Source organism: Oncorhynchus kisutch, linkage group LG9, assembly GCF_002021735.2.
Source record: "Oncorhynchus kisutch isolate 150728-3 linkage group LG9, Okis_V2, whole genome shotgun sequence".
Taxonomy (NCBI): domain Eukaryota; kingdom Metazoa; phylum Chordata; class Actinopteri; order Salmoniformes; family Salmonidae; genus Oncorhynchus; species Oncorhynchus kisutch.
The window spans coordinates 27941807-28002514 of record NC_034182.2 but is presented as its reverse complement, the minus strand read 5'-3'; the positions used below and the strand labels follow the sequence as shown (position 1 = coordinate 28002514).

Below are 60708 nucleotides of genomic sequence, written 5' to 3'. Positions count from 1 at the left end.
GGAACTGTACTTTTTACAGGAACTGTAAAAAAAAACATGACGATAATGAGAAACAAGTGCTTGGACACATGTTTTTCTGTCTGAAATAAGACTTGTTTATAATGTGAATACCCAGAAATGATAACTGTCTTTGAATATGTGACACTTTACACTTTATAAATGAAATGCATGTAAAGTCCTGCAAAATTGACCTGGACGTGTTACGGTAATGAGACTGAGTAAACACAAAAATCATATTGGAGCCCAAAACAAGTCAGAGACAAAAACTAAGCATATATAGCTGAATTCATCACATACATGGTTTCATGAGAATCACCCACATAAGTAATAAATAATCAACCAGTACAGATATCAATTGCCATAGTCAACTCCATCATCTTTTTCCTGCCAAGGTAGGATTTACCCTCTATCCTCCTTCTCTTCCAAACCTCTCCTTTCCAGTTTGAAGGGTATTTTCCTGGAGTGGGATGATGCTGCACTGGACTGACTGGTTCATCTAACTAACATTAGCTAATGTGAAAGCTATTTAAACTATTGCAACATCTGATTCATCTGTTCACTCTTTATGCCAATGACAAGTTAGCCAAGAAGCAGAGATAATATGGGGAGCTATAAACAGGAGATTAATCATTATCTGTCAGATTCTGGATTAGCCTAAAATAGCGGGTTAGCTACCTAGCCATTTGATTAGCACTCGCCCTCAACACAATTTCAGCAGCAGAATTAAATCTGAGAAATACTTACTTCTGATTGCTTCTCGCTTAGAACCCACAACCAAAAATATCATCAGGAGTGAAGATATGCGTTTGACGGACAATTTCGCCAGCCAATAGAGCCAATGAAAAGCTATTTTGAACACATTTTATTGGTCCAGGGGTTGTGAAATGTTCATACAGATGTAAAGGGGAACCAATAGTATTGATTCATGTATTACATTGTTTTTGTTACAAGAGCTGTGTTTTAATACTCATACTTTTTTTTAAAAATCTAATCAATACAGGAAGTACATGTGGGAACACAAGTATATATAAATAACATACAAAGGACAATTGGGCTAGGGGGCGGGGCTAGGGGGTACAATATCACATTACACAAGGACCTTAAGGGACATACATACACTTAGAACTATAACAGCTTTTTTGTTACTAGAGTATTTAATTGTCTTAAAATATAGTTCAATTTGTTTCTGTAAGGTAAGAAAATGTGTTTGTTTGTAAATTTACATTTGTGAATATGACATTTGGCCAAAAGAATAATGAAATTAATTACATAAAATTGTTTCAGCTTTTTTCTATCGTAGGTAAAGAATCCAAGCAGTACATCTCTCCACAATAGTGTAAAATTATCATAAATGTGTTCAATTATAAATCTACTAATGTCTTGCCATAGTTTCCTTACATGAATACAATGCCAAAAAAGATGCAACACTGTTTCTGGGTGGTCATTACAAAAGGTACAATTTGAGTTTGTGTTTTCCTTAAACTTCTTCACAAAGTGGTTGGCAGGATAATATTTATGAACAATTTTAAAGGAAAATTCCTTGATTTTGTTAATAATTAGGTATGTGTGTGGCAACATCCAAACTTTTTTCCAAAAGATATCAATCAAACCATTCCAATAAGGCATTACATAAGGTATAGATACAACCTCCTACTGAAACAAGGTTCGTATTGCTCTGTTGTTGAATGGACCAAAAGAGAAACATATCTTCCCTACCGATGAGTCAACAGGGTTAATGGAAGGTATGCTCTGAGGGTCAGGTCTTGACACGTCCCTGAATAACAAAGCAACCCCTGAGGGAATGGCATCTGAAACAATTGCAAAATCTTTAGGTGTTACAGAGACCTGTGGTGGCCCTTTTCTGCTTTACCAAATGAGAAGCGAGTTACAAACTTCACACACCAGTCAGAGTTACACTTAAACTACATATTTTTAAAAATAGTTTTGAAATGGCCTTTTTCACTTTCAATGATGCGCCATTTCTAATGAACCATAGAAAAGTACAAAGATCTTTTATAGCCAAGATACACCCCTCTCAACTTACATGATGAACCACAGATCTTAGGAACAGTTCACAAAGGTTAAGATTTGTATGAAAGATATCTATAAAACATAGCAGACAGTTACTGATGTGTCAACAGTTCTCATTGTAAAGACCAGTGTCTGGCCCTCTCCTACTCCAAACTGGAACCCGTCTCACCCTAGTACGGTATAGCACAAAAACATTACCTTTACTATCTGGAATGCTCTTTAGGCTTTATTACCCAAAGACATCGTAAATCTCCTCTGTCAGTGCTATCTCATAGAGGCCCATCCTCAGTGGAACACACACACAATACTCTATTCTGTCAAATGTAACAGCTATTATAATGTAATACAAAGATTATAATATCATTTTACATGCATTATAACATAATCTTGCAATTTTCCACGACAGACCTTGGAAAGTGATAAGAATTCCTTATAACCAAGTTTTAAAAAACTCTGCATTTACAAGTTGGCTCACCAATAGGATATTTCGGAACCAATATTCTAAAAACAAATAAGTATTTTTATATAATATATCCCAATTAGTCCATATATAATATCTGTGTGGAGAAAAATAATGCTTGTAAATTAAGGACCATGACAAGAAAACCTGCTGATGAAAAGCAAAGTCTCACTGGAACTTTGTCAATATTTTAATTGCAAACCAACATGAAGTTAAGGCCTCCAAAAGTAGAGAAGACATGATGAGGAATAAAATTCCACATAAAAGTGGGTCTTCTTAGGAATTGTTTTATCCAATTGATCATAAAAGTATTATTTAAGGTAGTAATGTCCAGAAAATTCAGCCATTTCTCCACAGAATCCAGAGTCCAGCATCACTACTTTGGACGGTTCTGACTTAGAATATGTGGACAACTACAAATACCTAGGTGTCTGGTTAGACTGTAAACTCTTCTTCCAGACTCACATTAAGCATCTCTAATCCAAAATTAAATCTAGAATCGGCTTCCTATTTCGCAACAAAGCATCCTTCACTCATGCTGGCCCTCGCTTCATATTTGTCGCCAGACCCACTGGCCCCAGGTCATCTATCAGTCGTTGCTAGGTAAAGCCCCACTTTATCTCAGCTCACTGGTCACCAGAGCAGCACGCACCTGGAGCCAGCTCTCCAACAGGTATATTTCACTGATCACCCCCAAAGCCAATTCCTCCTTCGGCCGCCTTTCCTTCCAGTTCTCTGCTGCCAATGACTGGAACGAACTGCAAAAATCACTGAAGCAGGAGACTCATATCTCCCTCACTATCTTTAAGCACCAGCTGTCAGAGCAGCTCACAGATCACTGCACCTGTACATAGCCAATCTGTAAATAGCCCATCCAACTACCTCAGACTTTCTCTATTGTATTATTGACTGTATGTTTGTTTATTCCATGTGTAACTCTGTGTTGTTGTTTGCCGCACTGCTTTGCTTTATCTTGGCCAGGTCGCAGTTGTAGATGAGAACTTGTTCTCAACTAGCCTACCTGGTTAAATAAAGGTGGTGAAATAAAATAATAATTTTTAAAAATGAATGTTTTACATTTTTTACAGCTAAGTCCCCTCGTGTTCCTTGATTAAGAGGTGATGACTAATCCACTCCACTACCATTGTCAACTTTCTCCTGACATGAACTGAAGCCTCATCTCGTGTGCCTGCTCATCCACTGGCACATTGCAAGTTTCCCCTCCAAGCACTGTGAGTACTCCTATCAAATTTGTCTCATTACTGTTTGTAGAGTCAATCACATACACAAACACAATCACATTATTACACATCAATGATTTTACTCCTTGCTTGGACTAACTCATTCTTAGCTCTTTTGTCAAACTGTGTAGTGTGTTGTGTTATAGTATTTTGTCTTCCCAGTCAAATCCTGTCTTGCAGTGGTCAAGTCTCTGAACACCTCAATTCACACCTCATACTCTCATTCAATCACTGCTGTGATCCCTTTCCAACACTGTGTAAGTAGCCCTCTCATTCCTATTCCTCATAATATTATACTATAAATGTCTTTATTAAATGCTTTAGGTTAAAATAATTCGTCTTTGACGAGTTTTGAAATACACTTAGTCATTTCTGTGCGCCTATACCGTCGGTTTGCCATCCTCCTCAATTTTTCAAGTCACCAGCCTTCACTGGTTCCAATTCATCCCAAAGGTGCTTGATGGGGTTGAGGTCAGGGCTGTGTGTGTGTGTGTGTGTGTGTGTGTGTGTGTGTGTGTGTGTGTGTGTGTGTGTGTGTGTGTGTGTGTGTGTGTGTGTGTGTGTATGTGTGTGTGTGTGTGTGTGTGTGTGTGTGTGTGTGTGTGTGTGTGTGTGTGAGATAGAATAGCAGCGTTCTGTCTGACTGAGCCGGCCAGTGGTTCTGACGCCACTTCTATTAAGACAATAGCAGTACGCTTGCCCTACGGAGAGTAATTTACGTTCAATGGGGCAAGATCTGGATCACACTAGTCTAGGTTGTTCATTATGCATTCCCATTCAGTGATCCCGGGCATCAATGGTTTACATTTCGCCTATCTTACTGTCCCTCATAACAATGGGGGCCAGGCTGAGATCTTCACAGTATTCGCCAAGACCCCGGTGAAAGATGAAAAGGCGGGAGAGATGAAGGACAAGATCACTGCCTTCGTGGTGGAGAGGAGCTTTGGAGGAATGACACAGTAAATAGTTAGTTGGGTGGGGCATACAGTTAGCGAGGGATGGGATAGATGGTTAAGAGTTAAGGAGATGAATGTGTTATACTGACCTTTTCAAGTGGAAAATCTGGTTATTACATTTTCACAAATCCTCTGTTCTTTCTTCCAACCTTGCCCGCCATCCCTCAGCCCTCTACCCCTGTCCTCATCTTCTTCTCCTCCTTCTAACCCTTCCCAGTGGTCCCCCAGAGAAGAAGATGGGCATCAAGGCGTCCAACATGGCGGAGGTGTTCTTTGATAGCTTGCTCGTGCCTGCCGACTGCGTTCTTGCCGAGGTGCGTGGCGGCTTCAAGGTGGCTATGAATCCTGAACAATGGGCGCTTCGGGCATGGCCACTGCCCTCTTCAGCACCATGAAGGGAGTCATCACCAAGGCTGTAAGTTATCAGTAATAATGAGTATTGCCTTGATTTAAACCACCCACCAACCCACCCCTGATTTTACACTTGTACTCACTAGGTTGACCACTAGTTTCAACACATTGGACTAGTGTAGAGCAAATAATATGGACATGTGACTCCCCCACCTTTCTTTTAGGTCTTATGGTTTAAGATTGGAACCCACCCATGTGGGTCTGGGCATTTACCTTATTTTACTATTTCAGTATTGATACAGGAACCGGTTTTGATTTTTACTTTACCTTCTAGACGGCATTGTTTGTTTTGTTAAATGTGATATGCAATTCTGGAGCGTGTAATGTCCAACGTTACGGTTTACTTGAGTTGTCTTTCTCTCTCTCCTCCTGCTGAATGCTGCTTCGCACACCAAGCCATGTCACTTAAGGAGAGAGCAGTTGCTCAACCACGGAGTTAAGAGTGCTTTCTTGTCGTTCATTCTGCTGTCTCCATGGGCAAATGCAGAAAGATGTTTGTGAGAACGATGCTGCTTTCTACAAGCATTCTATAATTACACTTTTAGTTTGTGTATTGTACTGTCTGCAAACTACTGTCAACTAGTTTTTATTTTCTTAGCAAGTTCTAGCTAAAATAAATTGTGTTAGCTGCAAATGCTAATCGCTAGATAACTGACTAGCTAGCTTGCTAAATGTACTAAGTCATAGCAAACTTAGCTAGCTAATAGAATACCACAGTATAAGTCATAATAACCATAAAATATCGCAATCAAACAAGGAAATGGTTCCAGTCATTTTTCCCCCATTCATTTTTCCCATAGATTTTATAAATACTTAAAATAAGGGCTGTTTTTCATGTAGGCTTATCCTGGCGTGACATTTTGGTAACCGTGTAAATTTCTCTAGAACAAGGTGACTTTTAATCAACATATTCCCCTGTATGTATCCACCCAAAATTAAATGCTATTTAGCTGCTAATGTCGCTGTCATAAAGAACTACAAATGCCATGATGATCTGGACAAGACTGTCAAATCGAGGCAAAGGTACGAATCTCTGGATTAGCTATCTAATGTTAGCAACATTTGTAATTAACATTTGAACTGTCTTGTGCAGGTTTTAAATTGACACAATAATTGTGAGCAAAGGTGTCAGCTAGAGATGACGTGCAGGAGCTCGCAGGGATGTGTAGTCTTTATGATGTCTACTTTGATGCTAATTAGTATTTTCAAATCTGAGAGTAAATGGAGTTGAATATATTGATAAAAGTCACCTTTTACATGGTTATCAAAATGTCACACCAGGGTAAGTTTACTCAAAACACAGCCCTTATTTGAATGAAAGGTGGAAAAACGATTGGAACCATTTTCCTGTTTCACTGCTAGGTTTTATGGGTACTATGACGTCTCCATTGTGGGGCAGCCTGGTACCAGTGCTGGTGTAGGCCTACATAAGAATGTTGTTTGTGCAACGGTATCTTCCAAATCAGAGCGTAATAGGTGAATCATGAATATGTTAGCTAGATAGCTACAAGTGGTATGAAAACATGTGATGTAACATCAGATTAGCGTCCCCTGGAAACACTGATCAACACTTTGCTTCCTACCCTGTCAAGAATTCCTCCCTGGTTTATTAATTTATTGTCATGTCAAACAATGTATTAAAGGTGCTGCCCACTATATTCCAACTATATAATTAGATGAATAATTTTGTATCCATGATTCCAACACTTCACCAATTATTTAGGCATAGATTTTTGGACCGTATTATGCAGCTCTGTGGGGCACAGTCTGGAAATGATTTTTGTTTGAAGTTGGATTGAACAATATAAAACATTCAGAATGGAGAAAGACCAATTGAAATAACTTTTAATTTCTGTTTCCACTCTAGGGTCATTATCTACTCATAAAGCATATTATTTTATTAAAACATCAAATACCTGTCAAACTGTCAAAAATGTGAAAAATATTGTGACATGATATTTTGTCAATTGGTAGAATTTGACTTCCCATCCATTCAGCAGAAATGCTTTCTCTTTCATTTCCTCTGTCTCTCACTTTGTTGGTAAGCTAACACATATTTGAGTATCTTCTCTTCAGTCTGCTGCCTCCATCCAGCCTTTTGTCACTCTTGTTTCCTTTGTAGTGGGTGGGATGGAATTTCCCCACCATACATTGCACAGGTTGGCACTGGTTTCTACAGTTTCTATATCCTGTGGAAGCTTTAGGGTGCAGCGTGATTACATTTATGTATTCATTATTTCATTATTTGCAGATTATTTATTTGCAGGAGCTGTGAAAATGTGGCGAAAAACAGCAGATAATCATGTTACTAACGAACAGTACACAGTACAACTGCAAAAATGATATGCAATCAAGCAAGCACCCTAGTTACCATAAACAAAGACGTTGTAGTGAAAGTGTGGTGGGTCTTTTTCAGTAATTTGGTTATTTTGCTACTTGTAGCCCCCGTTCTAGATGGGAATCGTGGTTGTCTGTTTGAGAGGCAATCCTTCAGCTCACAGCCCATGGGTGGTGGTTGCAGCTCACCCCAACACAAAGCACTTGGTTAAGGTCTCGAGTCTGCCTTTGCTTCCTCTGTTGCTAAATGCACTGATGAAATGCCCCCAATAAATAAAAAAAATACAAATTGTGTGCAGCGTTAGCGGTTCTAGGGTTAACCACACATATAACATATGAGTGAGCTCAGAATTGGCAATACATCGCACCTTCATGAAGCCCATGCCTCCCATGAACTGAATTCACTCATCAGTAACTGTCCACACTACTTACTGTTAAATAGAGAGAGAAAGTGTCAACATGCACACACACCACAGGATCATTCATTTCTAAAGAAGGTGTTCCAGTAAATTGTCCCCCTAAATGTTAACTCTGACACAGCCATTTCCACTTCCCCTGTTGACAGCTAGACTTCCACATAATAAGGAAGATCACAGACAAACACAGAGAAACAAGATAGCAGACATTGTTGTCCAATGGATAGGGTTGAATATGTACAGAGGCAGAAGATCTTACGGATGGCAGTGTCAATCTGGACTGCATGGACCACAACAGTGTTAGTTGCTAGCCAATGAAAATGTAGAGGGTGTGTGTGTTGCGTGTGCGGTGAACTGTCCTCTGTGACGGTACATCATGGCCATGTGGGCCACCTTTTCCTGGATTGCTCTATAGATGTGGATATTGTTGTCAAACTGGATCCTGTTGACAGCATGGTCCGCCTGTGGGAGACAGGTCCTAATGAGCGTGAGAGGGATCTGACTAAAGAAAAAAGTCTGCAAAAAGTCCTCACGATATATTCATGTATTCTTAACCCACAGTAACAGAGTAGTTCTCCTTGCCACCATTGTGCTTTGACTTCTACCTATTGGGGTTTCCAAAAGAAATACCCCAAAATCTATAAAAGGTTGAATTGAGTGACAGAAAGACTATTGTTCATTGTCACAAATTGAGGAAGCTTATACTTAGTCTCGCTTTGTCAGAGAAAGAGGACTGTGAACAATAAGAAACATCACATCTTGAGACACAGGCTTGAATACTGGGTTTTGGTTACATGTTTTGGGGATTGCCATTATTTAAGTCATGTCACCCTCTGTCCTTTACTTTCTCTAAAGGAGACTATACAGTATAACACATGGTTAGTGATAGAATCTTAATATCACACAGAAATGGAGTTAGAACTAGTTTTAGGAGGGCATGTCATTTTAAAAATTGCTTTCCCCAAGTTTCCCCTCCTCCTTGACAGTAGGGTCTGTTCTGATCCTTCTGACAGTTGAAAGTGCTGTGTCCAGCTAATAATCACCCGGATAATTGCCCTGAAACTGACCCTAAACTATACCGAAACTAATTTCACACATAACAACAGATTAAATCAATTAAGTAAAGGATGATGGGGTGAGTTGATGAGCGAGGAGAAGCAAACGATGCCTAATTTACTGTATGCAACAACCAACTGTGAATGGAGAACAGGGCTGGACATTCTATTTTATTGATTCACTAATTATAATCATCAAATGTTATGTACTCAATATCAGTCCACCGACTCAAAGCAGCCTTATCTGTCTACTCTGGTCTACTTGGAGTATGCTACACAGTGAGAGCGTGCGTAATTATACATGCTTAACGGCTTTCGATATCTGGAAAAATATCCGCAGCAGCTGAGCGATTGTAGGAGAATGTAGTGATGATGTAGTCTTATGTTGGCAAGGGGAGAAATGTCACCGTAGACAATTGATTCACTTCACTGTCAATGGCAATGCTTGCAAAGAAAACAAGTCTGGCTTGCACCATGAACATGAACAAGTGAGATGGGAGCTTCCTCTCTCTGCGCAAAATAAGTAACCTGCACAGCAGTTGCAACCTTGCTGAAGAAAAACAAGGCGACTGGGTCACAATAATGAGAAAACCGGAGACTATTTACGCACTACCAAACAAAGATGTGTCAAGCAAGTGAAAGTTACAACATGTGTCAACTGTTTAGAAGGGATAACAGCTAAATGAAACCCAACTGATGCCATTTCGTGAAGACGCAAACAAGCACCAGCTCACAATAATTGACTATTTTTGACTGCTGTCATATGGACACTTAAATTCATTATAATGCCATTATTGCTTTTGTGCTGAGTTTTACTATTTATCAAGGCCACTTGGCGCTTATAATGATGTTTAGGCTGCTGATGTTTTTCATAATTGGACAATGTGTCTTGACCATGGTAGGGGTATTTTTGTTATAAAAATAAGCTGTTACGTGTTACAACACATGCTTTCTTTTTCATAATTGTAATAAAGGCACTCCACAAATAAAATAAATTGAAGTTTAGATTTTTATTTTTATTATTTGTTTATTTTTAATATATATATATTTATTATTATTTTCGTATTATTATTATTTTGTAAGTGTAGCCTACAGTAACATAAACGAGTGGCGCAGCGGTATAAGGCACTGCATCTCAGTGCTTGAGGAATCACTACAGACACTCTGGTTCAAATCCAAGCTGTATCACAACCTGCCAAGGGCAGCATGTAATTGGCCCAGCGTGGTCTGGGTTTGGCCAGTGTAGGCCATCATTGTAAATAATAACTTGTTATTAATTTACTTGCATAGTTAAATAAATACAACCCGTATCCTAATGTTAACCAATGCCTTCATAAACGCAACCACATTATTTCTGTGGCAATCCAGATTGAATTTACGAGCAGAACCGAAATCGTAAAATGTTTAGGTAGTCATTTGTTATGCTAACAAGCTAGCAAGAGGTAGCATAGAAATAGCATCAACTTCAGGTAGACAGGTGAAGCTCTAGTACACTCAACTGAAACGATACTGTTTGTTTACAGTATACTAAAATGAACTAATAGTATATAATATGTATACGAATTAAATATGTAGTATACAGTATGTTAGTATGGGTATTCAAACACAGCTCTAGGGTTGCTACCCAATCCGGCTGGTCGTTCGCTCTATTAGTTCGGTTGCCAGAGACGAGAGTTGTCCAGTCTTTTTGTTCTGTATCTATGGACGCAACCCAGTGGCTGGCAACGTTCGTATCCCTTGCTTGCTAGCTAGCCAACTATGGCTAACTTACAGTCACTTCAAACAGTGCAGACAGAATAACAACAGTAGCTTCATTTGTTTAAGCTGTTTTCAAGTGACATTTATTTGTATACATCCATAACAATGAGCTAATGAGGCACGATATCTCATGGCATAGGAAATGTGCTCTCTCGTTATGAGGCTGTTGTTCCGAGGAGCTAGCCAACAATGTCAAAGATTTAGCCCGGTGATAACTTGTGGAATAGACACCGTCTGGAATGCATTTTTAACACATCAGCCTCCAGGATTAGACCCACCCGAATAAACAGCAACGCACACTTCAGAAACCTTGTCATGTTGAAACAAGGCACTGCTGTTAGGGGTCATGGAAACATTGCTGAAAATGACATACAAGTTCCTAGGAAAAAGTTGTGAAAGATTGTTGAAGATGATACAGCAGCAAGTGACGAGCGTTGCTGTGCTAAAATGTAGGTCACAGACTGTTTGTAAAGGTAGGTATTTAAAACCTCTTGGCCCCAGCTCATAGAATAAAAGGTACAACCCAAATGATACCAAGCAAGATGTTTGCCCTATCTTGATCAGGTCGTTATTGTAAGAGAGAATGTGTTCTCAATTGCTAACCTGGTTAAATAAAAATGTAATGAATAACAGATCATTAATCTGCTCACCATCCCTGGTCCAGGAAAGCCCCTGGGTGTGCAGGCTTTTGTTCCAGCCCAGCACTAATACACAATCTTCAACTAAGCCTAATCGATAAAGTGTATTATTGATGGACTGGAAACAAAAGCCTGCAAGCCAGGTAGCTCCCTTGTACCGGAGCTTGTGACAACTGCTGTAGGTCATCATCTCTTAGTTATTGTACTGCACTGTACTGTTGACCACTAATCAGGAATACAGCAGCTCAGTTTAGTATTAGTAGAATATAAAACTGGGTGGTTCGACCCTGAATGCTGATTGGCTGACAGCCGTGGTCTATCCGACCATATGACTAAACATGTATTTTTTTCTGCTCTAATTATGCTGGTAAACAGTTTCTAATAACATCGTACATCTGGCCAGTGTGAACACGAAGCCAATAGATACTACAGTATATACCACTCAGTCTATTTTCAGAGCAGCGATAGTTCCTCTTCTGCTTCCTCTCAGCTCACTGTGTCTTCTCAGAGTGATACTGTCAGCGACAAAAACATACTCACTGCAAGCGGAGGCTCTGTTGCATCATATTGTTGGTTCTACATCCAACTGGCCAAACCATTCACTGTTCATGGGATAAGTTCAGAAAATAAAGATGTCTAGGTTGTTAAATTGAGCTTCACCCAGTAAGAATATTAGTAGTAGCTTAGCTTAGATTCAACCTCCTTCTCAACTTGAAATGTTGACATGTTTTGTGTGTGTTCGTGTGTGTGTGTGTTTGCTTGAGCACAGAATCTTCCGGATCTTCAAGGGAACTAGTGGCATCCTCTAGCGATTCATGGCTCTCAACAGTTTCTGGCTAACAGAGAGTCAAAGGTTACTAAGTAGAATACCAGGAAGCTAAGATTTAATAAAACATTTTTGTCCGAATGTAAAGTCCCCTTCTGTACTGTGAGCTGTATGGACTGTATCAGGTGCAATAACCTGCGTTGATATTATTTGCTGTTCTCTTCCTTTCTGACTTGAACTCTGTGTACATACCATTATAGCATTACTCTGAAGATGTGAATCTAGCTATACAAATTGAACATTAATTGTGTGTAAAGAATGCTGATAACCAGCTAAAACGCCTACAGAAGACTCTGGCTGGAGAACTCACCAAGCAGGCCAAGAGGTTGGTCTCTCTCACTCACTCACTCACTCACTCACTCACTCACTCACTCACTCACTCACTCACACACACACACACACACACACACACACACACACACACACACACACACACACACACACACACACACACACACACACACACACACACACACACACACACACACACACACACACACACACACACACACACACACACACACATTACGAACATCATGCATTGTTCCTCCATCCTTCTCTCTCCCTGTCTCTGTGTCGGAAGGCAGATTGGGGCACAGGGCTGACACTACAGGGAACCCATAGCGGAGAACTGGTGAGTATATTAGTGTGTTGGTGCATGACTCTACGTGTTCCTCAGTTTGCTGTTGATATTTTTGTGTTCTGTGGACGATTCAAGCCAGTGAGCAGTTGGGAGCCCTTGTTGAAGTGCCGCTCCTCAAACACGGCAGGAGGATCCTAGTTGAGTGACTAAGAGCGCCGTCCATGTGACTGGATAGGTGCTGCTAGGATAGTGGCTTGGATGGTGATACTGTGGTATGTAAGCCACTGCAGTGGTGAACATGGTTGTTGTGTGATTGTGTCAATCAGAAGGGTATTTGATTGTATGACTCTGTTTGTTTGTCGTTGGTACAGATGCGCAGTTTGTGCTGAAGAGACTTGCTGCCAGTGCCATTGACCTGTACGCCATGGTGGTCGTCCTGTCTCAGTATAAATTATTACACTGCTACACACATACGCAATCTCTGTCTCTGTACCTCAAACGTTCGTCATCACACTGTGCGTGTTTGTTTGGTGGACTTCGGTTTAAACCAACCCCTCTGTTTCAGAGGTGTTGAGTTAAATGTGGAAGACACATTTTGATTGAATGCGTTCAGTTGTGCAACTGACTAGGTTATCCCCTTTCCTTCTTTCCTCTCCCAGGGTGTCATGTTCCCTGAGTCAGGGCTATCCCTCTGCCCAGCATGAGAAGATGTTGTGTGACAGCTGGTATTTTGAGATGTGCAGGTGCAATGTTCTGTCTGATTATAGATAAAGACAAGTACTCCTCTTGCCTTCTCTGTTTCTCATTGTGCTCATTTAACATTCTCTCTCTCCTTTCTCACCTCCCTTCGTCAGGCCCGTGAGAGGATTATGCAGAACATCAAGACTCTGCGCACCCGCAATGCCGAGCAGATCTTCAAGAACCTGAGGGCCATCTCTACAGTTGTGGAGGAAAACGGAGGAGCGGTCTCCCCTCTGGCTCTGGGCTTCTAAATGCCCCCTCTCATCCCTGTTCTTAGCTCTCCCTCCTCTCTTTATTGCCTCTCCCTCCCTACTCTTTACATCTCCCCTTTCCACTCACTCTTTAACTACAGCCACACTCTGATTCTCTTACATTCCGACCTCCACCTCTGACCTCCTTCTCAAACTTTCACCTCTGCTCTGTGCATTTTATATCCGTTATATCATCCTCCATATAGTGCCAAGGGACTGAATATGACACCCGATTCCATCCTGAGAAATGTATACTTGTTTTTATTAATTGGCCAACGCAATGACAGTACTGTCAATGTGTCTCGAATCTGTAATCCAATTCTGGAACTTGAGGTTGGAGCTCCTAAATGCACCATGAATGTTAAAGCTCATATGTATGTGACTGTCCGCATCGCCAGTAAGCTGAATGTGTTAACTTGTGTTTATAGAATTATTTAAGTCAATGAGACACAGAGACTTTAAGCATTCCTCCCATAGCCGTTCTATGGATAATTTAAAATGAAGGCTATTTTGTTTAGATACATTGATGTATTGAAAGCTGGGCTTCTATGTGTATCTTCATGCCTTTTTGTGTGATTAGTTAGTCCTGCTTAGTTTCAGTCCATATTAATTCATACGGTGCATGCAACAACTTAACCCGTTAGGTTATAAAATCTTTGCTTTGGAAACAAATCGCAAAATGCTGTGCAGTACCTCTTTGTGACTTGATTTTGAGAAAGAACTACACGTTAGCTAGAAATTCAAATGACTTTCATAGTTTCTTAAACAGGAAATGTTTTCTGTAGAGTTAATGTGCTGGTAATGTCATTCCTTCACATCTACCATTACTATGACCAAAGTTCAGCCGTTTCCTCAGCTAAAATTATTATTAGCTCAATAAACTGTAATAGGGTCTAATCAAATCAAAGTGTATTTGTCACGTGCGCCGAATACAACAGGTATTACAGTGAAATGCTTACTTACAGGCTCTAACCAAAGGTGCAAAAGAAAAAGTGTGTGTGTGTGTGTGTGTGTGTGAGAGAGAGTAGCAGCAGCGTAAAACAAGGGTTGGGGGAGGGCACACAATGCAAAAAGTCTGGGTAACCATTTGGTTACCTGTTCAGGAGTCTTATGGCTTGGGGGTAAAAACTGTTGAGAAACCTTTTTGTCCTAGACTTGGCACTCCGGTACCGCTTGCCATGCAGTAGTAGAGAGAACAGTCTAAGACTGGGGTGGCTGGGGTCTTTGACAATTTTTAGGGCCTTCCTCTGACACCGCCTGGTGTAGAGGTCCTGGATGGCAGGCAGCTTTGCCCCAGTGATGTACTGGGCCGTACGCACTACCCCCTGAAGTGCCTTGCGGTCGGAGGCCGAGCAATTGCCGTACCAGGCAGTGATGCAACCGGTCAGGATGCTCTCGATGTTGCCGCTGTAGAACCTTTTGAGGATCGGCTTTGTCGTGCCCTCTTCACGACTGTCTTGGTGTGTTTGGACCAATCTAGTTTGTTGTTGATGTGGACACCAAGGAATTTGAAGCTCTCAACCTGCTCCACTACAGCCCCGTCGATGAGAATGGGGACGTGCTCGGTGCTCCCTTTTCCTGTCATCCACAATCATCTCCTTAGTCTTGGTTACGTTGAGGGATAGGTTGTTATTCTGGCACCACCCGGCCAGGTCTCTGACCTCCTCCCTATAGGCTGTCTCGTCGTTGTCGGTGATCAGGTCCCCTGCATTAAAGTCTCCGACCAATAGGAGCGCCGCCTCTGGATGAGTGGTTTCCTGTTTGCCTATTTCCTTATACAGCTGACTGAGTGCGGTCTTAGTGCCAGCATCTGTCTGTGGTGGTAAATAAACAGCCACGAAAAGTATAGCTGAGAACTCTCTAGACAAGTAGTGTGGCCTGCAGTTTATCACAATATACTCTACTTCAGGCGAGCAAAATCTAGAGACTTCCTTAGATTTGGTGCACCAGCTGTTGTTTACAAATATGGACAGACCGCCTCCCCCCCCCGTCTTACCGGAGTGTGCTGTTCTATCCTGCCGGTGCAGCGTGTATCCCGCTAGCTGTGAATATCCATGTCGTCATTCAGCCACGATTCCGTGAAGCATAGGATATTACAGTTGTTGGATGTCCCGTTGGTAGGATATTCGTGATCATACCTCGTCTAGTGTATTGTCCAATGATTGCACGTTGCCGAGTAATATTGACAGTAACAGCAGCTTTCCTAGTTGTCTTCTGCATCAAGATATTATGGACATTTTGCTACATAGTTTCTGATGCCCTTGCAGGATTCTTACATGGCCCTTATTTGCCCCGTTCTACCCCCAGAATGTCTGCTAGCCTTACAGTGCCCATTTCAATGCTGTTTTTAAATATTTTGATTGCAAGGAACAACAATATTTAGTATTGTTATCAGGTGTGTACTACATACATATTAAGTGAAGATAATAGTTTAAACTGACTCATTGGAGAATTGTCAGGTCTTTTTGAAACCACACACACACATTTGGCCAGTGTCTGTTCTCATAGCAGTCGCATGATGGTAGACGCCTCTGTAATGTTCAAGGTTTGGAAGGAAATCTCTGTCTTCTGTCTGTCTGCACCAGAATGTAGCATTGGAACATTTCTGCAAATTGAGCTGTCCTGCTTATTTTCTCTACACTTGGCCAGTGCACTGCACCAGGGGGCTTAGAGGAGATATTGGGATGTGTTGACAAAATAAATACAATGTCTAACTGAAGTATAGTCACTTGAACTGCCCTTTTAAAAGTTGTTTGTTTGATAAATGTTACCCTTTGTTATTTATTATGTTTCCCCACATGTGAAATGGAAAAGAGGGTGGCCATGAAACACCTGGAGGCGAGAGCTAGAAGAAGACAACAAAAGATCCAGCGTGGGGTGGAACGAATTGGAGAAGGCTGCCCAGAACAGTGCAGAACAGAGTGCGATTCATCTATACCTTATGCCACCTGGTGGTACCAAGTATTCATAACAGTATAATTATGTTAGTTTGAGAGAAAGGCCAAGTACACTAACACTTAACCTAAACAAAAAAACATGTTGAGACAAGTCTTCATTAAAAACACTTTATAGTCCAGGATTAAAACCTTGTGCAATGTGGGTCTGAGCAGGTAAACCCCTCCAGTCCACTCATCTGAACCTTAATCTTAGTTTCACCTCATCAACATCCTCGTTTACCGAACCTAACCAGGCAATTACAGGAATGAGTTGTGGTGTGTGAAGACTGATAATGTGTCGATGTCAAACATTGTCCCCTGCTTCATCCTCTGTGAATGTGCACTACGAATCATAGTTTGGTTGTGTTTTTGCATGTAGGCTATCTGCTGCGCCAGTAATGAGGAACTCTTGCGGGTTGGTGAGAATTTCCCCTTGTCTGAGTGTAAAAGTCTGACAAACTGAGGTGACGTGAGCTCAACCACAGAGCTGCTACTGCTCCAGATCACATGCTGTTCACAGTATTAACTCTTGTATTACTGAAAATCTGTCACGGGTCCATATGGTGCGGGTGGGCAATAATGTTCAATCTGGCTTCTGTCTTTTCATTTCAAGTAGTACGTATTGTCTTGACTTTATCTCACAAAAAAACGTAATTGCTGCTTCAATTATCTTGAAAGGAATCAACTTTTGCATAGTAGGCTAAATTGCACAATGCTCATGCAGTCAATTCTGGTGTCTTCTGGGGGATTTGTACAAGCGGAGTAGGCGCAGGGGAGCCACACCCACCCAATGAGATTGAGCAAAAATGCTCTTTACTTGTCTGGTTTCCAAACGGGACATTATTTGTCTTTTTACCTAAACTTGCAAACACCATAAGATAAAATTCATAGCAAACACTGGTTTAGTCAGATTTGATGAAATATAAAAACAGATTCACTGGAATGACATTCACTCACGGGGTGGGTTGCCAAAAATAACTAACTGAAAGCCACACCCCCAATAAGCCACGAATATGACTGCATTAAGGCATAATGTCACTGTGCTTCTATGGCTATATATACACCATGTCACGGTTTATTTCATTTGTTCATTCAGCACACCAGACAGCTCATAATCCAGTGCCTTTATCACAATCAACACACCTATTTTTTTCGTTGTTGCTTCAATTAGCTTGTTGCTTCAATTAGCTTTAAAAATTTCTCTAAGCCTCATGGCAAAATGTGTAGAATAGAATGAAATGAGCTATAAAACTATACATTTTCCTCTATTGTAGGAAAAATATATACACTACTGTTCAAAAGTTTGGGGTCACTTAGAAATGTCCTTGTATTTGAAAGAAAAGCACAGTTTTTGTCCATTAAAATAACATCAAATTCATCAGAAATAAAGTGTAGACATTGTTAATGTTGTAAATGACTATTGTAGCTGGAAATGGCTGATTTGTTATGGAATATCTACATAGGAGTACAGAGGCCCATTATCAGCAACCATCACTCCTGTGTTCCAATGGCACGTTGTGTTAGCTAACTATGTTGTGTTAGCTAGCTACACAACACTGTGTACTACTTCCTTCACAGAACAGTGCAAACTGTCTCTAACAAGAATAGAAAGAGGAGTGGGAGGCCCCGGTGCACAACTGCGCAAGAGGACAAGCACATTAGAGTGTCTAGTTTGAGAAACAGACAAATCCTCAACTGGCAGCTTCATTAAATAGTAATCGCAAAACACCAGTCTCAACGTCAACAGTGAAGAGGCGACTCCGGGATGCTCAGTGTTCAGTGTCTGTGTTCTTTTGCCCATCTTAATCTTTTCTTCTTATTGGCCAGTCTGAGATATGGCTTTTTCTTTGCAACTCTGCCTAGGCCAGCATCCTGGAGTCACCACTTCGCTGTTGACGTTGAGACTGGTGTTTTGCGGGTTATTTTAATGGACAAAAAAATGTGCTTTTCTTTCAAAAGCAAGGACATTTCTAAGTGACCCCAAACTTTTGAACGGTAGTGTATATTTTTGGCCCACCCATCAACAAATCTCTGGCTGTGCCACTGTTTTGTACGGTATATTTTCAGTCCAATTAGTCAAAACCTTGTTGGACTCTTCTCTGACACTGTACAGTTAACATAATACAGGTCTGGGGCCGGTATGTTCATAGTGATACCCATTCCTATAAAGTCACTACATCCTGGGTAGAACAGAAGCACTTTCACAGCTTTGTGCAGATGCTGGATATTCAAGTACTGTATGAATGAATCAGCAAAAGAGGGTGAATCCACACTGTATGGATATACAATATGCTCCCAAATGTGTTGTGATGTCTAGTTGCTACACCCTCCATTCCACCAGCGTCTCCATGGCATTTGGGTGGCAGTATCAGTCTGGTACAAAACGTATTTAGCCCAGCCTATGAAGCACTGGAGACATACTGATGGGTCTGTTACAGGGGTAGTTGAGTTAGTAGTGAGGGCTCCCTCTTCCCTTATACTGGTGTCTGTGGAAGCTCCAGTGAGATGAGTGTCTGGGATGTCAATGTTCTTTCCCTGTGGAAAATAAGCCAAACATGCATCTGAGTAAAACAAGATGTCTCCGAAGCCATGTGATGTTTGTCAGAGACATTATTGTTTCATTTTTTTTTCAACTACGGTAAGAATAGCTTTGTCTGTAGTCTCACATCCCACATTTTCCAAAACGGAAGTAAAAAAAGGGGAAGCAGGAAACACAGCAATTGATAGCTATCAACTTTCTTAACTTTGTCAGAGAATATACTGTATAAAATAATACGTTTTTTTAAATAATCCGTACTGTTTCTGGTTGGTCTACACAAGTGAGTATTTAGTCATGCCCAATGTCTTTCAGTATTCATCCATTCATCATTCTCCAAGCCACTGGGCTCGACAAATGAGTGTGCATAAAGTGACTAACACATTTTGGCATTTATCTTAACCACAAATATTTTAACACATACCGTGGCTGTGGATGCAGACGAGGAGTCGTGGCACGCACAGTCCACTCGAGAACGCTTTTCAGGTGGCGGGAACAACAAGGGAACCGGCGATGCACCTGCTCCAAGAGTTCCTCTTTACGCAAACCGTAGACGATTGGTGCTATGCACTGCGCCAAACTAAAGAAAGCAAAGCTCACCACCGCTGACAGTTCTTTGGTCCCCGACTGAAGGTGTCCTTGTTTCTGGATAACTATTAGCACAAAGTTGGGGAGGATGTACACGGCGAGTTGAGTAAAGTGCAGGGCGATGGTCTTGCATCCGACACTATTGCGTCGATTTATCACCCCCAACCTTCGCCCCTCAAACAGTATCCTTACATAACTGTACAGAATCAATATCGTACACACAGATATCAGCAAGATTTTTTTCAGTTCACCTTTCTTCAGCTGTTCCCGTCCACATTCCCCATTTGGACCAGTTGCGTCCAGCTCCGTCTTGGGGAGCAGAGTGAGGGGAATAACCAGCGCGAGCCCCCACGTCAGTAGTCCAACTAACCAGGGCCAATGCCAGACAGAACTGTACTTCATAGGGTGACAGACAGCAAAATAACGGTCCAGCGCCATAGCAGTGAGAGTCAGGAGTATATTGGACGCGCTGGTGATTAGGACAGTTACCATGGCCACACAGATGGATGCCACCAGCCTGGCGCGGAGGTAAATCTGGAGGTAGAAAACAGAGCACATCCCAAAGTACACCAGAGCTGACATCAACAGGTGAAAAACTAACACAAAGCGCGCATGGCCCCGAAGTCGCTCCTCGCGCACTATAGTCCAGTTAATGACGATGTTGAAGAACGCCAATATTATGAAGGAGACGGTCGACGCACAAACCCGTACATAGGTGTAGTCCTTTGCGCCCGTTTCTCCAGTCCCGTTTGGTATTGACATTATCCCTCTTTTGATACTGGATTTGGGGTATTGGATTTTTTCATCGTGGCCTCTTTCTTCTCATAGTTCAATGCAATGGTCTAGTCTGAGTGAGAGAATTATCTCTCTTACTCACCCCCACCCCCACCACCACCACCCCCTCCTCTTTCTCTGTCTGGCTGTTTGTCAATCACAAAGTGAGCGAGTGTGCACAGTGCCTAATGCCCACATTTCAATATAGTACTTTTCCTATCTTCAACTGGAAACTATGCTTTTGGGTATCTAAATAACCAAAACTCATGCTAAACAATAAAATGTCTCCACCAACATGTGCTGCTCTGATACAGGATAGGACTTTTACTCTGAGGGGCACAGGCCCTTTATGTTACCACATACATAATTGACTTTATCAATAAACATAACAAATATTCCAATACAATAAATTCGATACAGTCACTTTTTAAATTCAATTCAAATTAGGACTAACAGCGGAAGAACATGTGTGACGTTAAGTGACGTGCAAGGCTCTTTTAAGCACGATCCTAAAACAGTTGAGACGTTGCCATCTAGTGCAGTTTTAGCAGAATTACGGCCACATACTATACAGTGCATTGGGAAAGTATTCAGACCCCTTGACTTAATACACATTTTGTTATCTTATAGCTGTATTCTAAAATTGATATCCCATAATTTCAAAGCAAAACAGTATTCTTTAGATTTTTTTGCTAATTTATTGAAAATCTAAAACTGAAATATCACATTTACGTAAGTATTCAGACCCTTTACTCAGTACATTGTTGAAGCACCTTTGGCAGTGATTACAGCCTTAAGTCTTCTTGGCTATGACACAACTAGCTTGGTACACCTGTATTTGGGAAGTTTCTCCCATTTTTCCCTGCAGATCCCGTCAAGCTCTGTCAGGATGGATGGAGAGCGTCAGCGGCACAGCTATTTTATGGTCTCTCCAGAGATGTTCGATCGAGTTCAAGTCAGGGCTCTGGCTGGGCCACTCAAGGACATTCAGAGACTTGTCCCAAAGCCACCCCTGCATTATCTTGGCTGTTGTCCTGTTGGATGTCCTGAGCGCTCTGGAACAGGTTTTCATCAAGGATCTCTCTGTGCTTTTCTCTGTTCATCTTTCCCTCTATTGTGATTAGTGTTACAGTCCCTGCCGCTGAAAAACATCCCCACACGCATGATGCTGCCACCACCATGCTTCACCATAGGGATGGTTTCCTTCAGATCTGACGCTTGGCATTCGGGCGAAATAATTCAATATTGGTGTCATCAGACCAGAGAATCTTGTTTCTCATGGTCTGAGAGTCCTTTAGGTTCCTTTTGGCAAACTCCAAGCAGAGTTTAGATGCCTTATACTGAGGAAGATGTGTGCTTTAGGATCACGGACGCCTCTGAGCGGTTGGGTTGGCTGTTTGGAGTGTTTAACGCACAATTTCTTTTTTTTAAAAAATACTATGAAGCCCCCCACTTCTAAAACCAAAGTTGCCGCATAGGAAGTACACGTTTTTTTTTTTTTACCTCAAATTGGTGACGTTAGTATTGAAGTTTATAGTCTTTACAATCTCACAAAATCGAAGGCTTGAAACATATCAATATCTTTGGTGCTTGCAGTGTTTATGTCATATGCGCCGGTAGTGGGACTTCATGGATTTGATTATTAAGTTATACCCCATAACGATAAAGACGAAAAAAAACCACAGAATTTGGTATTCAGACCATTTTCTATGAGACTCGAAATTGAGCTCAGGTGCATCCTGTTTTCACTGATCACCCTTGAGAGGTTTCTACAACTTGATTGGAGTCCACCTGTGGTAAATTACATTGATTGGACATGATTTGGAAAGGTACACACCTGCTACATAAGGTCTCACAGTTGACGCTGCATGTCAGAGCAAAAACCAAGCCATGAGGTCGAAGGAATTGTCCATAGAACTCCGAGACAGGAATGTGTCGAGGCACAGATGTGGGGAAGGGTACCAAAAAAAAAATGTCTGCAGCATTGAAGGTTCCCAAAAACACAATAGACTCCATAATTCTTAAATTGAATGCACTCTACATTGATAAATTGCTACGACAAGTTGTCATCTATCGACATATATGTAGTGTATAATTGAGATTTGTCTGTTAGAAGAGCGCAAACGGTCCCAGTTCCTTTGATTGATATACCATTTTGATGTGACTGATTAATTTGAGCACGCTATTGATTACAGTAGAACAAGCTAATCAATTCCAGTCTTGAGTGACCATTTGGTAAATATTGGTGCGTGTGTATATTATAAGGTACTAATTTAGAAAAATACAAGTAATCTGAACACAAGTGTGACGTGTGTGTAGCGAGTAACTTTTATGTATTGGTCTTCAAAATATCATGACTTATTGCAGGATATTGATTATGAATTTGGATACCTGAAAGCGGTATTTTGACACTCAACCAACAATAAAAAATTCAAACAGGAAGCAGCAACACTATCATTTTTAATGTATGTTTTATGACTATAAATTGTACTTTTACCATCATTTTTCAACATGATTTTACTTTATCAGGTCAAATGAACCCAACAACTTGCTTTGATTTATTGATTTTGAAGATATTACTGAAATCGTGAAAATATTTTTGTCCTGACAATAAAGAGGAGGACCCTAACAATTATAATATGAGTATGTATTATATCAAAAATAATATCGTCCTGATATACATCAAAATGTCACTGGACCCACAATAATTAAAGTACTCCTAAAGGTTTTTTGCTACAATATGGTGGATTTAGGCAGAGACAAAAGTGTAACTAACCTATGCCAACTTTTATAGTAGGAACCGATCTTACAGCTTTCCGCATTGACCTTATAGATGTGCTCATCGGTTCTTTGGAATAGCCTGCTGCACACAGTTGTTCACTCTGCTGCAACCAGTGTCCACCCTTTCTCTACTCAGGCTGTAGTTGAATACTAAGAAAGGTAAGACTACAAATTCCGTAAATGTATATTCATGTATTAAAGAGTACGTTCTTTCATATTGCATGATTTATTAACGTCTTTTTGTTTAAATCGAATGAGATGAGTTTATATTTTTCCCACTAGAAACCGGAACTATTGGATTAGAGATGGATATAAACTTTAATAGTTATTTAGAAAATAAGTGTTCCTGGTTGGTTGCATTTTATTTACAAAACTTTCAAGATTCGACAAGATAAGCGATATAAATGAGTAGCACGTTTTGTTTTTCAATAGTTTTTATTTTTCGTATGAATGTATTATTCAATATGAATGTTCGACATGATTTGATACAGGCACATGCTGTTTGCAGCAACAACAAAACATTTTTGGAAATGTTACAACATGTATTTTAAATAAATACATTACTATAAACATTATTCAACTTAGAAATTATTATTGTTCAAGATAGTAGTTAACCATTTAACATGCAAATGTATAATATCTAACTACATCCTTTCATGCATTTAAAAGCCCTTATCAGCCCAGTACATCTCTCTCCCCACTAAGTGTAAGCTCTTCTCCTCCTCCCCTCCCTCCCTCCCTCCCTTCCTTCCTTCCTTCCTTCCTTCCTTCCTTTCTCCCTCCCTCCTGTCTTACTTTCCTCTCTCTCTCTCTCTCTCTCTCTCTCGCTCTCCTTTCCTCATTCCCTACCTCCTTGGGTGTGTTGTGGTGTAGCCATGGCTGTCCAGCAGCAGATCACCACTGTAACAACCACCCAGAGCTCAGGGCAATGGAGCACAGGACTGTTTGACTGCTGCTCTGACATGGGCACATGTAAGTCATATCGAGTCACTTCCATAATATGCTCATTTCCACACCCAGATCTAGGTGTATGTTTTATTTTGTAATGTATATTTCTATTATTACATTTTTTTCGATTAATTCAGAGTAGGCATACATATTCATTATACAGTTCAATTGAAAAAAGAAAACTGCAGGCCTACCAGGGGAGGGGTCTGAGCTGTGTTTTCCTGTGCGAATCTAACATTTACTGGAAGGGAAATGGGGGTGGTTGGAGGGTCAAGGAGAACCCGATTGGAGAATTACAAACACAAAGCCAGAGCTAAGTGGGTGACGTCATCAGGAACCATGGAGACCAAGGGGGGCTGCGCTCCAGGAATGTCAATGAATGTTCAGCGTTACAGGGAGGGACAGAGTTTGTTTCATTTAGACATTTTACATGAACATCACCACCCGCCCGGTCATTAAACGCGATACGGCAGCAGATTGGCGAGGGCTGTCATGTTAACAAACATATCCTAAAAACAGGATAGGTAAAAGTAAAATGGACAATATGGAATGGACAATCACAACTGTTGTCCAGGAGTTTCACGCCATTGTCATGATTAGTGGTTTCAAGTTTGTATCTGTCCATTTTTGACAAGCTGATCATAGCAAAACATAAAAAAACGCTGCATTTCCCGCTGTGTAAATACATTGCAAATAGGCTCCTGCTAAAGTTGTGTAGCTGATATTCACAGCTTAAATGACCAAATTGATTAGTCACTGGAATCAGGACTAATAAAGCCAACGCAATGGCAGGTTTTACAAACTGTGGGCCTACATGACCACGAGCTGATGTCTTAGGGACATGTTTTTTTGGTCCTGTCTGGATGTCGTTTTTGGGGTCTTACAAACGGTAGACTTACCACATAGATGGGAATTCATACAATTCAATTTCAGGCTACATCTCAGTAAGCACGGACTGACACCAACGCCTTGTGGACATCTTTTTCTTATGCAGTTCCGGACCGGCCTTGATTTCCACATCCATGGATATTGGTTTTTGGTCCGGTCTGGACCAAATCTGAAACAATCATAGACGTCTTTGTTTGGTTCAGATTTTGTCCGGTCTGGACCAGCCAAATTGAATTCAGAACCCAATAATTAGCCTGATTTCAACATCCAGAAAATACATATTTTCAATGTCATGGAAAGTTTTTATTTTAAACATACGGAAAATACCTTCTCACCTTTCATTCAGATCCTAAATTGGACCTACCTTCAAGATCTGGAAAATACAGTTGAAGTCAGAAGTTTACATACACCTTAGCCAACTTTTAAACTCAGTTTTTCACCATTCCTGACATGCAATCATAATAAAAATTCCCTGTCTTTGGTCAGTTAGGATCACCACTTTATTTTAAGAATGAGAAATGTCAGAATAAGAGGAGAGAGAATGATTTATTTCAGCTTTTATTTCTTTCATCACATTCCCAGTGGTCAGAAGTTTACATACACTCAATTAGTATTTGGTGGCATTGCTTTTAAATTGTTTAACTTGGGTGAAATGTTTCGGGTAGCCTTCCACAAGCTTCCCACAATAAGTTGGGTGAATTTTGGCCCATTCCTCCTGACAGAGCTGTTGTAACTGAGTCAGATTTGTAGGCCTCCTTGCTCGTACACGCTTTTTCAGTTCTGCTCACAAATTTTCTATAGGATTGAGGTCAGGGCTTTGCAGGGGTGGGACCAAGTCATTGTTTTACAAGTCACAAGTCAGTCTCAAGTCAAGACAGGCAAGTCCGAGTCAAGTCTCAAGTCTTTAACTTTGAGTTTCAAGTCCTAAACAAGTCATAATGTGCTCTTCACCAAATGTAATACCATTTCATTTTTATTACAAGATTAATAGTTAGTATATTACATTTACGCAAATCATGAATGCTTTTAAAAATATCTATATATTTATTATTTTCCAAATAAACTTTATATTTCCATGGAAATACATGGGTAGCCATGAGAAAGAACCCCCCCCCCCCCAATAGTGATCGACTATCGAGGATCGCTATGGGGTGCAATCGGGCGATGTAGGCTTGTACACAATCACCCAACCACAATCGCCCAACCTTGTTTTAGGAACATCAGGCAGGATTTAGGCTTCCAACTGCCTAGCCAGCTGTAGCTCAATCTTGGGTGCAATGATCACGTTCCTGCACTGACTGACATTGACAAATACGCTGATTCGGTGGGCGAGTTCATTAGAACGCGCGTTGAAGATGTTGTTCCCATAGCAACGATTAAAACATTCCCACACCAGAAACCGTGGTTTGATGGCAGCATTCGCGTGAAACTGAAAGCGCGAACCACTGCTTTTAACCAGGGCAAGGTGACCGGAAACATGACAGAATACAAACAGTGTAGCTATTCCCTCCGCAAGGCAATCAAACAAGCTAAGCGTCAGTATAGAGACAAAGTAGAATCTCAATTCAACGGCTCAGACACAAGAGGTATGTGGCAGGGTCTAGAGTCAATCACGGATTACAAAAAGAAAACCAGCCCCGTCACAGACCAGGATGTCTTGCTCCCAGACAGACTAAATCACTTTTTTGCCCGCTTTGAGGACAATACAGTGCCACTGACAAGGCCTGCAACCAAAACATGCGGCCTCTCCTTCACTGCAGCCGAGGTGAGTAAAACATTTAAACGTGTTAACCCTCGCAAGGCTGCAGGCCCAGACGGCATCCCCAGCCGCGCCCTCAGAGCATGCGCAGACCAGCTGGCTGGTGTGTTTACGGACATATTCAATCAATCCCTATCCCAGTCTGCTGTTCCCACATGCTTCAAGAGGGCCACCATTGTTCCTGTTCCAAAGAAAGCTAAGGTAACTGAGCTAAACGACTACCGCCCCGTAGCACTCACTTCCGTCATCATGAAGTGCTTTGAGAGACTAGTCAAGGACCATATCACCTCCACCCTACCTGACACCCTAGACCCACTCCAATTTGCTTACCGCCCAAATAGGTCCACAGACGATGCAATCTCAACCACACTGCACACTGCCCTAACCCATCTGGACAAGAGGAATACCTATGTGAGAATGTTGTTCATCGACTACAGCTCGGCATTCAACACCATAGTACCCTCCAAGCTCGTCATCAAGCTCGAGACGCTGGGTCTCGACCCCGCCCTGTGTAACTGGGTACTGGACTTCCTGACGGGCCGCCCCCAGGTGGTGAGGGTAGGCAACGACATCTCCACCCCGCTGATCCTCAACACTGGGGCCCCACAAGGGTGCGTCCTGAGCCCTCTCCTGTACTCCCTGTTCACCCACGACTGCGTGGCCATGCACGCCTCCAACTCAATCATCAAGTTTGCGGACGACACAACAGTGGTAGGCTTGATTACCAACAACGACGAGACGGCCTACAGGGAGGAGGTGAGGGCCCTCGGAGTGTGGTGTCAGGAAAATAACCTCGCACTCAACGTCAACAAAACTAAGGAGATGATTGTGGACTTCAGGAAACAGCAGAGGGAACACCCCCCTATCCACATCGATGGAACAGTAGTGGAGAGGGTAGCAAGTTTTAAGTTCTTCGGGATACACATCACAGACAAACTGATTTGGTCCACCCACACAGACAGCATCGTGAAGAAGGCGCAGCAGCGCCTCTTCAACCTCAGGAGGCTGAAGAAATTCGGCTTGTCACCAAAATCACTCACAAACTTCTACAGATGCACAATCGAGAGCATCCTGGCGGGCTGTATCACCACCTGGTAAGGCTCTCCAGAGGGTAGTGAGGTCTGCACAACGCATCACCGGGGGCAAACTACCTGCCCTCCAGGACACCTACACCACCCGATGTTACAGGAAGGCCATAAAGATCATCAAGGACAACAACCACCCGAGCCACTGCCTATTCACCCCGCTATCATCCAGAAGGCGAGGTCAGTACAGGTGCATCAAAGCTGGGACCGAGAGACTGAAAAACAGCTTCTATCTCAAGGCCATCAGACTGTTAAACAGCCACCACTAACATTGAGTGGCTGCTGCCAACACACTGACTCAACTCCAGCCACTTTAATAATGGGAATTGATGGGAAATGATGTAAAATATATCACTAGCCACTTTAAACAATGCTACCTAATATAATGTTTACATACCCTACATTATTCATCTCATATGTATATGTATATACTGTACTCTATATCATCTACTGCATCTTTATGTAATACATGTATCACTAGCCACTTTAACTATGCCACTTTGTTTACATACTCATCTCATATGTATATACTGTACTCGATACCATCTACTGTATCTTGCCTATGCCGCTCTGTACCATCACTCATTCATATATCTTTATGTACATATTCTTTATCCCCCTACACTTGTGGGTATAAGACAGTAGTTTTGGAATTGTTAGTTAGATTACTTGTTGGTTATTACTGCATTGTCGGAACTAGAAGCACAAGCATTTCACTACACTTGCATTAACATCTGCTAACCATGTGTATGTGACAAATAAAATTTGATTTGATTTGACTGTGTGGAGGCTCATTTATTTAACATTACGCTAGCCTACATGATACACTAGTAAAGTAATAAAATATATAGCTGTCGGCTATATTAGCAATGACTTACCGTTCTTTGTGCAGCTTCAAATGTCAAACAACGTTGGAAATTGTTGTGCCTCCGTCTGTAATATTCTTCCCGCATGTTTTGCAAGTTGCAATCTGTTTTTGTTGATATAGAGTCGTCTTTATAACCGAAAATAATAATTTTAGGTATCATCTTTCCGAGGGCTCCATCTCTAAATTCACCCGCCAACATTCCTCTGCACTGCCACATACAACTTTTTCTCACCTGGCACAATTTGATTGGCTGATGTCCGATTCAAACTGTAATCAGTTAAATGAAGAGCTGCACACTTTCTTTAATAGCATTATATTTAATATTTGGGCTTGGGGAGGGTATCAAGTCAGGTCGAGTCATAAGGCTCAAGTCCAAATCAAGTCACGAGTCATTGGTGTTAAAGTCAAGTTGAGTTGCAAGTCATCATATTTGTGACTTGAGTCTGACTCGAGTCCAAGTCATGTGACTCAAGTCCACACCTCTGGGGCTTTGTGATGGCCACTCCTATACCTTGACTTTGTTGTCCTTATGCCATTTTGCCACAACATTGGAAGTAAGCTTGGGGTCATTGTCCATTTGGAAGACCCATTTGCAACCAAGCTTTAACTGATGTCTTGAGATGTTGCTTCAATATATCCACATAATTTTCCTCCCTCATGATGCCATCTATTTTGTAAAGTGCTCAAGTCACTCCTGCAGCAAAGCACCCCCACAACATGATGCCGTGCTTCACGGTTGGGATGGTGTTCTTCGGGTTGCAAGCCTCCCCCTTTTTCCTCCAAACATAACGATGGTCATTATGGCCCAACAGTTCTATTTTTGTTACATCAGACCATCAGACGGCTCCAAAAAGTACGATCTTTGTCCCCAAGTGCAGTTACAAACCGTAGTCCTGGTGAGTTACACCAGGAATTCACAATCCCTCCATCAGTGCTCAGACTGTCCGCAATAGGCTGAGAGAGGCTGGACTGAGGCCTTGTAGGCCTGTTGTTAGGCAGGTCCTCACCAGACATCACCGGCAACAACGTCACCTATGGGCACAAACCCACCGTCACTGGACCAGACAGGACTGGCAAAGAGTGCTCTTCACTGACGAGTCGCGGTTTTGTCTAACCAGGGGTGATGGTCAGATTCACGTTTATCGTTGAAGGAATGAGCGTTACACCGAGGACTGTACTCTGGAGCGGGATCGATTTGGAGGTGGATGGTCATGGTCATGGAGAGGTGTGTCACAGCATCATCAGACTAAGCTTGCTGTCATTGTAGGCAATCTCAATGCTGTGCGTTACAGGGAAGACATCCTCCTCCCTCATGTGGTACCCTTCCTGCAGGCTCATCCTGACATGACCCTCCAGCATGACAATGCCACCAGCAATACTGCTCATTCTGTGCATGATTTCCTGTCATGTCAGTGTTCTGCCGTGGCCAGCGAAGAGCTCGAATCTCAATCCCATTGAGCACGTCTGGGACCTGTTGGATTGGAGGGTGAGGGCTAGGGCCATTCCCCCCAGAAATGTCCGGGAACTTGCAGGTGCCTTGGTGGAAGAGTGGGGTAACATCTCACAGCAAGAACTGGCAAATCTGGTGCAGTCCATGAAGAGGAGATGCACTGCAGTACTTAATGCAGCTGGTGGTCACACCAGATACTGACTCTTACTTTTGATTTTTGACCCCCCCCCCTTTGTTCAGGGACACATTATTCAATTTTTGTTAGTCACATGTCTGTGGAACTTGTTCAGTTTATGTCTCAGTTGATGAATCTTGTTATGTTCATACAAATATTTACACATGTTAAGTTTGCTGAAAATAAACGCAGTTGACAGTGACAGGACGTTTAGATGTAATTGCTAAAATATACTTAAGTATCAAATGTAAAAGGAAAAAGTAGAAATCATTTCAAATTCCTTATATTAAGCAAACCTGACGGCACCATTTTCTTGTTTTATATTTCTTTCAGGATAGCCAGGGGCACACTCCACACTCAGACATAATTTACAAACTAAGCACGTGTGTTAGGTTAGTCCGCCAGATCAGAGGCAGTAGGGATGACCAGGGATGTTCTCTTGATAAGTGCGTGAAATTGGGCAATTTCCATGTCCTCCTATGCATTCAAAACGTACTTTTTGGTGTCAGGGAAATTGTATGGAGTAAAGATTTTTACTTTAGTACTTTACACTGCTGCAACCGACTAATGAATATACAATAATTGTAAGGCAGGGATGGCATCAAATGATTTCAGTTCTCTCCTGTTCACTGTCGCTGTTCATCAGGGCCGCAATAGACGATACCAATATATGCGCCCCAAGCAAAACTAGAATAGTCCCAGTAAGCAAAATTATGTTGAAAATACATCTAAAATACATACAGTTGAAGTCGGAAGATTACATTCGCTTAGGTTGGAGTCATCAACCACTCCACACATTTCTTGTGAACAAACTATAGTTTTGGCAAGTCGGTAAGACAATCTACCTTCAAACTCAGTGCCTCATTGCTTGACATCATGGGAAGGGGCAGTTGTCATTGCCATCCTGTACCTGTCCCGCAGGTGTGATGTTCGGATTTACAGATCCTGTGCAGGTGTTGTTATACGTGGTCTGCCACTGTGAGGACGATCAGCTGTCCATCCTGTCTCCCTGTAGCGCTGTCTTAGGCGTCTCACAGTACAGACATTGCAATGTATTGCCATGGCCACATCTGCAGTCCTCATGCCTCCTTGCAGCATGCCTAAGGCACATTCACGCAGATGAGCAGGGACCCTGGGCATCTTTCTTCTGGTGTTTTTCAGAGTCATTAGAAAGGCCTCTTTAGTGTCCTAAGTTTTCATAACTGTGACCTTAATTGCCTACCATTTGTAAGCTGTTAATGACCGTTCCACAGGTGCATGTTCATTAATTGCGCGTGGTTCATTGAACAAGCATGAGAAACAGTGTTTAAACCCTTTACAATGAAGATCTGTGAAGTTATTTGTATTTTTACGAATTATCTTTGAAAGACAGGGTCCTGAAAAAGTGATGTTTCTTTTTTTGCTGAGTTTACTTTTGATAATTAAGTATATTTAAAACCAAATACTTTTAGACTTTTACTGAGGTAGTTTATTTTACTGGGTGACTCACTTTTACTTGAGTCATTTTCTATTAAGGAATCTTTACTTTATAAGTATGAAAATGTGGTACCTTTCCCACCACTGGTCGGTTGATGGTTGATGGTTTTCCATTATTGATCTGTAGTTGTTGAGAGCTCTCTAGAGAGCTGGAGAGCGAAGAAGAGAGGGAGAGTTGAGATCTGACTCACTCTGTCTCAACCATACCAGGCACTTAGTGGTGGGACTGAGGGAAAGAGGGAGAGGCTGAGTGGGAGGAAGTGGGAGAAACGAGAGAAGAAATTATGATGAGGTAATATACAGTGCCTTGCGAAAGTATTCGGCCCCCTTGAACTTTGCGACCTTAAGCCACACATCAGGCTTCAAACATAAAGATATAAAACTGTATTTTTTTGTGACGAATCAACAACAAGTGGGACACAATCATGAAGTGTTTTATTGGATATTTCAAACTTTTTTAACAAATCAAAAACTGAAAAATTGGGCGTGCAAAATTATTCAGCCCCCTTAAGTTAATACTTTGTAGCGCCACCTTTTGCTGTGATTACAGCTGTAAGTCGCTTGGGGTATGTCTTTATCAGTTTTGCACATCGAGAGACTGAAACGTTTTCCCATTCCTCCTTGCAAAACAGCTCGAGCTCAGTGAGGTTGGATGGAGAGCATTTGTGAACAGCAGTTTTCAGTTCTTTCCACAGATTCTCGATTGGATTCAGGTCTGGACTTTGACTTGGCCATTCTAACACCTGGATATGTTTATTTTTGAACCATTCCATTGTAGATTTTGCTTTATGTTTTGGATCATTGTCTTGTTGGAAGACAAATCTCCGTCCCAGTCTCAGGTCTTTTGCAGACTCCATCAGGTTTTCCTCCAGAATGGTCCTGTATTTGGCTCCATCCATCTTCCCATCAATTTTAACCATCTTCCCTGTCCCTGCTGAAGAAAAGCAGGCCCAAACCATGATGCTGCCACCACCATGTTTGACAGTGGGGATGGTGTATTCAGGGTGATGAGCTGTGTTGCTTTTACGCCAAACATAACGTTTTGCATTGTTGCCAAAAAGTTCAATTTTGGTTTCATCTGACCAGAGCACCATCTTCCACATGTTTGGTGTGTCTCCCAGGTGGCTTGTGGCAAACTTTAAACGACACTTTTTATGGATATCTTTAAGAAATGGCTTTCTTCTTGCCACTTTTCCATAAAGGCCAGATTTGTGCAATATACGACTGATTGTTGTCCTATGGACAGAGTCTCCCACCTCAGCTGTAGATCTCTGCAGTTCATCCAGAGTGATCATGGGCCTCTTGGCTGCATCTCTGATCAGTCTTCTCCTTGTATGAGCTGAAAGTTTAGAGGGACGGCCAGGTCTTGGTAGATTTGCAGTGGTCTGATACTCCTTCCATTTCAATATTATCGCTTGCACAGTGCTCCTTGGGATGTTTAAAGCTTGGGAAATATTTTTGTATCCAAATCCGGCTTTAAACTTCTTCACAACAGTATCTCGGACCTGCCTGGTGTGTTCCTTGTTCTTCATGATGCTCTCTGCGCTTTTAACGGACCTCTGAGACTATCACAGTGCAGGTGCATTTATACGGAGACTTGATTACACACAGGTGGATTGTATTTATCATCCTTAGTCATTTAGGTCAACATTGGATCATTCAGAGATCCTCACTGAACTTCTGGAGAGAGTTTGCTGCACTGAAAGTAAAGTAAATTTTGCACGCCCAATTTTTCAGTTTTTGATTTGTTAAAAAAGTTTGAAATATCCAATAAATGTCGTTCCACTTCATGATTGTGTCCCACTTGTTGTTGATTCTTCACAAAAAAATACCGTTTTATATCTTTATGTTTGAAGCCTGAAATGTGGCAAAAGGTCGCAAAGTTCAAGGGGGCCGAATACTTTCGCAAGGCACTGTATACACTTGAAGTCAGAAGTTTACATACACCTTAGCCAAATACATTTCAACTCAGTTTTTCACAATTCCTGACATTTAATCCTAGTAACAATTCCCTGTTTTAGGTTAAAAAGGATCTCCATGTTATTTTAAGAATGTGAAATGTCAGAATAATAGTAGAGAGAATGATTTATTTCAGCTTTTATTTCTTTCATCACATTCCCAGTGGGTCAGAAGTTTACATATACTCAATTAGTATTTGGTAGCATTGCTTTTAAATTGCTTAATTTGGGTCAAACGTTTCGGGTAGCCTTCCACAAGCTTCCCACAATAAGTTGTGTGAATTTTGGCCCATTCCTCCTGACAGAGCTGTTGTAACTGAGTCAAGTTTGTAGGCCTTGTTGTTCGCACACGCTTTTTCAGTTCTGCCCACAATATTTCTATAGGGTTGAGGTCAGGGCTTTGTGATGGCTACTCCAATAACTTGACTTTGTTGCCATTTTGCCACAACTTTGGAAGTACAGTGGGGCAAAAAAGTATTTAGTCAGCCACCAATTGTGCAAGTTCCCACACTTAAAAATATGAGAGAGGCCTGTAATTTTCATCATAGGTACACTTCAACTATGACAGACAAAATGAGAAAAAAAATCAAGAAAATCACATTTTAGGATTTTTAATAAATGTATTTGCAAATTATGGTGGAAAATAAGTATTGACTAAATACTTTTTTGCCCCACTGTATGCTTGGGGTCATTGTCTATTTGGAAGACCCATTTGTGACCAAGCTTTAACTTCCTGACTGATGTCTTGAGATGTTGCTTCAATATATCCACAGAATTTTCCTGCCTCACGATGCCATCTATTTTGTGAAGTGCACCAGTCCCTCTTGCAGCAAAGCACCTCCACAACATGATGCTGCCACCCCCGTGCTTCACGGTTGGGATGGAGTTCTTCGGCTTGCAAGCCTCTCCCTTTTTCCTCCAAACAAAACAATGGTCATTATGGCCGAACAGTTCTATTTTTGTTTCATCAGACCAGAGGACATTTCTCCAGAAAGTACGATCTTTGTCCACAAGTGCAGTTGCAAACCGTAGTCTGGCTTTTTTATGGCGGTTTTGGAGCAATGGCTTCTTCCTTGCTGATCGGCCTTCCAGGTTATGTCGATACAGGACTCATTTTACTGTGGATATAGATAGTTTTGTACCGGTTTCCTCCAGCGTCTTCACAAGGTCCTTTGCTGTTGTTCTGAGATTGATTTGCACTTTTCGCACCAAAGTACATTAATCTCTAAGGGACAGAACGAGTCTCCATCCTGATTGGTATGACGGCTGCGTTGTCCCATGGTGTTTATACTTGTGTACTATTGTTTGTACAGATAAAGTGGTACCTTCAGGCATTTGGAAATTGCTCCCATGGATGAACCAGACTTGTGGAGGTCTAAAAAAACTATTCTGAGGTCTTGGCTGATTTCTTTTGAAGGTGGGCCTTGAAATACATCTACAGGTACACCTCCAATTGACTCAAATGATGTCAATTAGCCAATCAGAAGCTTCTAAAGCCATGACATCATTTTCTGGAATTTTCCAAGCTGTTCAAAGGCACAGTCAATTTAGTGTATGTAAACATCTGTCCCACTGAAATTGTGATACAGTGAGTTATAAGTGAAATAATCTGTCTGTAAACAATTGTTGGAAAAATGACTTGTGTCATGCACAAAGTAGATGTCCTAACCGACTTGCCAAAACGATAGTTTGTTAACAAGTAATTTGTGGAGTGGTTGAAAACAAGTTTTATTGACTTCAACCTAAGTGTATGTAAACTTCCGACTCCAACTGTATGTGTTGAAAATGAGTTTATTGACATACATTTTTGTATTGTTTTTCCTCTATTTTCACTCGGAACAAAAGTTTGTTATGTCACATTGTAATCTACTGCATATGAATCATCAAGTATTACGTACTTATTACATAATACTCTGATTACCTTGAATTGTCCCCCCCCCTCTCCAGGTTGCTGTGCCACTTGGTGCTTCCCCTGTTTTCAGTGTCAGACGGCCTCCCACTACGGCTGGTGTGCCTGTATGCCCCTGCTGGACCCATGTGCCTTTATGGCTGTCTCCTGCTGCATGCGCTCCTCCATGAGAGAACGCTATGGCATCCAGGTACAGTACGAGCCCTGGGAGATGGCAGGGTGGGTGGGTGGGGAAAGTGGGTGGGATGGGTTGGGAAAGAGGGTAGACGGAGGCGGGGAAGCGGGGAGGGGAGGTGAGTGTGGACAGAGGGTGCAGGGGCAGGTGGGGGTGGTACCCACAGCACCTCTCATTTACCCTTCTGAGGGGAAATGGTGTTGGAAACTATCAGGCGTTTGAGGTGTTAAGAAATATCATTGGTGTGCTTGGAAATGTTGTTGTTCTTAGTGTTGATTCCCCTTTAAATATAACGCTAAATATGGAATTAACTACAACCGTATCTCTCTTCTTCTTCCTCTGAACCTTTCTATTCTTCTCTCCACCTCTATCCGTATCCTCCTTTTAACTCTGTCCTCTATCCGTATCCTCCTTTTAACTCTGTCCTCTATCCGTATCCTCCTTTTAACTCTGTCCTCTATCCGTATCCTCCTTTTAACTCTGTCCTCTATCCGTATCCTCCTTTTAACTCTGTCCTCTATCCGTATCCTCCTTTTAACTCTGTCCTCTTGACGTGTCCTTGTCCTCTGCTTTCATTTTCTATCCATCTCTCCTTCTTTCTTCCCCCTCTCAGGGTTCGACCTGCGTGGACGTCGGGTTGGTGTGTTGCTGCTACGCTTGTGCCTGGTGCCAGATGGCTCGTGAGGTTAAAACACGGACCACATCAGGCATGCAGCAGGTTCACATGGTCACCCAACAGCTTCATGTGGCTTAGGACCCAGAAAAGAGAGTGGTAAACTAGATGGCCAAGCAAGAAGTGCAATTTCACCAGAAATGTTGAGCAAGTGCTTTGACTTTTAGTTCCTTATCTTGCGTGACAGTTAACATGGGGGCATACTGTTTGCATTTTATAGTTTGAAAAAGAACACACTTCCGTAATTTTGCTATCATGGCTGAATAGTGACGTCCATGAATGAGGGCCATGCATATAATACCACTCCAATCTATAGCAACCATACTGTGTGTTGAATGTACTGTATACTTCAGATGTGTCTTTAGGAGAGAAATGCTATACCATCATTAATGTCTTAATAACCATTGAATGTTCATGTCAGGCTTAAAACATTTTCAACAGCTTACCATGTACTTGCCCTTCTTGTGCACTTGTCTTTTCTTCCTAGTCCTGACTTTGCTGAACGCTGCTCCATCAAGGAAAGGTTTGCTTAAAATGACTGTGATATGTGGTTGTCTTACCTAGCTACCGTAAGATTAATGATATGTGGTTGTCTTACCTAGCTACCGTAAGATTAATGATATGTGGCTGTCTTATCTAGCTACCTTAAGATTAATGATATGTGCTTGTCTTACCTAGCTACTTTAAGATTAATGATATGTGGTTGTCTTACCTAGCTACCGTAAGATTAATGATATGTGCTTGTCTTACCTAGCTACCTTAAGATTAATGATATGTGGTTGTCTTACCTAGCTACCTTAAGATTAATGATATGTGCTTGTCTTACCTAGGTACCTTAAGATTAATGATATGTGGTTGTCTTACCTAGCTACCTTAATATTAATGCTCTGGATATGTGTGCCTGCCAAATGACTAAATGTGTAACCCGTGATTCAAATGCCAACCACATTTCAGTTGAGTGTTCTTATGTTTCTTATGTGCTCCTAATCTCAGCTTGTTACTTGTATAAAATACACCTGGGAGCCAGAAATCTTTCTGATTGAGAGGGGGTCAAATACTTATTTCCCTCATTAAAATGCAAATCAATTTAAAACATTTTTGACATGTGTTTTTCTGGATTTTTTTTGTCGTTATTCTGTCTCTCACTGTTCAAATAAACCTACCATTAAAGTTATAGACGGATCATTTCTTTGTCAGTGGGCAAACGTACAAAATCAGCAGGGGATCAAATACTTTTTTCCCTCACTGTATCACAATCTCAAGGCATATGAATTAACAGGTTATAGAGCAAACAAACAATTATCACAACACTTCCCCAGTGAACATACCCACGCACCGCTACTGCATGTGACTTGACTCCAAAGAGGCCAAAGTGTGAACCATTCATTTAGCATACAGCAGGCTATCGTAAATACTTAACTACTTCCCTTTACTGAAAAGGTCAAGGTGCAAGGAGGAAGTGAATGTGCAGTTAATTGGATCTCTGTGAGAATGTAAGAATGGAAAATATTTGCAGACAAACAATTGATTTCAAAGGTTTCAATCAAGACAAAACTGTGTTTCTCATTTATTTTTGCTCTCTCCATCCATTATGTTGGAAGTGCAACGCTGGGACAGTAGAGAGCTGGACACACGCACGCACGCACACACACACACACACACACCGTACAAGCATTTCGCTACACCCAAAATAACACCTGTTAAATATGTGTATGTGACCAATAACATTTGATTTGTGCATACAACAGTAGTACAAATAGGTAACACACTCACTCCTGATTGTTGGGTGTCAGCTTGGCTCACTCCTACCTGTTGGGTGTCAGCTTGGCTCACTCCTAATTGCTGGGTGTCAGCTTGGCTCACTCCTGATTGTTGGGTGTCAGCTTGGCTCACTCCTGATTGTTGGGTGACAGCTTGGCTCACTCCTACCTGCTGAGTGTCAGCTTGGCTCACTCCTACCTGTTGGGTGTCAGCTTGGCTCACTCCTAACTGTTGGGTGTCAGCTTGGCTCACTCCTAATTGCTGGGTGTCAGCTTGGCTCACTCCTACATGTTGGGTGTCAGCTTGGCTCACTCCTAATTGCTGGGTGTCAGCTTGGCTCACTCCTACCTGTTGGGTGTCAGCTTGGCTCACTCCTACATGTTGGGTGTCAGCTTGGCTCACTCCTACCTGTTGGGTGTCAGCGTGGCTCACTCCTAATTGCTGGGTGTCAGCTTGGCTCACTCCTACCTGTTGGGTGTCAGCTTGGCTCACTCCTACATGTTGGGTGTCAGCTTGGCTCACTCCTACCTGTTGGGTGTCAGCGTGGCTCATTCCTACCTGTTGGGTGTCAGCTTGGCTCACTCCTACCTGTTGGGTGTCAGCTTGGCTCACTCCTACCTGTTGGGTGTCAGCTTGGCTCACTCCTACCTGTTGGGTGTCAGCTTGGCTCACTCCTACCTGTTGGGTGTCAGCTTGGCTCACTCCTACCTGTTGGGTGTCAGCTTGGTTCACTGCTACTTGTTGAGTGTCAGCTTGGTATATCTTACCACACAAACCTCGCTCCAGTCCCATTTTTTTGTTTGTTTTCATCGTCATATTCAGCAATCACCATTTCATTTGGTTGCATAAAGGAGACACTAAAACAACACTAATAAGACTAATAACACTCTTTATTTTTTTTTTTGCTAGCAATAGGAAGGGAACTCCTCTGAAATGGAGATGATGATAATATTGGAAAGGCTGAAATAACAACAGACTAAAAATGTCTGCTGTTTTCTCTCCTCTCTCTTCCTCAGAAGCCTCTCCCACAGGTGACCCCTTTCACCATGACTGTTCTCTTGCTTTCCTTCCCATGCAATTTGCTCTCATCTGTTGCCTCAACTTCTTTTTCTCCCCTCCCCCTTCCTTCAAGCCCATCTGTAAATCATTTCCAACTGGCCATATCTTCAATTGCTCCTTCTCTCTCTTTATCAGTCAGTGACTTTATTCCTAGTTATGTTACCCCTTGTTTCCCTGCATGTTACCCCTTGTATATAGTCAAGTTATCATTACTCATTATGTATCTATTTTTGCTTTTATTATTACGTGTTTTACTTATTATGTATCTATTTTCTTTCACTCTGCATTGTTGGGAAGGGCCCGTAAGTAAGCATTTCACTATTTGTCCACACCTCTTACTTACGAAGCATGTGATGAATAACAATTGATTTGATTTAATCTCAACTGAAATCCAGATCATTTGTTTTTGCTATTTGATGAAGCACAGTGATAACACGTTAACTTGTTGTATAAATATAAAATATCTGACATGATATTCCCAATTGAGCTTTCTTGTGCTTTTAATTGGTTGAAAGCGCAGTGATAACACATTTAGATGACAACTAAACCAAATATCAGACATTGTTTTTCCACTTTAATTTGGTTGTGCTTTCAGATGGTTGAAAGCACAACCAACATTTGAATTTCAGCAAACGTCTCAACCAAATAAGACCCAAGTTTCCATGTTGAAGGGATGTGGTGTACACAGCGGGCAATTTGCTCTTGATCACTAAGGATGGTGTCTGGTTGCAGTCTTCATTTCATGAATCTTTTCTGAGAGAAACCTGGCAAGATGCCAGCACTAGGAACTGAAAGAGGAGTTAGTGGAGAACACACATCTCCAAATGATCATAAATCTGTCAGCATTTTGTTGAGGTTAAAAGTATCAACATTTCCTCTTTTTCTTCTTGTCAGTTCTTGTTCATTGTTTAACCAGACAGAGTTAAAATAGTATTTGTTGTCTTTCAAAAACGTTAGCTGCACTCTAATGAGTTTGCCTGGCATAATATAACCAATGAAATAGTCCCGAAAAGTGCAAAACACTGTCACCTGACACTCCAGACAGGCTCTATCAAACAAAGCATTTGAAAAACATAATAGTACTTGAACCCAATGTCTGGTTTTGCAACCCAGTTCCTCTCTGTCTCTGTCACTCATCTCAAGTTCATACAGACAGTGTTTGATCTCAGAGGGAACCAGTCTCTTCGGTAAACTATGGAACTCCTGCAAGGACAAAAGCCAAAGAAAATACAAAACACTGTCAGAAACGAACAAGACATAAGTATATTATAACGCTGCTTCATCTTAAGCCAGAGGAACAACAAGGGTACTCAAAAGCCAACTAGAAACATTTTCCACTTCCTGTGTCGTGGCTTTGAGCACAACCTCTACGTTCCTTTGCAAATGTAAAAACACAATAGCTTCAAACCAGAAGTAGCGCATTCAAAACAACCCAAACCCTTTGGTTGATTCTATAATGACAAAAGTGGATTCTCTTTATAAGTGCTTTTTACAGGAGATTCATTGAATAACATCGAATGGAGGTAACTTGTGTTGTCCCCCCCAACCCCAAACATCAGTTCTTCAATGTCTGTGTTCTTCAATGTCTGTACCTGCAGGTATGGGGATGGGCTCTCAGTCGAGGTCCCCTTCACATCCTGCCTCTTCTTCTTCTTCTTCTTCTTATTTGTATGTGCATTACCACCACCGACCCTTCTTCCTCCTCCTCATAGATGGACTGGAGGGACTCCTAATCCTCGTCATCCTCAAGGTGTGTGGACTCACTGGTGCTGTCCATCACGTCCTGCCAGTTCTCCTCATAATCTGTCCCTATGCTCTTTTTCCCATCACGGAACTTCCCCTCCCCGCCAGCGGGAAGTGCTTTGTCCTCCAGGGAGAGCCGGCTGCTGTGGTAGCTCCTAGGGTTCAGGGTGGTGTCGCTGGTAGGCTGGAGCTCCACTCTGGAGTGGAAAAGGGAAAGTCAAAGGTAGGTACATTTAATGGGCCAAAACTGGGCTGGAACACAAGCCTGCACACACTTGGAGTTGTTCAGGACTGGAGTTGTCCACCTCGATTTAAGTTTCAAATGACACCCTATTACTTGTATAGTAGTAGACTAATTTTAAGACCAGGGGATCTGTACTGGTCCAAGAGTAGTGCATATGAGGAATAGGATTCAATTGGAGATGGTTTAAAGTTTAAGCCAAGGTGGACAACTTCAACCCTGAAGTGTTGCACTGTGCTGCACAACATATGGGTAACTGGGAAATATTAGCAGAAACGTGACATGGATGTAGGCATACGCCGGGTTGATCCTATTTCACCAGGATTAAGTTTGTTGATATACGCACACATACAACTGACTGGAATAAGATAACACCAGTGGAGCCTGCTGAGGTGAGGACGGCTCATAATATTGGCTGGAACGGAGCAAATGGAATGGCATCAAACACAATTTATTTGATACTATTTCATCCTTTCCGCTCCAGCCATTACCACAAATCTACTGTTTTTTTGTTAAACTTCTAGAAGTGTTTAATCTTGCCAAGCATCAAATGTTATGTATCCCCCCCCCCCCCCACCAACACCCTTCCACAATGCACTACCCTCCTCTGTGGCTCAGTTACATAGTAAATAAGTCTAAAACCAATAGGACCCTGAACAGCTTCTACCCCTAAGCCATAAGACTGACAAATAGTTAGTTAAATAGTTAACCAAATAGGTTTTTCGGACTATCTGCATTGACCCTTTTTGCACAAACTTTTTTGACTCATCACATATGCTGCTGCTACTGTTAATTATCTGTCACTTTATATTCACATACAACTAGGAATAAAGGTACTGTCACGTTCGTTTAAAGATGGATTGGACCGAGGTGCAGCGTGGTAGGCGTACATCTTTCTTTTGATTGATGACACCGAAAAACAACAAATACAAAACGAAACACACAGTTCTGTAGAGCTGGAAAGCAACAGTACAAAAACAAGATCCCACAAACTAAAGGTGGAAAAAAGGCTGCCTATGTATGATCCACAATCAGAGACAACGATAGACAGCTGCCTCTGATTGGGAACCATACCCGGCCAACAAAGAAATAGAAAAACTAGAATGCCCACCCAAATCACACCCCGACCTAACCAAATAGAGAAATAAAAAGCCTCTCTAAGTTCAGGGCGTGACAGTTACAGTATGTTACTAGCCGGCTGCTACCTGAAATTCTACCCTGCACCTTGGAGACTGCTGCACCTTGGAGACTGCTGCCCTATGTACACTAAGTATGTGGATTTGGCTATTTCAGCAACACCTGTTGCCGAAAGGTGTATAAAATCGAGCAAACAGCCATGGACTCTGCATAGACAAACATTGGCAATAGAATGGTCTTGGTGAAGGGCTCAGTGACTGTCAACGTGGCACCGTCATAGGATGCCACCATTCCAATAAGTCAGTTTGTAAAATTTCTGCCCTCATAGAGCTGCCCCGGTCAACTGTAAGTGCTGTTATTGTGAAGTGGAAACGTCTAACTGCGAAGTGATAGGCCACACAGAAGGGTTCTGCTGAGTGCTGAAGCATGTAGAGCATATAAATCATCTGTCCTCGGTTGCAACACTCGCTACCGAGTTCCTAGCGGCCTCTGGAAGTAACGTCAGCACAATAACTATTCCTCAGGATTATGTGCTTCCAACTTTGTGGTAACAGTTTGGGGACGGCCCTTTCCGGGTTCCGCATGACAATGCTCCTGTGCACAAAGCGAGGTCCGTACAGAAATGGTTTGTTGAGATTGGTGTGGAAGAACTTGACTGGCCTGCACAAAGCCCTGACATCAACCCCATCGAACACCTTTGGGATGAATTGGAACGCCGACTGTGAGCCAGGCCTAATCGGCAAACATCAGTGCCCGGCTTCACTAATGCTCTTGTGGCCGAATGGAAGCAAGTCCTGCAGCAATGTTCCAACATCTAGTGGAAAGCCTTTGCAGAAGAGTGGATGGAGGCTGTTATAGGTGGGACCAACTCCATATTAATGCCCATGGTTTTGGCATGAGACATTTGACAAGCAGCTGTCCACCTATTTTTGGCCATGTAATGTACATAGTCATTGAACACTGGTCACATTAATAATGTTTACATTCTGTTTAACCCACTTCATATATACAGTTGAAGTCAGAAGTTGACATACACTTAGGTTGGAGTCAATAAAACTTGTTTTTCAACCACTCCACAAATTACTTGTTTTAACAAACTATAGTTGTCAGTTATGACATCTACTTTGTGCATGACACAAGTAATTTTTCCAACAATTGTTTACAGACAGATTATTTCACTTATAATTCACTGTATCACAATCCCAGTGGGTCAGAAGTTTACATACACCAAGTTGACTGTGTCTTTAAACAGCTTGGAAAATTCCAGAAAATGATGTCATGGCTTTAGAAGCTTCTGATAGGCTAATTGACATTGTTTGAGTCAATTGGAAGTGTACCTGTGGGTGTTTTTCAAGACCCACCTTCAAACTCAGTGCCTCTTTGCTTGACATCATGGGAAAATCAAAAGAAATCAGCCAAGACCTTTGAAAAGAATTGTAGACCTCCACAAGTCTGGTTCATCCTTGGGAGCAATTTCCAAATGCCTGAAGGTACCACTTTCATCTGTACAAACAATAGTACGCAAGTATAAACACCATGGGACCAGGCATCAGTCATACCGCTCAGGAAGGAGACTCGTTCTGTCTCCTAGAGATGAACGTACTTTAGTGTGAAAAGTGAAAATCAATCCCAGAACAGCAGCAAAGGACCTTGTGAAGATGCTGGAGAAAACAGGTACAAAGCTATCTATATCCACAGTAAAAAGAGACCTATCGACATAACCTGAAAGGCCGCTCAGCAAGGAAGAAGCCACTGCTCCAAAACCGCCATAAAAAAGCCAGACTACGGTTTTCAACTGAACATGGGGACAAAGATTGTACTTTTTGGAGAAATGTCCTCTGATCTGATGAAACAAAAATAGAACTGTTTGGCCATAATGACCATCGTTATGGTTGGAGGAAAAAGGGGATGCTTGCAAGCCGAAGAACACCATCCCAAACGTGAAGCACGGAGGTGGCAGCATCATGTTGTGGTGCACTTCACAAAATAGATGGCATCATGAGGAAGGAAAATTTGGTGGATATATTGAAGCAATATCTCAAGACATCAGTCAGGAAGTTAAAGCTTGGTCTCAAATGGGTCTTCCAAATGGACAATGAACCTAAGCACACTTCCAAAGTTGTGGCAAAATGGCTTAAGGACAGCAAAGTCAAGTTATTGGAGTGGCCATCACAAAGCCCTGACCTCAACCCTATAGAAAATATGTGGGCAGAACTGAAAAAGCGTGTACGAGCAAGGAGACCTACATACCTGACTCAGTTACACCAGCTCTGTCAGGAGGAATGGGCCAAAATTCACCCAACTTAGTGTGGGAAGCTTGTGGAAGGCTACCCGAAACGTTTGACCCAAGTAAAACAATTTAAAGGCAGTGCTATCAAATACTAATTGAGTATATGTAAACTTCTGACCCACTGGGAATGTGATGAAAGAAATAAAAGCTGAAATAAATTATTCTCTCTACTATTACTCTGAAATTTCACATTCTTAAAATAAAGTGGTGATCCTAACAAATTTTTACTGAGTTTAAATGTATTTGGCTAAGGAGTATGTAAACTTCTGACGTCAACTGTATATACTGTATTATAGTCAAGGCTCATCCTATATAACTACTGCTGAACACACCTTTTCTATTTGTATACTGTCCATACTGTCTATCTATACACACCATCATATACAGTGCCTTTGGAAAGTATTCAGACCCCTTGACTTTTTCCACATTTTGTTAGGTTTACAGCCCTATTCTAAAACTGATTAAATAGTTTTTTCCCTCATCAAACTACACACAATACCCCATAATGAAAAAGCAAAACAGGTTTTTAGAAACATTACATTTACATAAGTTTCCATACCCTTTTCTCAGTACATTGTTGAAGCACATTTGGCAGCAATTACAACCTTGAGTCTTCTTGGGTATGACGCTACAGGCTTGGCACACCTGTATTTGGGGAATTTCTCCCATTCTTCTCTGCAGATCCTCTCAAGCTCTATCAGGTTGGATGGGAAGCATTGCTGCACAGATATTTTCAGGTATCTCCAGAGATGTTCAATCGGGTTCAAGTCCGGGCTTTGGCTGGGCCACTCAAGGAAATTCAGAGGTTTGTCCCGAAGCCACTTATGCATTGTCTTGGTTATGTGCTTAGGGTTGTTGTCCTGTTGGATGTTGAACCTTGCCCCAGTCTGATGTCCTGAGCGCTCTGGAGTAGGTTTCATCAAGGATCTCTCTGTACTTTGCTCCGTTCATCTTTGCTTCGACCCTGACTAGTCTCCCAGTCCCTGTCACTGAAAAACACACCCACAGTATGATGCTGCCACCACCTTCAATGCTGCAGAAACTTTTTGGTACCCTTCCCCAGATCTGTGCCTCGACACAATCCTGTCTCTGAGCTCTATGGACAATTCCTTCGACCTCAAGGCTTGGTTTTGTTATGACATGCACTGTCAACAATGGGACCTTATATAGACAGGTGTGTGCCTTTCCAAATCATGTCCAATCAATTGAATTTACCACAGGTGGACTACAATAAAGTTGTGGAAACATCTCAAGGATGATCAATGGAAACAGGATGCACCTGAGCTCAATTTCGAGTCTCATAGCAAAGGGTCTGAATAATTATGTAAATAAAGTTTTCCAGTTTTTTATTTAAATATATTAGCAAAAATATATTTTTAGGGGGTATTGTGTGTAGATTGCTGAGGATTCTTTATTTATTTAATCCATTTTAGAATAAGGTTTTAACGTAACAAAATGTAGAAAAAGTCAAGGGGTCTGAATATTTTCCGAAGGCACTGTACATGTATATTTATATTCCTGGCTCTGACATTCCTCGTTGTAATGTCTATATTTCTTCATTCCTTTCTTTTTATTTGTTGGATTTGCGTGTATTGTTTTGTATTGTTAAGTATTACAGTTGGAGCTAGGAACATAAGCATTCCGCAACACACTCGATAACATCTGCAAAATAAGTGTACGCGACAAATAACATTTGAATTTGATTTGATATCTACCTCAATTACCTCGTACCCATGCACATCATCTCGGTACTGGTGCCCCGTGTATATTGCTAAGTTATCATATCATTCTAGTCCTTGTCAATGCCACTCGGACGTTGCTCGTCCTGATATTTATGTATTTCTTAATTCCGTTCTTCTACTTTAGATTTGTGTGTATTGTTGTGAATTGTTAGATGCTACTGCACTGTTGGAGCTAGGAACACAGGCATTTCACTACACCCGCAATAACATCTGCTAAATATGTGTATGTGACCTCATTATGTATCTATTATTACTTTCATTATTACGTGTTGTACTTTTCTATTATTTCTCTATTTGATTTCTCTCTGCATTGTTGGGAAGGGCCCGTAAGCATTTCACTGTTAGCCTACACTTGTTTACAAAGCATGTGACAAATACAATTTGATTTGATTTGAACTTTTCATGTGAGCAGCGATGGGAGATTTTATTTAACAGCCATCTCCTCTGTTTACGTCATTAGTGCTCTGTATACACCCTAACATCATTATGGGGACATTAGACCATTTGTAACACACACACACACACACACACACACACACACACACACACACACACACACACACACACACATACACGCAAGCACTTAGACAGACACACACACATGCGCACACACACAAAGGCTCAAGGGGCTTTGAATTTGAGTGCACTTGTAGAAGTACTTAACCCCTTCCTCTCCCATTTCCTGTGTAGTTTGTGTAAAATGGGTGTGTTGTATCGTTGACTTTCCTTTCTCTTGAAATTAGTATGTGTTTAGAGAAAGTGGGGGAAGGGAAAGCCGGAAAGAGGGGGAGGGAGTGAGCGAGAGAGAGCGAGAGAAAGCGAAAGAGAGAGAGAGAAATGACTCTGAGGAGCTAGGAAGGGAGTGTCCCATAACGTTATGCAGGGTTAAGGTGAAAGGATTGGTGAGTGTAAGAAACTGAAGACGATGAAGGAAGACGATGAAAGCCTCTCAAGGACATTCACGTTAGAGAGAGAGACCCCAGGATGAGTAGCGGCTGCATTAGCAACAGCTAATGGGGACCCTAATAAAATACACCCCAGAAATAATAAGAGAGTGAGAGAGAGGCAGAGGAAGAGACAAGAGACAGAGAGAGAATAGAAATCCTGAGTGTAGCAATACCACCCCCTCCAGGCTGTCTAGGGAAAGTGCACTGTGTGCGGACTGCGGCTGAGAATTGCTGAGAGTGTTTGTGGAGGCAAAGGCGTGGCAGATTCTCCAATGGTGTGACAGTATTTGACCAATTCTGAAATACACACACAGCAAAACAGCCCTAAGAGAAAGGAGAGAGATTGAAAGAATCATCGAATGAATCATCTTAGCTATCAGTCATCATTTAACTATCAGTCATCTTCCTATTAATAGGCTAGGTTACAAGTAGGCCTAATAAGGCCTGGATGCCAAGGTATGCACTTGATGGAGATTAAATATTATCACAGAGTATCAGAATATTATTGGACTTATAAAATATAAATTCGTAGCAAAGAGATGATAGTGATTTATGGTCTTGAAAGCACGTATCTTGAGCACCTGTCGAGCCTTCCCAGCTAGCAATGAGGAATCGGCCCAGAAGCGGCCCTCTTCCTGGGTGCCGGAACTGATTGAATCAGCCCAGAATCGAGTGTCGGACTCGGCCCGGAATCAAAATGAATGACTGCCCAGAATTCAGGCTTTGCAGGCATCTTACCAGAATCCCCCCAGAAGCGTCCCGATGCAAATTTAAATAAATGTATACAAAATTAACCGATTTACTCATTTTAAATAGTACTATTATACTTTTTATACATTGAAATTAATACCAACCACAAAAACATTTTGTGTCGGAGGAAACGCCATACACCTGGTGACCGTGTCAGCGTGCATGCGCCTGGCCCGCCACAGGAGTACCTACAGCACGATGGGACAAGAACATCCCGGCCAGCCAAAGCCTCCCCTAACTCAGACAACTCTGGGCCAATTGTGCGTCGCCATGGGTCTCCCGGTCGCAGTCGACACGGGTCTCGAACCAGCATCTGCAACAACACGATGCAGTGTCTTAGACCACTGCACAACTCAGGAGGCTCCTATCACAAAGTTTTAATGCTTATCAATTGCCTTGCACAAGTATCAAAATACTAAAATACAACACAGGACAGGAATTTCATTTAAATATTTTTTTAATATATTTTTTATCACAGAAACAATGAGAAAATATGGAAAAAGAAATAACGAAATGTTAATTATATAAAGCAGCCCGTGTAATCATCTGCCTGAGAGTTGGCCCAATGGCCCGAGGGCCAAGTAATACATTTGGGCCAGATAACTCACACCGGAATCGGCCCAAGCTCAGTCCCCGCATCCTAGCCATAAGTAATACTGCTGAAGGTGGCCCAGGGCCACATGACGTCAGCCGAGTCTGACTCTCAGCCGAGTGCCCCGACTCTCAGCCGGCCCAGGGGTGGAAACTCAGGATACTAGACAACAAGGACTCTGAGTCAGCTAATATGAATCGCTATAAGTCTGGAACAGTATTGGTACAGGGCAACCTCAAACAGTTTCAGCTAGACTTTCACCTAATCAAAGAATTAACTCAGCAGGAGAAGCTCTCCCTTGAGAAAGATATCCCCACCCCAAGCGGGTCAGACCAGACCTCTTTATTATAGAACCACACAGATGAGAAACCCCAAGAGGAAAGTCAACCTCCCAGCACAGTGTACTACTCCCTTGTTGAAATGAAGGATACGTTTACCCAGCTGGAAATAAGGAAGTTGGAGCAGGAACAGCAGGTGATTACACTCCAGTCAGTACAGACCCAGACAACAGTCCAGCACAACAACACCCCCTTAACCAGACCCGGAGAGCTGGAGGTGGAGAGAGACATATCTGCACTCTGGACTGTGGTGAGACAACATCTACAGGAGAAAGATTAGGAGCAGGAGAAGAACAGAGCACTAGAGGAGAGGATCAGACTGCTGGACTTCTGGAGGAGAGGGGATGGCGTGTGACAGAGAACAACCCACTAGAGAGGTGGCCACCCCCACAAAGAAGCCAGCAGAACAGCACGCCTCAGCTCCTGACAAAAGTCTCGACACCACAGCAGAACCGTCCACCCCAGACCCTGACTACGTCGACAGATAAATGAAGAACCCCAAGCCCAGGGGATCTTACCCCTCTGAGCCCCCCCCCTGTCATCCACCTTGATAGCCCTCCTGACAACCCCTCCCCCCCCATACCCACTGAGGACATACGCAAGACACAGACCGTACTCCTTATGGACTCAAAAGGGGAGTCCACTTTTTCCCAAACACAGTGTGTCTAAACTCTGGTGTCCATACAGCGGGTAAACGCAAGTATTTCCCGTGACTGGTCACAACTCCTGCAGCTCTGTGACACTGTGGGTATATACATAGTGAATGGTAGGCTTCGAGGGGACTCCTACGGTAGGTACACCTGTAGTTCATCTCTTGGCAGTAGTACTGTAGACTACTTTGTCACTGACCCCAACCCAGAGTCTCTCAGAGTGTTCACAGTCAGCCCACTGACACCCATATCAGACCACAGCAAAATCACAGTCTACTTGAACAGAGCAACACTCAATCATGAGGCATCAAAGCCAAAGGAACTGAGTAATATTAAGAAATGCTATTGATGGAAGGAATGCAGTGTAGAAACCTACCAAAATACAATTAGGCAACAACAAATTCAATCCCTTTTAGACATCTTCCTGGACAAATCTAAAACTTTCAAACAGAAAACTGAAGTAAATTAACAACAATGACAAATGGTTTGATGTAGAATGCAAAAAACTAAGAAAGAAATTGAGAAACCTGTCCAACCAAAAACACAGAGACCCAAGAAAACCTGAGTCTATACCTTCATTATGGTGAATCACTAAAACAATTCAGAAATACATTACGGAAAAAGAACAGCACGTCAGAAATCAGCTCAATGTAATTGAAGAATCCATAGATTCTAACCACTTCTGGGAAAATTGGAAAACACTAAGCAAACAACAACACAAAGAATGATCTATCCAAAGTTGAGATGTATGAGTAAACCACTTCTCCAATCTTTTTGGCTCTATAACAAAGAACATACAGCTAAAACATATACATGATCAAATGCAAATCTTAGAATAATCTATTAAAGACGACCAGAAAACACAGGATTCTCCAATTACATTGAATTGAATTACAATTACATTGAACTACAGGACAAAATAAAAAACCTCCAACCCAAAAAGGCATGTGGTGTTGATGGTATCCTCAATGAAATGATAAAACATACAGACAACAAATTCCAATTGGCTATAATAAAACACTTTAACATCATCCTTAGCTCTGGAATCTACCCCAATGTTTGGAACCAAGGACTGATCACCCCAATCCACAAAAGTGGAGACAAATTTGACCCCATTACCTACCGTGGGATATGCGTCAACAGCAACCTTGGGAAAATCCTCTGCATTATCATTAACAGCAGACTCATACATTTCCTCAGTGAAAACAATGTACTGAGCAAATGTCAAATAGCTTTTTACCAAATTATCATACGACAAGCATGATATAGTATTTGCAAGTATTTACCCTGCACACCATAATTGACAAACAAACAAAACAAAACAAAGGCAAAGTCTTCTCATGCTTTGTTGATTTCAAAAAAGCCTTCGACTCACTTTGGCATGAGGGTCTGCTATACAAATTGATGGAAAGTGGTGTTGGGGAAAAACATACGACATTATAAAATCCATGTACACAAACAACAAGTGTGAGGTTACAATAGGCTAGAAACACACACATTTCTTCCCACGAGGCTATGGGGTGAGACAGGGATGCAGCTTAAGCCCCACCCTCTTCAACATTTATATCAACGAATTGGTGAGGGCACTAGAAAAGTCTGCAGCACCCGGCCTCACCCTACTAGAATCTGAAGTCAAATGTCTACTGTTTGCTGATGATCTGGTGCTTCTGTCACCAACCAAGGAGGGCCTACAGCAGCACCAAGATCTTCTGCACAGATTCTGCCAGACCTTGGCCCTGACAGTAAATCTCAGTAAGACCAAAATGATGGTGTTCCAAAAAAGGTCCAGTCGCCAGGACCACAAATACAAATTCCATCTAGACACCATTGCCCTAGAGCACACAAAAACTATACATACCTTGGCCTAAACATTAGTGCCACAGGGAACTTCCACAAAGCTCTGAACGATCTGAGAGACAAGGCAAGAAGGGTATTCTATGCCATCAAAAGGAACATCAAATTTGACATACCAATTAGGATCTGGTTAAAAATACTTGAATCAGTTATAGAACCCATTGCCCCTTATGGTTGTGAGGTCTGGGGACCGCTCACCAACCAATAATTCACAAAATAGGACAAACAACAAATTGAGACTGAATGCAGAATTCTGCAAAAATATCCTCAGTGTACAACTTAAAACACCAAATATTGCATGCAGAGCAGAATTAGGCCGATACCCGCTAATTATCAAAATCCAGAAAAGAGCTGTTAAATTCTACAACCACCTAAAAGGAAGCGATTCCCAAACCTTCCATAACAAAGCCATCACCTACAGAGAGATGAACCTGGAGAATAATACTCTAAGCAAGCTGGTCCTGGGGCTCTGTTCACAAACACAAACAGACCCCACAGAGCTCCAAGACAGCAACACGTTTAGACCCAACCAAATCATGAGAAAACAAAAGGATAATTACTTGACACATTGGAAAGAATTAACAAAAAAACAGAGCAAACTAGAATGCTATTTGGCCCGAAACAGAGAGTACACAGTGGCAGAATACCTGACCACTGTGACTGACCCAAATTTAAGGAAAGCTTTGACTATGTACAGACTCAGTCTGCATAGCCTTGCTATTGAGAAAGGCCACCGAAGGCAGACCTGGCTCTCAAGAGAAGACAGGCTATGTGCACACTACCCACAAAATGAGGTGGGAACTGAGCTGCACTTCCTAACCTCTTGCCAAATGTATGACCATATTAGAGACACATATTTCCCTCAGATTACACAGATCCACAAAGAATTCTAAAACAAAGGCGATTTTGATAAACTACCATATCTACTGGGTGAAAAACCACAATGAGCCATCACAGCAGCTAGATTTGTGACCTGTTGCCACAGGAAAAGGGCAACCGGTGAAGAACAAACACCACACTAAATACAACCCATATTTATGTTGATTTATTTTCCCTTTTGTACTTTAACCATTTGCACATCGTTACAACACTGTATATATACATAATATGACATTTGTATTGTCCTTATTCTTTGGGAACTTCTGTGAGTGTGATGTTTACTGTTCATTTTTATTGTTTATTTCTCTTTTTTATACTATCTATTTCACTTGCTTTGGCGATGTTAACATATGTTTCCCATGCCAATAAAGCCCCTTTAATTGAATTGAATTATATAGATGGTAGTGCATTTTGAATGATCCGATATTCTCTTCCCCTTATCTCCCAGAAGATGCTCTGAGGATAGAGAATAAAAGGAAAAAATCTATAAAATAGACTTCTGAATGTATCTGTTCGCATGACCGTAACCAGCCATTCTAGAATTGTTATCACAAGACAGAGAACTTAACTTCACGATGCTATGTGATGTCATAATGTAACTTCGACGCAACGGTGAATAGAATCATAAAACAAGGCATGACGTAGCCCAGATCAACTTTATCAGATAAAAAAAAAAACGTTCATCACAGGGTTGACCACAAGATGGCCCTGTTGCATAAGTAAAGAACCCCTTTACCGTCCCTATAATAAGCGATTGGTTCACAGTGACATTCATCTTTTATATCTAAACCATAGACTATCATTGTGTATAAAAAAAACATATTCTGCAAAAGCATGTCAGTAGTTTTACCATAATTTTACAATTGCAGCGAGTTACTGCTGAAATTATTGTTTTTCTTGTCATCAGTATCACAAGTGTTTCTGGGTCACAGTCTTGCTGCTGCATGTGTGCATGCCGCCCGTTTCCTGCCTGTGCTGTCCAAGGTGCTGCATTCGAGGGTATGGTTAAAATCAACATTATGGTTAACCAACACTGCTCTCATCCTGTGTAAAGTTTAAGTAGTCTTTTTTTTTTTTACTTGGCAAATTAGGCCACTGGATATTGGACCAGACAGTTCAATGTCGGACAATACTGCTTCACAAATGTTTCACTCCTGTCCTGATAGGCTATCACCCCCCCCCCCCCTCTTTTTTTTGTACCACTGAAACAGGAAGTTTAACGGCTGCTGCTTACGCGTGTTCTATTTATTTCGCCTCTGTAGATACACACTCCCAGTCGCCTCACCCAGTCACCCACGGATATTGTTAGAGTTATATCAGCGCAATGGAGTTATTCAATGAGGCAGTGGACTACCTTGAGACACAGCATATCCCAGGCAAGTACATTACTGTGTGTCTTGCCATAAGTGTGGGTTTGTATGCATGTTTTCTTTCTGTGTAAATGATGTGTGTGTTTCTACTCTATCTCAGTGGAGGCTGTAGATGGTACAGGGCCTGATCCACTGGAGGATGATGTGTTTCCAGAGGAGGATGTGTTCTCCCCCCTCCAGACAGACAGCATGGACCTGCCCGACACCCCCGTGAGTTATTGCCCTATGGCACCTTACATGGCGCCTTCCTCTCCTATTAGTCAGACCTGGACACACACACCAAACACACACACACACACACACCCACGCACGCACGCACGCACACACACACACACACACACACACATTTACAGCAGAGTGTTTTCTCTGCCTTTAAGGTCCTGCGTACCCTGGAAGAGATGCTGGTTAGGAGGCTCATGGTCCTGAGAACGGTCCTGGACAGTGAGAAGATCTACCTCAATGAGCTAGAGACACTGTTAATGGTAACACATGAACACACTGCTCAGGGGCTTTGGTGTGTTTATTTGTTTCTAAGGGTCCTTCAGCACGCGGTTATGTATGGTGGCATACAGCATCATTTGCAATAACAATTACAACACACGTTTTCTATTGGCTCTGTTGTCGGGTGGCATACTGCTTCCTCCTGTAGCCACAACACTTCTGTAATTCTTTGTTGAGAGAATTACTTCTCTCTTTTGTCCAGGGCTTGATTTCATTATGAAAACCATGCTTCCTCCCCTCTCTACCTGTTGACTCCACCTCACAGTCCTGAAAGGGATAAGCTGTAATATAAGGTGTAATATAAGGTGTAATATAAGGTGTAATATAAGCTGTAATATAAGGTGTAATATAAGGTGTAATATAAGGTGTAATATAAGGTGTAATATAAGCTGTAATATAAGGTGTAATATAAGCTGTAATATAAGGTGTAATATAAGGTGTAATATAAGCTGTAATATAAGGTGTAATATAAGGTGTAATATAAGGTGTAATATAAGGTGTAATATAAGCTGTAATATAAGGTGTAATATAAGCTTCTGGAAAGGATTGTTTTCTCCATATTGTTTACACCTAGTGAACTAGGGCTGAGGGAAGTGGGTGAGGTTTTGTATTGGAATTCAACCATTACAAGTAGGCAGCATTAGGAGTGAGTGAGTGTCATAGGAAGTGGTTTTGCAATAACGAGTGACCAAGTCCTTTTTTTTAATCTCTTAATTTCTCTTCTCCTTTATCTCCATCTCATTATAATAGTCATGCTTCTGCTTTTGTGTCAACAAGCAACACAAATAGAGAAATAACCCCCACTTGGTTTGGTATCGTAAGTTTGGTCAGACCCAGCCATGTTGAAAAGTATGGGCTGTCCATCCAGATGCTTGTGTTTAGTGTGAGTACTGTATGACAGTGTGTAAGAGAGCATTTGTAGTGTGCGTTTGTGTGCGCTGCGAGAGTGGGTGTCAAAAAGGCTTTTGACAGATACATGTGTCCTGTGTGTCTATATTTACTAACGTGTGAACATTTAAGCTATGCTCGTCATTCTCTTCTCTTCTCACCCCCCTCTCTCACCACCCTTTCTCAACTTTTTTTAATCACACCCACTCTTTGTCTCTCTCTCTCTCTCTCCCCCCCATCCCATCCCTCACCTCCTTCCTTCCCCAGCCTATGAAGGCCTTGAAGGCCACAGCAGGGACGTCTCAGCCAGTTCTGTCCAGCCAGCAGGTCCGAACTGTGTTCTATCAGGTGCCTGAGCTCAGAGACCTGCACAGAGACTTCTACACTTGCCTGAGGGACCGCCTGGGGCCGCTGGGGCCACAAATACACCCAGAGACAGACCCGGGGCAGGGGCCGGGGAAAGAGCAGGGCCAAATGGGCTTCCACCTAACTGTTGGAGACCTCTTCCTTAAGATTGTGAGTTACTCCTTCTGCTCCATCCATCCTTTTATTGACTCACTATCAGCTACAGGGGTCTTATTTCACACCTATTCTCACACACACAGGTGAGCCAGATAGGTGTGTATCGTGGTTTCATAGATAACTATGAGAGTGCTGTGGAGATCGTGAGGAGGTGTACTCAGACTGACAAGCGCTTCAGAATACTGGCTGAGGTAAGATTCAGAATTCTGTCTGGGGTAAGTTTCAGAATACTGGTTGATGTAAGCTTCAGAATACTGGCTGAGGTAAGATTCAGAATACTGGCTGATGTAAGCTTCAGAATACTGGCTGAAGTAAGCTTCAGAATAATGGCTGAAGTAAGCTCACATTAAGCATCTCCAATCCAAAATTAAATTTAGAATTGGCTTCCTATATCGCAACAAAGCATCCTTCACTCATGCTGCCAAACATACCCTCGTAAAACTTGCCATCCTGCCGATCCTCGACTTCGGTGATGTCATCGATAAAATAGCCTCCAATACTCTACTCAACAAACTGGATGCAGTCTATCACAGTGCCATCCGTTTGGCCCCAAAGCCCCATACACTACCCACCATTGCGACCTGTACGCTCTCGTTGGTTGGCCCTCACTTCATACTCGTCGCCAAACCCACTGGCTCCAGGTCATCTACAAGTCTCTGCTAGGTAAAGCCCCACCTTATCTCAGCTCACTGGTCACCATAGCAGCACCCACTTGTAGCACGCGCTCCAGCAAGTATATCTCACTGGTCACTCCCAAAGCCAATTCCTCCTTTGGTCGTCTTTCCTTCCAGTTTTCTGCTGCCAATGACTGGAACGAACTGCAAAAATCTCTGAAGCTGGAGACTCATATCTCCCTCACTAGCTTTAAACACCAGCTGTCAGAGCAGCTCACAGATCACTGCACCTGTACATAGCCCATCTGTAAACAGCCCATCTATCTACCTACCTCATCCCCATACAGTATTTATTTATTTATCTTGCTCCTTTGCACCGCAGTATCTCTACTTGCACGTTCATCTTCTGCACACATACCATTCTAACATCTACCACATCTACCATTGGGGTGGCAGGGTAGCCAAGTGGTTAGAGTGTTGGACTAGTAACCGGAAGGTTGCAAGTTCAAACCCCCGAGCTTACAAGGTACAAATCTGTCGTTCTGCCCCTGATCAGGCAGTTAACCCACTGTTCCTAGGCCGTCATTGAAAATAAGAATTTGTTCTTAACTGACTTGCCTAGTTAAATAAAGGTATAAAAATTCCAGTGTTTAATTGCTATATTGTAATTACTTCGCCACCATGGCCTATTTATTGCCTTAACTCCCTTTTCTTACCTCATTTGCGCTCACTGTATATAGACTTTTTGTTTTCTTTTGTTCTACTGTATTATTGACTATGTTCTGTTTATTCCATGTGTAACTCTGTGTTGTTGCATGTGTCGAATTGCTATGCTTTATCTTGGCCAGGTCGCAGTTGCAAATGAGAACTTGAGCCTACCTGGTTAAATAAATAAAGGTGAAATAAAATTAAACAATAAAAATAAAAAAGCTTCAGAATACTAGCCGGGGTAAGCTTCAGAATACTAGCCGGGGTAAGCTTCAGAATACTAGCCGGGGTAAGCTTCAGAATACTAGCCGGGGTAAGCTTCAGAATACTAGCCGGGGTAAGCTTCAGAATACTAGCCGGGGTAAGCTTCAGAATACTAGCCGGGGTAAGCTTCAGAATACTAGCCGGGGTAAGCTTCAGAATACTAGCCGGGGTAAGCTTCAGAATACTAGCCGGGGTAAGCTTCAGAATACTAGCCGGGTAAGCTTCAGAATACTAGCCGGGGTAAGCTTCAGAATACTAGCCGGGGTAAGCTTCAGAATACTAGCCGGGGTAAGCTTCAGAATACTAGCCGGGGTAAGCTTCAGAATACTAGCCGGGGTAAGCTTCAGAATACTAGCCGGGGTAAGCTTCAGAATACTAGCCGGGGTAAGCTTCAGAATACTAGCCGGGGTAAGCTTCAGAATACTAGCCGGGGTAAGCTTCAGAATACTAGCCGGGGTAAGCTTCAGAATACTAGCCGGGGTAAGCTTCAGAATACTAGCCGGGGTAAGCTTCAGAATACTAGCCGGGGTAAGCTTCAGAATACTAGCCGGGGTAAGCTTCAGAATACTAGCCGGGGTAAGCTTCAGAATACTAGCCGGGGTAAGCTTCAGAATACTAGCCGGGGTAAGCTTCAGAATACTAGCCGGGGTAAGCTTCAGAATACTAGCCGGGGTAAGCTTCAGAATACTAGCCGGGGTAAGCTTCAGAATACTAGCCGGGGTAAGCTTCAGAATACTAGCCGGGGTAAGCTTCAGAATACTAGCCGGGGTAAGCTTCAGAATACTAGCCGGGGTAAGCTTCAGAATACTAGCCGGGGTAAGCTTCAGAATACTAGCCGGGGTAAGCTTCAGAATACTAGCCGGGGTAAGCTTCAGAATACTAGCCGGGGTAAGCTTCAGAATACTAGCCGGGGTAAGCTTCAGAATACTAGCCGGGGTAAGCTTCAGAATACTAGCCGGGGTAAGCTTCAGAATACTAGCCGGGGTAAGCTTCAGAATACTAGCCGGGGTAAGCTTCAGAATACTAGCCGGGGTAAGCTTCAGAATACTAGCCGGGGTAAGCTTCAGAATACTAGCCGGGGTAAGCTTCAGAATACTAGCCGGGGTAAGCTTCAGAATACTAGCCGGGGTAAGCTTCAGAATACTAGCCGGGGTAAGCTTCAGAATACTAGCCGGGTAAGCTTCAGAATACTAGCCGGGGTAAGCTTCAGAATACTAGCCGGGGTAAGCTTCAGAATACTAGCCGGGGTAAGCTTCAGAATACTAGCCGGGGTAAGCTTCAGAATACTAGCCGGGGTAAGCTTCAGAATACTAGCCGGGGTAAGCTTCAGAATACTAGCCGGGGTAAGCTTCAGAATACTAGCCGGGGTAAGCTTCAGAATACTAGCCGGGGTAAGCTTCAGAATACTAGCCGGGGTAAGCTCAGAATACTAGCCGGGGTAAGCTTCAGAATACTAGCCGGGGTAAGCTTCAGAATACTAGCCGGGGTAAGCTTCAGAATACTAGCCGGGGTAAGCTTCAGAATACTAGCCGGGTAAGCTTCAGAATACTAGCCGGGGTAAGCTTCAGAATACTAACCGGGGTAAGCTTCAGATACTAGCCGGGGTAAGCTTCAGAATACTAGCCGGGGTAAGCTTCAGAATACTAGCCGGGGTAAGCTTCAGAATACTAGCCGGGGTAAGCTTCAGAATACTAGCCGGGGTAAGCTTCAGAATACTAGCCAGGGTAAGCTTCAGAATACTAGCCGGGGTAAGCTTCAGAATACTAGCCGGGGTAAGCTTCAGAATACTAGCCGGGGTAAGCTTCAGAATACTAGCCGGGGTAAGCTTCAGAATACTAGCCGGGGTAAGCTTCAGAATACTAGCCGGTGGTAAGCTTCAGAATACTAGCCGGGGTAAGCTTCAGAATACTAGCCGGGGTAAGCTTCAGAATACTAGCCGGGGTAAGCTTCAGAATACTAGCCGGGGTAAGCTTCAGAATACTAGCCGGGGTAAGCTTCAGAATACTAGCCGGGGTAAGCTTCAGAATACTAGCCGGGGTAAGCTTCAGAATACTAGCCGGGGTAAGCTTCAGAATACTAGCCGGGGTAAGCTTCAGAATACTAGCCGGGGTAAGCTTCAGAATACTAGCCGGGGTAAGCTTCAGAATACTAGCCGGGTAAGCTTCAGAATACTAGCCGGGGTAAGCTTCAGAATACTAGCCGGGGTAAGCTTCAGAATACTAGCCGGGGTAAGCTTCAGAATACTAGCCGGGGTAAGCTTCAGAATACTAGCCGGGGTAAGCTTCAGAATACTAGCCGGGGTAAGCTTCAGAATACTAGCCAGGGTAAGCTTCAGAATACTAGCCGGGGTAAGCTTCAGAATACTAGCCGGGGTAAGCTTCAGAATACTAGCCGGGGTAAGCTTCAGAATACTAGCCGGGGTAAGCTAAGCTTCAGAATACTAGCCGGGGTAAGCTTCAGAATACTAACCGGGGTAAGCTTCAGAATACTAGTCGGGGTAAGCTTCAGAATACTAGCCGGGGTAAGCTTCAGAATACTAGCCGGGGTAAGCTTCAGAATACTAGCCGGGGTAAGCTTCAGAATACTAGCCGGGGTAAGCTTCAGAATACTAGCCGGGGTAAGCTTCAGAATACTAGCCGGGGTAAGCTTCAGAATACTAGCCGGGGTAAGCTTCAGAATACTAGCCGGGGTAAGCTTCAGAATACTAGCGGGGGTAAGCTTCAGAATACTAGCCGGGGTAAGCTTCAGAATACTAGCCGGGGTAAGCTTCAGAATACTAGCCGGGGTAAGCTTCAGAATACTAGCCGGGGTAAGCTTCAGAATACTAGCCGGGGTAAGCTTCAGAATACTAGCCGGGGTAAGCTTCAGAATACTAGCCGGGGTAAGCTTCAGAATACTAGCCGGTGTAAGCTTCAGAATACTAGCCGGGGTAAGCTTCAGAATACTAGCCGGGGTAAGCTTCAGAATACTAACCGGGGTAAGCTTCAGAATACTAGTCGGGGTAAGCTTCAGAATACTAACCGGGGTAAGCTTCAGAATACTAGTCGGGGTAAGCTTCAGAATACTAACCGGGGTAAGCTTCAGAATACTAGCCGGGGTAAGCTTCAGAATACTAGTCGGGGTAAGCTTCAGAATACTAGCTGGGGTAAACTTCAGAATACTGGCTGAGGTAAGA

At 42.4% G+C, this 60708-nt stretch overlaps 3 protein-coding genes and 2 long non-coding RNA genes across 6 annotated transcripts in view; 3 read left to right on the top strand and 2 right to left on the bottom strand.

The window, feature by feature from the left end:
• Window positions 1-12645: 12645 nt before the first annotated feature.
• Window positions 12646-14623, top strand: LOC109896452 (uncharacterized). 2 transcript variants are annotated; one of them, XR_002256101.2, is made up of 5 exons: window positions 12646-12763; window positions 12848-12984; window positions 13084-13129; window positions 13372-13455; window positions 13567-14623. It is a non-coding gene; the product is annotated as an uncharacterized LOC109896452 (long non-coding RNA). The 2 variants fall into 2 exon arrangements; XR_004211053.1 differs by having other exon boundaries at window positions 12848-13455.
• A 2132-nt stretch (window positions 14624-16755) lies between these two features.
• Window positions 16756-20626, bottom strand: LOC109896451 (odorant receptor 131-2). The gene is made up of 2 exons (XM_020490708.2): window positions 19601-20626; window positions 16756-19175 (listed from the first exon to the last, which is right to left on the bottom strand). Exons 1-2 carry the CDS (start codon window positions 20524-20526, stop codon window positions 19115-19117), a joined length of 987 nt encoding a protein of 328 aa, XP_020346297.1. The 5' UTR covers window positions 20527-20626; the 3' UTR covers window positions 16756-19114.
• A 2564-nt stretch (window positions 20627-23190) lies between these two features.
• On the top strand, window positions 23191-36928 carry LOC109897016 (cornifelin homolog A). The gene is made up of 4 exons (XM_020491503.2): window positions 23191-23478; window positions 24193-24291; window positions 35874-36025; window positions 36624-36928. The coding sequence occupies exons 2-4, from the start codon at window positions 24195-24197 to the stop codon at window positions 36762-36764; spliced, it is 390 nt and encodes a 129-aa protein (XP_020347092.1). The 5' UTR covers window positions 23191-23478; window positions 24193-24194; the 3' UTR covers window positions 36765-36928.
• A 2339-nt stretch (window positions 36929-39267) lies between these two features.
• On the bottom strand, window positions 39268-42461 carry LOC116375225 (uncharacterized). Its single transcript, XR_004210951.1, has 3 exons — window positions 42307-42461; window positions 41096-41443; window positions 39268-40706 (listed from the first exon to the last, which is right to left on the bottom strand). It is a non-coding gene; the product is annotated as an uncharacterized LOC116375225 (long non-coding RNA).
• An 11451-nt stretch (window positions 42462-53912) lies between these two features.
• si:dkey-33c9.6 (active breakpoint cluster region-related protein) overlaps window positions 53913-60708 on the top strand; it is an 18388-nt gene continuing 11592 nt past the window's right edge. Inside the window, exons 1-5 of the mRNA XM_031832301.1 lie at window positions 53913-54042; window positions 54137-54246; window positions 54414-54518; window positions 55693-55941; window positions 56031-56138. Coding sequence (XP_031688161.1) covers window positions 53991-54042; window positions 54137-54246; window positions 54414-54518; window positions 55693-55941; window positions 56031-56138 — 624 coding nt within the window. The 5' untranslated portion in view covers window positions 53913-53990. The remainder of the gene's footprint in view (window positions 54043-54136; window positions 54247-54413; window positions 54519-55692; window positions 55942-56030; window positions 56139-60708) is intronic.

Excerpts from the sequence above, each read along its gene's own strand:
- LOC109896451 (XM_020490708.2), bottom strand. The coding sequence starts at position 20,526 with ATGTCAATACCAAACGGGACTGGAGAAACGGGCGCAAAGGACTACACC. Across the intron at positions 19,176-19,600 it reads CGTCTGCATCCACAGCCACG|GGAAAGAACATTGACATCCC; the intron begins GTATGTGTTAAA and ends TATTTTCCACAG.
- LOC109897016 (XM_020491503.2), top strand. The coding sequence starts at position 24,195 with ATGGCTGTCCAGCAGCAGATCACCACTGTAACAACCACCCAGAGCTCA. Across the intron at positions 24,292-35,873 it reads CTGCTCTGACATGGGCACAT|GTTGCTGTGCCACTTGGTGC; the intron begins GTAAGTCATATC and ends CCCCCTCTCCAG. Across the intron at positions 36,026-36,623 it reads GAGAACGCTATGGCATCCAG|GGTTCGACCTGCGTGGACGT; the intron begins GTACAGTACGAG and ends TCCCCCTCTCAG.